The 61,821-nt window shown below is 31.7% G+C and overlaps 1 protein-coding gene across 1 annotated transcript; it reads left to right on the forward strand.

The window, feature by feature from the left end:
* Positions 1-34,993: 34,993 nt before the first annotated feature.
* LOC134715304 (kinase suppressor of Ras 2-like) lies at positions 34,994-52,563 on the forward strand. Its single transcript, XM_063577417.1, has 12 exons — positions 34,994-35,166; positions 38,117-38,195; positions 38,769-38,833; positions 40,620-41,255; positions 42,680-42,731; positions 44,130-44,237; positions 45,712-45,870; positions 46,083-46,304; positions 48,028-48,162; positions 50,160-50,289; positions 50,701-50,781; positions 51,211-52,563. The coding sequence occupies exons 2-12, from the start codon at positions 38,149-38,151 to the stop codon at positions 51,283-51,285; spliced, it is 1,710 nt and encodes a 569-aa protein (XP_063433487.1). The 5' UTR covers positions 34,994-35,166; positions 38,117-38,148; the 3' UTR covers positions 51,286-52,563.
* The last annotated feature ends 9,258 nt before the right edge of the window (positions 52,564-61,821 follow it).

Below are 61,821 nucleotides of genomic sequence, written 5' to 3' on the forward strand. Positions count from 1 at the left end.
TTTGTTGCTAAACTTTTTTGGCTCAGTATATATATAATTTATCTATTTTGGAAAGGTAACACATGGCCTGCGAAAGCTTCTTTTTTATGAAGCCCAGGTGGTTGTGTGGTCTATGATCGATCGTGCGAGGGCTTTATAGCCATTCAATATCATTAAAAAAAGTAATAAAAAACACAGCTTATTTTACAATTTACTTATGTGTGCCTTTACGTATTATTACTGTACGGTATCTAAATAATAAAATTTTTTGTGAAATACACGTTACTTAACCTTAAACAACAAGCAGTCAATCATCGAAACCACAAACTAGACATTAACAAAACTAATTTAAGGATTATGTACCCTTGTGTTGATTCAATGCTTAATATATGGAAAGTTTATAGAAAATCCACAGCCTTTATCCTTGTACACTCATATTTGGCAATTTGGTGACTGATAGATATATGATTATTGCATACAGTGATTGTATTTATTTCCTTACAACAAGTTTATTAATGTAGTTATTGGTTAAAACAAATATAAATATGGACCAATCAAGAACACCTTTTAGGGTGCGCCCAACTTAAGTGAATCAGCACGCTATTTATTTGAATTTACAGGTTTCTTAGAAATTAAAAAAAAAAACCAACCCGGAAGCACATTATTAAAAAAGCAAGTGAGTAATCTATTTTTCAAATTTTATAACAAAAATCTGTGTGTTTAAAGGCTGTGGATTTTCTATAAAAAATTGTTTATTTGGCACAAAGTCCTCTTTTTCTATTAAATGCAATGAAACAATAAATAATAATGCTTTGCATCAAGTTTCCCCTTGGTGTATGTACAAAATAGCTTATTTCTTTTATTACCTATATCTGTAGTTTTGATTCTTTTGAAGTTTGAATAGTTCGTACAAAAGTGGCTACAGAAGGGGCCGTAAACATCAAGTACATCAAATGACCATTTCTACAATAAATTACAAAATATTTGGTTTGCTTGTTATAAAAAAAATGTTAATTTCTTTCATTTATAAGACAAATATCAGCCGTTCAATTCTGTATAAAAAGTAAAAATGTTTGTGAGTAAAGTTTTTAGATTTTCTGCATAAGAATAACAAGACGCAGGATAAAGACTCAACTTTTGCTAGTCCTACAATAGTGTGTATTGAAAAACAAAACACTGTCAAACTAACAGAAATTCTCTTATACTCTCTGTGCCAAAGTTCTATAGATGTCCATCATTTGAAATATCTGATTTGAAATGACAATCATCAATACGAAATTAAATGAAATAAAAAGATGTGAAATTAAAGGAAATAAGTATATAACATAATAAGTATAACGGAGTTAAAAAGGGACCTGTATAGGTGATGGTTTATATACTTTAAAAGTCTGAGGCAAAGACGACATTTTCAAATGTTCATTAAACATGAATACATATTATATCGCAGTTACCAAAGTAGAACATATGTAAAACACATTTGAATAGAAATGAAAATAAAAGTACAGGCCTACTGTTGTTTATCAAACATTAAGATTAAAAGTGATTACAAGATACAGTTGGATCAGTGTAGATTGTAATTGGTTTTTTTTGGGGGTTTTTTTAAATTGTAAAAATAACACATCTCTTGCTTTTCTTTGGTATACATTGCATTAGTAAGGACGACAAAATTAAATTTCGGTCTTTTATTGATCTTTAACATAGCATTTGATTTGGCATTTTAACTGCTGAGGTTCTAGCGTCACTAATGAATCTTAAGGTGAACGAAACGCGTGTCTTGTAAACGAAATTGTAAGCCTGTTATCTGGTCATTGGTTGCAAAAACTTAGTATAGAAACATTATTTTAAAAGGAAATGACATGTCGTGTCTGCTTCAGGTCAGTTTATATTCATATATCTGAAAGGTGTTGTCTTTTTCCCTTTAAGGTCAAACATTTATTGTTTTTGTTTGCACATATCAGTGTTTTTTTAATCGAAAGACATGTAAAAGAAAAAATCGAACTATAATTCTACTTGTTGAGTACATTTTTTTTTATGTTAAAGTCGATTAAATAACATTATATCCTCATACAACTTGCACTGCATCACTTCAGGAAGTCATTTCACAGTATTGTCATATGTATTGATATTATGAATTCTGACATTTGTTATAATCCAAAAGTGTAAACAAAATTTTTTGTGAAAGTTGGAGGTTTTACATGTAGTTTTAAATTATATTATAGTCCATAATGTTGTAAAGGTTAATCAAAATTCAAGCAATACGGAACCCAAATAATCATCCAACAAAATAAAAGTAACAAATAGAAATTTGGTGCGTACCGATTTATGCAATCTTGTGGTGTTAATTTGAAATTATTGTTACTCTCAATTTTAAAAAAGGGAATCCCGGAAGAAGAGAAATACATAAAGTGTTAAAAAAGCAAAAATAGTAAAAGAAACACTTTAACAGAATAAAAGTCTGCCTACTGTATTAGCCCAAGACCACGATCGCACTACGCTCTCCGGGATCTAAAATAAATCCACATCGTGGTGTGTTCGTGGTATGAGCGGCATGAAAATGTAAATTTCCGTTGCTTTCACGATGCTACAACGTCCTCATTACGCTTCTACAACGATTCCACTACAATTATACCTCGTTCTAACCGCGCTTACTCTGCTATCTCTCTACGCTTAGAAAGATCTTTCTATGCTCAGCAAGTCATCACTACGACCATACCACGAGTTATCCGATTGTAACACGATCTTACCACACTTTTCCTGCGATTATAGTACGTTCTTATCACGATTTTACTACGTTCATACCGCGATCTTACCACGTTATCAATAATAACGTCAACGTCGTGTTCAATATGAATACAATTCCATTCCTTCTATTTCTGATTGACACATAGATTTCACGAAAACAATACAGGCATGCCACCAAAATCTTCTAGAACACGTGGGCATGGTGGTAGGGGTTGATGTAGAGGCAGAGGGAGCTCTGATAGTAGCGAATCCTGATACAGCAGAGTTTTGGGACAAACCAATCCAACCTAAATTACATCATTTTGCTGGTCCATAAAGCTCAAATGACGATATTTTAGTGAACGTTAGCAGAGATGACGCAGGTCTGTAAATATATATTGGAAGATGTGGTATGAGTGCCATTGAGAAAACTCTCCATTCAAGTTACAATTTATAAAGTAAACCATTGTAGGCCAATACACAACCTTCTACATTGAGCCCTGGCTCACACCGAATAGCAAGCTATACAGGGCCCCAAAAAGAACTAGTGTTAAATCATTCAAACGAGGAAAAAAATGTCTTATCTTTATAAAAACGATAAGCATGATCGAGTCGTTAGAGAACATGGACAAGAAGTCCTAATTACATACAGACAAACAAAACCTGGAGAGATCAAATATATTTTATGTGAAAATGACAATGAGAATGATGATCGTAGTATGAACGTAATTAGGTCGTAAGAAGAGCGTGATGAGGACGGCAAGGACGTGCTAGAATCGTACTGTGGTCTTGAACAGCGTGCTATAAACGTGGTATAGTCGTAGTGGAAGCGTAGTTGGGTCGCCGCGGTGAGAACGTGATGGTCGTATTGAGGTCTTAATTACGTCGCTGTGAAATCGTAGCGTATGATCTCTGAATAGAATCACGCTTTCGCTACCCTCTCGCTACGATGGTACAGCGACCTTTGCGATCTTACCACGACATAAGTGCGCTCTCACTAAGCCTCTGCTACGACCTGATTTCGATACGACCGCACCACGATTGTTTTGAGCATGTTCAAAGTTGGCCATGCTCATCACGATCTTGAAGACATCATCACGACCGTGATACGACCTTATTGCGATCTACACGATCACACTACGATCATCAAAATTTGCATTTTTTTTTCACAGATCGTACTGCGATCGTTGCCTAGTGGGACTGTCGTATAAAAACGCAGTAAGATTAAAATAAATGTTCAGGCGATATGAGATATGTTGAGAACAGATTACCAAAGGATCCATATCGTTATATTAAATTAATTTGTTTTGCTGTGAAGAAAAATGTGTCATGTAGGGGTATTTAGTACGCATGCACTGCATTATACATGTTATATGTGTCTGGTATAATAATTGGATTGTCATTTCAATGCTTTATATTTCTGTATTTATTAAACAGTTGATGTTTCATGGTGCTTTCAAATCATGATTTAGATACATGCTCATATCGATTGCTTTTTGTTTCCAAATTGAATAAATCCTTGTGACAATTGTTATCTGAATGGCGTCTAGTGGAAATATTTCATGAATATGCATGGCGAGAACAAATAAACAAGTAATCCAAATGACAAGTTCTGCAAAAAATTGTAGACAGAATTGATCAATATCGCTGAAAAAACTGTTCATATTTAATTGTGTGGAAGAACTTTTGCCAACCAACCTCTCAACAAAGTCATTTATACGGTTTTTAAACGTTTATATAGGTATTGATCAACTATTCCTACACTAGTCTTTGAATTTATAGTCCTGTCCTGATTCTAACCGGTCTTGACGGGTATATGGTCATCGGCACAGCAAAACGGACGTCTCACTTAATCCTACAATAGAACCATGCTATGATTTTTTTGGGAATTTAACTGGTAGACAGATAGATGTGTCAAATCAAATTGTGCCATTAGTTTTGGATGACACTTGTAATTATAGGAAAACAAAGGATATGCGGTATCTATCATTGACACAAAATTGTCTATTTATAATTACGGTTGCTGAGCGAAAACATCTTTCAAGAATGAGCAATTAAAGTATGTGTCATTATTAATAAAGACTTGCATTAAATAAAACCGAAGCACATTGAAATACCATTTACGAAAACAAAGATGGTTAACAACGGATTGTAATGCAGTTGGTTACAAACAGTCTTTGTCCGAACTAACTTGGTTGGTTTGTCGTTTCAGATGTCGATATTAAAAGAACCTTCCAATCACGTTTGAACAGTACCATATATAACGTATTGACCATATGAAAGCGCTTTTCTGGATTCACCTTACATCAGGAACGCGCAAAGCCAAATATTTGAAAGCCACAGATTTTCATGAACCATTGAAGATCTAAATGACCAAACATAACATAATGAAAAAGCCAATTATCTAAGGCCAACTTTGCTTGAGAATGTTGAAACCTTGGTTTCTTTATAATTCAAAATTTTTAAAATATTTGATAAATATTGTTATCTATACTTTTAAATTTGGAAGCCAAATATATTTAGCCGGTTTGTAGTAGTAATACTTGGTAACACACTCGTATACTAACAGAAAGTTATTGCATCTTAGTAGTTTGTTATTGTCTCAGATCAAAGGAATTCTGGGAAGAGAACTGATACATTTTATTTTCCTTTTGAGTATTATCAAAACAACTTGTCTTAATAAGTGATATTGACAGAAACAAAGAATGTTGGAAATAATAGTTACTTTTGTGATTATCATGTTGACGATTTGTTAGAAAAGAAACCAAAGATATACTCATACTCATAAGTTGATGGCAACCTAAAAAGCCGTAGCAAAATAAAAAGAAAAAAAAACGACGAAAAAAAACCCCTTAAAAACAACAGTCTACAAAAAAGACAGGATAGCAGTTAGTCTTATTAGCTCTTTCAAAAAACTTCCATTTCAAAGACCGTCACACACCTACATGTTTAACCATGTTCAAAGTTAAACCTCACAATCTCAAAACTTTAACTCAAACTCCCATGATGTAAATTCTGCTTTAATACTTATTACTTGATTAACTTTACCTGACTGGGCGGGGTATAACCGGTTCGTTTAATAAAGACCAGTTTATCTATAGACAGGTGTTTCGGGATAAAATCATCAATGAAGTGTTCAGATATTCACCCCATATCATACACTCAATTCATTAGTATATCAGTTTAATGAGACTGATATGTGGTTAGAAATCAGTTGTTATTATAACGGCTATTCTCCTTATCACACACGTCTTCAAAAAGCGTAAGCTCGCCCGATCAGTTGAATTAACATTGGTAATAGGTGGTAAATGAATTTTGATGTCCTTTTTGGTTCTTCCGACTCTTTTTAATACTCCTAATCCAAAAAAAAGTTTCGTATATGAGATATAACAAACATGAAATACTCCTTGTTTGTTGCATTTCTGTAAATATAAACCATTCAATTTCCCATAGGCACTCCCTTTGGTGTTAAAACTTTGAGTATGCAGTTTCGTGAAAAATTATACCCTAGAATAGAAAGTTGATATGCACTACAATTTTATTCAAAGTTCAAAACATAGGGCTGTGCGGCATTTTTTCAACCATTATATGCCATGAATGTGTCAGAGTTTATAAACTTATACTAAAATTGTGTACTATCCCTAGCTTTACTTTTTGCCTACTTCAGAATAAATTTTGCACCTCAATAGGATGTTTTTATGCAGGTCACAGTCCCACGTTACATGTTTGTCTCTATGAGATTAAAGAGAGCGATCCTATCTGGGAACCAGTATGTCAACAAATCAAATTAATTATGAATAGTATATATTTCTCCAAAAGAGGCGTTGTTTGAGAAACAGCTGTATGTACAAAAAGACGGACGAATCGGAAAGATACCAGATGGACCCTCAAACTCATAGATTGAAAATAAACTGACAACGCCATGATTGTAACCTATAAATTAATGACTGAGGACATACACATATGACAACACATGCTGTTTTGTCTATAATAATAGTAAATTATAGACCGATATGTTTTGGACGGTTTGTCTCCGAGCCGACGATCAACTGTAGTATCACAATATAATAATGGTCGAATTCCGCAATAGCTATTCCGGTTGTTTTTCCGTATACGTTCCCAATATTATTTTTATCATCTACTTCCGGGACGTCTCTCATCATCAACATATCATAGCAACCACAATCAACAAGACGCAATTCACAAAATTAACTTACTATTTACGATCATCGATAATCTATAAAGGTAAACAGTTATGCTTTGGTATAGTACAACATATATAGATATGTTTTAATACAGAATCGAACTTTTTTTCATCTAGAAAGATGGATTCTGACCCAATCTCCTATAGTTTTGTATACTTTTTGCGTTAATCTTGTACGTTAAAACCGTACACGGCAGGACCAGTATATCGCATTTGTGTTTATGTGTACCCTTAGGCTAAAACAGGTTGAGAACAACCTCCTCAATGAGAAATGTCCCTCAAACAAGGGTTTATTTCCATGTTGTGGATAATTAGAAAACCAGAAAAACTTATTTTTGAAACAACATTTATAAAAGTGGGGTCCACTTTCTTTTAATAATAAAGGGGAGATACAAGTGGATATTACAAAATTCTTGGACATGTTTTGACCATATGATATAAGATACTGAAAGATATAAAGTTCTTTAGACAAAGTTTCATTAGATAATATAAATATGTGCCCTTTTGTAACAAGAATTGTTTTTATGAAAAAAAAAAAAATATCACTAGAAATAAAACTTTTCTCTAAGAAATATACATCTATCTTGTATTATATGCCATAATAGGGTTAAACATGTCTAAAAATTTTGTAATATTTACCTGTACCCCTTATAAACATTCTTTGTTTCTGTCAATATCACTTATTAAGACAAGTTGTTTTGATAATACTCAAAAGGAAAATAAAATGTATCAGTTCTCTTCCCAGAATTCCTTTGATCTGAGACAATAACAAACTACTAAGATGCAATAACTTTCTGTTAGTATACGAGTGTGTTACCAAGTATTACTACTACAAACCGGCTAAATATATTTGGTTTCCAAATTTAAAAGTATAGATAACAATATTTATCAAATATTTTAAAAATTTTGAATTATAAAGAAACCAAGGTTTCAACATTCTCAAGCAAAGTTGGCCTTAGATAATTGGCTTTTTCATTATGTTATGTTTGGTCATTTAGCTCTTCAATGGTTCATGAAAATCTGTGGCTTTCAAATATTTGGCTTTGCGCGTTCCTGATGTAAGGTGAATCCAGAAAAGCGCTTTCATATGGTCAATACGTTATATATGGTACTGTTCAAACGTGATTGGAAGGTTCTTTTAATATTGACATCTGAAACGACAAACCAACCAAGTTAGTTCGGACAAAGACTGTTTGTAACCAACTGCATTACAATCCGTTGTTAACCATCTTTGTTTTCGTAAATGGTATTTCAATGTGCTTCGGTTTTATTTAATGCAAGTCTTTATTAATAATGACACATACTTTAATTGCTCATTCTTGAAAGATGTTTTCGCTCAGCAACCGTAATTATAAATAGACAATTTTGTGTCAATGATAGATACCGCATATCCTTTGTTTTTCTATAATTACAAGTGTCATCCAAAACTAATGGCACAATTTCATTTTACACATCTATCTTTCTACCAGTTAAATTCCAAAATAAAATCATAGCATGGTTCTATTGTAGGATTAAGAGAGACGTCCGTTTTGCTGTGCCGATGACCATATACCCGTCAAGACCGGTTAGAATCAGGACAGGACTATAAATTCAAAGACTAGTGTAGGAATAGTTGATCAATACCTATATAAACGTTTACAAAACCGTATAAATAACTTTGTTAAGAGGTTGGTTTGCAAAAGTTCTTCCACAATTAAATATGAACAGATTTTTCAGCGATATCGATCAATTCTGTCTACAACTTTTTGCAGAACTTGTCATTTGGATTACTTGTTTATTTGTTCTCGCCATGCATATTCATGAAATATTTCCACTAGACGCCATTCAGATGACAATTGTCACAAGGATTTATTCAATTTGGAAACAAAAAGCAATCGATATGAGCATTTAAATCATGATTTGAAAGCACCCTGAAACATCAACTGTTTAATAAATACAGAAATATAAAGCATTGAAATAACAATCCAATTATTATACCAGACACATATAACATGTATAATGCAGTGCATGCGTACTAAATACCCCTACATGACACATTTTTCTTCACAGCAAAACAAATTAATTTAATATAACGATATGGATCCTTTGGTAATCTGTTCTCAACATATCTCATATCGCCTGAACATTTATTTTAATCTTATTGCGTTTTTATACGACAGTCCCACTAGGCAACGATCGCAGTACGATCTGTGAAAAAAAAATGCAAATTTTGATGATCGTAGTGTGATCGTGTAGATCGCAATAAGGTCGTATCACGGTCGTGATGAGGTCTTCAAGATCGTGATGAGCATGGCCAACTTTGAACATGCTCAAAACAATCGTGGTGCGGTCGTATCGAAATCAGGTCGTAGCAGAGGCTTAGTGAGAGCGCACTTATGTCGTGGTAAGATCGCAAAGGTCGCTGTACCATCGAAGCGAAAGGGTAGCGAAAGCGTGATTCTATTCAGAGATCATACGCTACGATTTTACAGCGACGTAATTAAGACCTCACTACGACCATCACGTTCTCACCGCGGCGACCCAACTACGCTTCCACTACGACTATACCACGTTTATAGCACGCTGTTCAAGACCACAGTACGATTCTAGCACGTCCTTGCCGTCCTCATCACGCTCTTCTTACGACCTAATTACGTTCATACTACGATCATCATTCTCATTGTCATTTTCACATAAAATATATTTGATCTCTCCAGGTTTTGTTTGTCTGTGTGTAATTAGGACTTCTTGTCCATTTTCTCTAACGGCTCGATCATGCTTATCGTTTTTATAAAGATAAGACAGTTTTTTTCCTCGTTTGAATGATTTAACACTAGTTCTTTTTGGGGCCCTGTATAGCTTGCTATTCGGTGTGAGCCAGGGCTCAATGTAGAAGGTTGTGTATTGGCCTACAATGGTTTACTTTATAAATTGTAACTTGAATGGAGAGTTTTCTCATTGGCACTCATACCACATCTTCCAATATATATTTACAGACCTGCGTCATCTCTGCTAACGTTCACTAAAATATCGTCATTTGAGCTTTATGGACCAGCAAAATGATGTAATTTAGGTTGGATTGGTTGGTCCCAAAACTCTGCTGTATCAGGATTCGCTACTATCAGAGCTCCCTCTGCCTCTACATCAACCCCTACCACCATGCCCACGTGTTCTAGAAGATTTTGGTGGCATGCCTGTATTGTTTCCATGAAATCTATGTATCAATCAGAAATGGAATTGTATTCATATTGAACACGACGTTGACGTTATTATTGATAACGTGGTAAGATCGCAATATGAACGTAGTAAAATCGTGATAAGAACGTACTATAATCGCAGGAAAAGTGTGGTAAGATCGTGTTACAATCGGATAACTCGTGGTATGGTCGTAGTGATAACTTGCTGAGCATAGACAGATCTTTCTAAGCGTAGAGAGATAGCAGAGTAAGCGCGGTTAGAACGAGGTATAATTGTAGTGGAATCGTTGTAGAAGCGTAATGAGGACGTTGTAGCATCGTGAAAGCAACGGAAATTTACATTTTCATGCCGCTCATACCACGAACACACCACGATGTGGATTTATTTTAGATCCCGGAGAGCGTAGTGCGATCGTGGTCTTGGGCTAATACAGTAGGCAGACTTTTATTCTGTTAAAGCGTTTCTTTTACTATTTTTGCTTTTTTAACACTTTATGTATTTCTCTTCTTCCGGGATCCCTTTTTTAAAATTGAGAGTAACAATAATAATATTAATTTCAAATAAACACCACAAGATTGCATAAATCGGTACGCACCAAATTTCTATTTGTTACTTTTATTTTGTTGGATGATTATTTGGGTTCCGTATTGCTTGAATTTTGATTAACCTTTACAACATTATGGACTATAATATAATTTAAAACTACATGTAAAACCTCCAACTTTCACATAAAATTTTGTTTACACTTTTGGATTATAACAAATGTCAGAATTCATAATATCAATACATATGACAATACTGTGAAATGACTTCCTGAAGTGATGCAGTGCAAGTTGTATGAGGATATAATGTTATTTAATCGACTTTAACATAAAAAAAATGTACTCAACAAGTAGAATTATAGTTCGAATTTTTCTTTTACATGTCTTTCGATTAAAAAAACACTGATATGTACAAACAAAAACAATAAATGTTTGACCTTAAAGGGAAAAAGACAACACCTTTCAGATATATGAATATAAACTGACCTGAAGCAGACACGACATGTCATTTCCTTTTAAAATAATGTTTCTATACTAAGTCTTTGCAACCAATGACCAGATAACAGGCTTACAATTTCGTTTACAAATAGTTAAAGTATGTAATGTACTTTAAAACTTCATAATTATTATACTTATTGCGTTATTTAGCGTAGCTTGTAAGTTAATTCAACCCAAATAAAGTTTCATATCTGGTTTCTTATCGTCTACGTTTGACTTTTTGTAAGCAGGCAGAAATGGTTTTGTAGTCTTTTTTTATTTAATGACAACTCGACCTTTGGACAAATCGCCACTTAAACACTTTCAGTAGTCATCACTAACATCATCACTTTATCTCTTTAATGTTGTCTTCATTTATTCTAGGTTATTTCCTCCATTCTAGGAGGCCCCGTGTAATAGCAAGACATAAGCTTCTTATTGTATATTCAATCTCCTACGGAAGAAGAACTGACAAACAAGTATCAACTATCAATACAATAATACAATATGCCTTATTTAAAAACACTCCGTCACATTCACATGTGAAACAAAAGGTGAATAAATACAAAATACAATCACATACACTCATAGAAAGAAATAAAACAACATACTGCATCAGTGCATACAAACAGTTTGATAAACACGTGTATCACCATACACATTTCAAGAAGTCTTCAAGCTGCACTCGCACGGGTTTTTCTAGTCATTATGTATATGAAGGAGTATGACTTAAAATTTAGCAGAAACTGTTTCTTGACGTTTTTGTACTATAAATTAATTAAAGAAAATTATTTTAACCTAAACTAAACAAATAGTCGATTTGTCACGTAACGTTTGAAATACACTAGCACTTGAACATCGAAAAATCACGTATTCATTATGTCATAAATACCATACTCTGAAAATACATCGGAATTACAATAAAATACTATCAATTTCACATCAATGCTATTTACGCAATTGGATAAAAATGTATGTTATAAAGTGATTTGACATTTTGTTTAGATAATGGCAATGTTTGAATGTCTTCAGGCATGCGTTTCATGTTAAATCTATCATGGTCTGGTAATTTCATTATCCTTGCTTAAGTCGACAGTTCAATGTGATGTGTGGTTGAGTGTGTTTTTTCTACTTACTGTTGAAATGTTCAGATATTTATTATTTGTTGAAATAATAAGGATACCATTGAAGCAACTTGAAAATGTACCAAACTATAAGTTAATTAATACTTTTAACTCTAACAACAGACAAAAGACACAAAAAGGTTGATTAAAAATCATACGGCAATACCATGAAAAACATAAACGAAAAAAGATAAAACAGTCCGCGAAACACTTCAGGTTGCATTTCTGTAAATATTGATAATACAATTTCCCATAGGAACTCTTTTTCCGGCTAAAACTGTACCACTTTTACTTTTAAGTACTACTTATCCTAGAATTCATATCCACCATTTTTTTCAAAGGTCAAAATATAGTGCTGTGTGGCATATTTTCAACGTTTATATGCCCTTAACTTTTCAAAGTTTAAACTGACACTAATTTTCTTAACTTCCCCTACCTCGAATGAAAGGTTACCATAAATTTAAATGTTAACAATATGCACATGTATATTTACTAGTAACATTCCCAAGTTATGACTCTGTGAGATGGAACACAGAAAGCATAACTGGGAACCAGTATGTAAACAAAATTTATTTTCTATGAATATTCAAGATCTCCCCAAAAGAGGCGTGTTTTGATAAACAACTGTATTTATTCTGACCAAGTGCAACCTACATAGGTACATATATCAGAAAACTATAGACTGAGCAACATCAAAAACCTGCTTTTTTCAGGGGCTCTGGATATTTATATACTTTTTACGCATTGGTTTGCTGAATGCCTTCCTTTTAAAAAATAAGTGTTTGAAATTTTCGTTATTGTTACTTGATATAAATAGTTTTGTATCGCTGTTAAATCTAACAGTGCCTTGTTTTTATACCAACATAAAGATGGTATTATATTACATCTACTGTAAGTAATGCTATCATGTTAGCCAGCTCCAGATTTTCCTTTGTGTCTATAGAACTGCATGTAGTTGCTGTTCTAGTATGCTTATTAATTATGTTTGATCTTATATACTAGTGAATATAAACAGATATTTTAATTGTCAAATACCGTGAATGTTGTTTTCTCCTTGACATTTATTGTTAAAAATCTCATACTTAAGTTAAAATTATAGTGGACCAGTAAACAATCATTGCTAATTTCTCAAACTATAGTTATTTTGTAAAAGGTATGTGTCGGGCCATAGCTCTACTTTTGCCAATGAAATTTTGTAGCAATGCTTTTTATAAAAGCTGTAAAAAAATAGGAAAAACAACTCAAAAACTATTATCCATTCGTTTGAGCTTTTGGTTTTTGCCGTTTATATGGGACTTTCTGTTTACCTCGGCGATCAGTATTTTCGTGATTTGACTTTTTGCATTCATTGATAACAAATAACGTTATGCTCATAGTTTTTGATTTGATTCCGCTTAATAGATTTATGAAGTGTCACTTCACTTCGCTACTAATACATTCTTGGAATTCAACTTTTTCTATTTCTTTTCTTTCGGACGCATACAATTTATTATGTAGTTAATTTTTGTGTTTGCAAAAGTTAACAGAATACCCTGTATAGATGTGTATTGTACTTTCATTCAGATGGTCAACGCTTCAACTAAAGTAGTGGTAAGATCGAAATCTATAAAGCCATTAACTTTCAGGAATCAGATATTTCGTCAGAAAGTGTATTCTGTTTTTCTCTTATAGGTGATGTGTTTCCTTTGGTTTTGGGTTTGATTAAGTTAAACATCAAATTGAACAGCGATGTACTACTATTGACTTTATTTTTTCCTATACATTATCTTATATTTATTTGTCTTTTATAAAGTATATTGACCTATAGATGTCTTTTGTATTTTTTTGTAAAGTTTTTGTTAACGAAAACCTATTTTTTCTTCATGTTCTATCACCGTAATATCTTTAAAATAAATCTACTTTTTACTCTTAACTGACAAGGAAAAAATATCTTATTTTACAGATGGTTTTTTTCATGCGCGGGAGACGCTTACATTGACGCACCCAGTCACGCTCATTTTGGAGATTATGCAAATCCTTCTGAATATAAACCTTGATTTTTATATTTGAATTAAATTGATTATAACAATAGTAAACTTCTGCTGCCTCTTAAAAACAAATCGTCCTTTATACATTTCAAAATTAAAACCTTTTTGAAATTATAAACGAAAACAAAAACTGTCATTACATGTTCAACTGAAATCATGCAATAATAGCGTAATTTCAATTGCATTATAAAATAAGTTGTGATTGAGGACGTTTCTAGAGGTAAATATCCAAGCTTGAATGTTGTTTCTTTGATTAACGCTGCGTTTCATAGTTAATTAAAAGAAGTAATCGCTAAACTGCAACTACTACTACCCTGTGTCCAATGATTGATCCGATAAAATAACTGATCACGTGCGAACCATTTTAGTCTGTCCTCAATGCACAAAATCATATGATTTTGCAGATTTCTTCTTCACAATTTTCAGATACTCTTTTTTTAGAACTCCTAAATATTAACCCACAATCGTCCCACATTCAGATAGAACAAGATTGGAAGAGTAAATGAATTATTGTTTACTCCTTAATCTCTTATTTAAATAAATATATGCGTGAGTAATATGTTTCGTTGTAGACATTGACTGTCTTAGTATCAGACAGCCGTTGGTAATAATAAACAAAACAATGAAGATGAAATATATGCTGGTTAATATGTCATTTTAGTTTCATAAATTTATACAGTTCCGATGGAAATTGTCTGTAGGGGACAACGTGGTATTCTATGTGACTGTAAGTAGAAGTGTTATTCTCATCGATAGCCATATATAGAAATTTTCAAACAGTTCTTCCATTTGTCATTCGTTATCCTCAGATTTCTTCCACTGTATCACTGAAAGCAGCCATTACTCAGTTTTAGTCATATATGGTATAGAATATAAAAGTGCGTTGTTCATAGCAATTTAAGTTTTGGTTTATTGTACTTCGCTTACAAAAAAAAATAATATATAAATATAAAAATCATGCATATTTAGGATAAAAACAAATTAAGGGTGATTCCAATAAGAAGGTATTGTAATGTGAGATAACGGCAGAAAATGTTATCTGTCTCAGGATAAAAGTATAGGGTATTCGTTAAAGAGAAAAATTACAACATAAAAATCTCCTAAAACATAATTATGTTTGTCGATATCCAGTTTTCACAAAACACTTGTATCGATGTGTACTCTGTTTGTAAGTTTGTTTGAATTACTTATTGTGATTAATTGCATAAAGTAAAACTCCAAAAGACCTAAGACATCTTAATGCCAGCATTCGATATTCGACAATAGGCACATTTCAACTCTTAATCGAATACTTAAGACACTCTCTGAACTGAGACAGTTAAGGCTCTTTCTTGATAATGAAGATTAGCAACTTAGATTTAATGACAAAATCATTAAAAACAAAAGGATATAACAAACGAAAACACTAATGAGGTTTCTAAGTTTGACATCTAAATGACAGGCAAAGCTGCCTTATTGTTTAGTATTGTTTGTGCATATTGATAAATACATGAATGTCTTTGAAATTTTGATCTTTTCATCTATGTTTTCTTTTTAAATCTCTTTTGACTTTTCGTTTTTATTGTACTAACATGCTTACTATTCAGGAGCACATGATATCGCTCCAGTTTTTTTTTAATGAGTTCGTGTAACTAATTCTTTAACTTTTTATGTTGAGATTTGTGTAGTGTTGTTTTAATGTTGTTTTTTTTTCTTTTTTTAGCCATGACGTTGTCAATTTATTCTTGGCTTATGAGTTTGAACTTGGTATCGTTCGACTCTCTTTTTATTATATATAACTTCATGATAGACTGTTTTCATATTACAAACTTTTGACCCCGGATGTTATAATTTATCGACAGGTCACTTGCCATGTTGTATAACATCGTTGTACTCAGCTAAGTCAGAGTAGTCAAAATAAGGAAAATCAATCGGTGTAATTTGGGGGTAAAAGTCGATTGTTTTCCGATGATTTTGTCGTGTAAAGACAGTTAATTAATGTTTTACCACAATTTTAACCAAGTGAAAGTTTGATTTTATTATGTTACGATTCTCTTACTTGACTTTGTACCAAGATGTCCAACCACAGTATAGGTAACCAGTCGAAAAAATATGAACTTCGGAGTTGAAAGTCGATAATACAAAAATAGTTATTATTCGAGTGTTAAACAAATTGGGCTTTGGAAATTATTCTGAATTATCTTATCTTTGATTGATATCTGCTAACAATTAAGGCATTTGAAATCAGGTTTTGAAACAAATATGAATTGAATATGTTATTTAGTAGTCCAAATAAGTTGTGTTTATCCGATACATTTTATTAATTTCATTTCAATGTAGATTATTTTCGCTTGACTTGATTATTTTTTCCTCTATACATTAAATAGTTCACACTTTTCGTATTTGAATGAAACGACTTCCGAAAGCATCACATTCCAAAGCAATTTAGCGGAATACAAATAGAAAGGCCCATATTTGTGTACCAGAATCATTCTTCTTTCCAATAAATAGCAAAAAGATTACATTTTTACAATTTTGTAAAACTGCTATATGTTAGGATCAAAAAGGATTCTTACTAAACCTACTTCTTTGTCGCATTTTTGATAATCCAGAATGACCAATTATATTACTATAATGGGTCAATAAAACATGTCAGGTGGATAAAGTTTATCTATGTTCATGGAATTGTTTCATTTTGACGGTTGCTTTACGAAAGATACTTTTAGATAATACTGGTGTTTATGATTTGGGATTCTTTGCAAAACGATATGCCTTAATGTTGTTTTATTTGTCCTTTTGAGAAGGTAATTGCAATGTGTCGTTAAGATTGTCAATTAATTTAGGAAGGCAGTTTTACATTGACGCTTAAAAAAACCGTGCATTTACATTTATTTTTTTATAAAGAAAGGCATGGGAACAAAACCAATATCCTCCTACATATATTACTTCTCTTCATTTTTAAACCCGAAGTAGCTACCTTAATAAATGACCTTATTAGTGAATCCAAAAAAATATGTTTTCAAATAAGAATTAAATTATATAGAACAATTATTTGATATGAAAATAAGTAGCCTTGCATCAGAAGACGCTGAGTGGTAATCAAGACATCCATTAATTCTCACTGGGTTTAATATTTCGCTGATATTAATAATCTCCATGGTCTTTTATTGAATAGCAGGGTTTTTCAACACATGTTTTAATGGCGTAAAACCCCTTTAACATTTTAATACTTTCGGATCCAGAGTGTCATTAATACCATATTCTGATACCACGGTAGAATTAATACGATCAATTTATTACCTTGACATTTCTGTTGCTGTCTTTGAGAAAACAAGTTAGTTTTAACAATATGGTATTTGTTAAGTTAATGATTAGGCTTATATGCCTTGAGGTTTTAACTTTCGTGGCATATAAAGATTAATCCCGGTCTCGCTACGCCATTGTCCTAGCTAATGAGTATACAACGCAATGTTTATGGCTGCTTCGCTGTTCACGAATATATTGATCATTATTTGATGTTTTTGTCATACTTTGATGACCTGTAGATTGCTTATACTGAATTTTATTTTTGTTATTTAATGTATGTTTTATAAGCCAATTGATCATTATTGTAAATAGGTGGTTGATTTCGTTATTAATAAATGTTTTCGATCGGTAATTTCAGTCTTATATATAAAACTAATAATCCATGTATATATATCTATCTTACTTTTTATAGATTTATGGGGATATGATTAGTTAAAGGACTACACGTGGTGACTATATATATTTGGTATAGGGTGTCCTCATAAAAACATTGTTAGTTAACATATAGGGTCACAACCCTATGGGCTAAGTAAGGATTTACTTCCCTTTCAATAAATCTGAAATGTGATAACAGACGACGATACTGAGAATGAACGATAGAAATACATTCATAAAACAAATTTAAAGCTAATACGTTGCTATTAAATAATATAGTCCTATGTAGCTCCACATTTGTCACATTCTTAACTGCATGTAACATTGTGGTTTCGTTGAAACGAGCCTTTATAATAGAGTTAAGGGGGTTACAGCATATCGGGTCAAATCGAAAATATCAGCAAAAAAGCGGTTGGCTAATCAAATGTGTCTAGATGTTAGAATGACATTTCAACCTACATACTTTTTATTGTGATCAAGCTAATAAGCTAGCTAATTGCCCCTTCTTTTGTACAAGTCGACCCACTTTTCAGACCCTTTATATCTAATATATTATTTACTTTAATAAGACTAATGAAGTTACTGCCACTGGAGATTGAGCCAAAGCAAATCATTAAATAAATAAATTTGCCTGTTAATCCACAATTTACCTTTAAAATTAGTCGCTGGACATTTTACACTTAAACTTATACAAATTCTAAAGAAAGTTTTTCGTTTTTTATTAAGTCTTACACGTAAAAAAAAAAAGAATTGTTATGATTTTTATTATATATTAATATTCTTGCAATAGTTATAAAATACATCAAATAACATAATTACAAACCTAATCTCGAATTATATCAAATCTTTACAAACTACCTGTGACATAATTTTTTTGTGTAGTTCATACATTCTTTTGACACAGAGTTGGTTATTCTATTATGCTGTTTTAATGTACTGTTCTAAAGATTATTTTAGAATTTCGTTGTTATTCTGTTGTTGTTTATATTTTGAAATGTACTATTATATTATTAATTTATGTATTTCTTTGTCCTGTCGATTTATGTGTACAATATTCCTATCATGAAGCGCAAGGTTTGGCTAGCCACAAAAAATGTTCAATCCACCATTTTTCACTAAAATGTCCTGTACCAATTAAGGAATATGGCAGTTTTGATTTATAGTTCGTTTATATTTACATTTGTTTTTTGTTGCACTTTCATGTTTCTGTTGTTTTGTTGTTTTCCTCTTATAGTTGTTTTTCCCTCAGTTTTAGTTTGTGTCCCGGATTTTTTTCTCTCAATCGATTTGTGACTTTTGAACAGTGGTATACTACTGTTGCCTTTCCTCGTGTGAAAATTGTATAATATTCATCATTTACTAACCAGTTTCAAATAAACAGATAAACAAATGTATGAGCTTGAATATAAAACCTTTTCTGTCAGTTTATTCTCAAATCTACCAATTCAAGATGTACAAATGTGTTTCAACCAATCAAAACACACTCTCGGTCACACAATCAAATGTCAAAATGGAATATGTTGTGTCAAGTTTGACTTCGACTGTCGATCATGCGTCTGAATAATAACAATAACGTATGATATGATTGCAAGTTAGACAACTCTCCACCAGAGATTCCATAACGTAGACTAGTTATCAAAGGTTCCAGGGTTATAATTTAGTACGCTAGACTCGCGTTTCATCTACATAAGATGACAGTGATGTTCATATCAAAATATTTATAAAGCCAAACAAGTACAAAGTTGAAGAGCATTGAGGATCCAAAATTCCAAAAAGTTGTGCTAAATACGGCTAAGGTTATCTATGCCTGGGATAAGAAAATCCTTAGTTTTCGAAAAAATCTAAATTTGTAAACAGTAAAATTATAAAAATGACCACATTATTGATATTCATGTCAACATCTAATTGATGACTACTGGGCTGGTGATAACCTCGAGGACGAAACTTTTATGTATTTCTGGGAATCAAAGCTAGACCATAAGGTCATAAGGTAATAGATACCCAATTGTTCTGTTTATTTATATTGAATTCAAAATTTAAAAATGTAAAAAAAAAAATTGTTGAACATTAGAAAAACAAACACAATTTCTGTTTGGCATTTGTACACACATTTACATTTAATGACACGTTGTATGACATGCCATTAGAATTATGCAACTGCAATCAAGTGAAATTTTCCACACCTAAAGCTAGAAAGTATATCATTATTTATTGCTATCGTCATTGAGCTAATATAGCGCATATAGAACTAATTTGTTTTCCTCTAAAGACAGCGATAAAAAAATACAGAAAAAAATAAAACTATTATATGGTCTTCTGCGTACACAAGACAGTTGGTGCAAATCAATGTTATTAACGACTTGATATGATAGTTATTATTAAATGCAATGTAACTTATTGGAAACCAACGGTTTCGAGAGCAGTACAAATACATTATTTAATATTATACGATGTTTTTTAAACTATAACTGCCAATTCAAAGTTGTTTTTCATTTTCAAGCATCATCCTCGTCAATGAGCTAATGCGTAGAAAGATATTGATAGTAGGAATGTCCTTCTGGTGTAGGACGAAAAGCTAAATGTGGGCTTAAAGGGTCTTATTCAGTTATGGAGTAGGATTATTCTTCCGATGGGGACGCTTGACAATATTGTATCTTGTATAGACAAATGTTTTTAGATAATGAGTAAATGATAGAACCACTTATGGTGTTGAATTAAGGAAAAAGATACATCCAACACGTATTTATATCAATAAGGGTCATGCTGGCAAGTTATTTGTTGCAGATATAACTTGTTCGAAAATAGTATCACCACTGTATTCAATTTTATAATGCTTTGCGACGCGATAGCAGAGACTGAAAACGGATATTTGCGTTCATCAAATAAAAAACAAATGCAAATTTTCGATCTTAACAGTTATATGATACTGCAGGTGCAGGAAAACACCGAACAATCGTTTATTTTTAAAATTATCGTGGAATTGATTCCCTGAAAAACATAGCATGAATATGCATTTTACAAATAAAATTGAAATACCGGTAAAATTTGTCATATTTTTAATGAATAAGCTATCTCTTATTTAGTTGTCCGACCATAAGCTGATAAGGCGCTTGTTACACATTTGTTCTGTTTCTAGAGTGATTACAAATAAAATAAATATCATTCATGTTTAGATTTGTCTTCTTTCGAACTCACACCAGTATTGACAGGCTTGTGAATAAACAACTTAAACCACTCGGCCGCCAATCCCCTAAAGATATCATATTGGCATCGATAGTCATGTATCTAAAAACAGACAACACGATGGCAAAATGATAAACTACCAACAGACATACGACAAAAACATAACAAAGAAAACATAAGATAAGCAACACGAACAATCTAATAAAATGATGTTTAAAATAACGACATATACTGATAATTGACCTAAATATCTACATCAATCTTATTGAACATCTCCATGAAATAAAATTATTTTCCCCACAACATATGTTAAAGCATACACAATGGCGCCTTAAACTACAATTTAATAGTCATATACCCTACTCGCTTGTGTGCAATCAAAGTTGTAGACGTGATAGTGTATACTGAAATAAATTGTGATGAAACTTAATGTTTATATAGCATCATATAATTTTCTTTGGCATGGTTGTTAACATTTTTTTTTAAATTGATTGTTACTGACTTTACACCATTCAAATGGTCCGGAAACACTATAATCGACCTACGATTTTCTTTGTCCACGAATACAGTCCATAGTGTGGAAATGTGTTACCTGCCATTTTTTAATACCCTTCCAAATTTATGTTTCCATGTTCTATGCCTCAAATAGCAAGAAGGGGGGATGAAATTACACTGCCGAAAAAATTGGGTTATGTATTTTAAAGTAAAGTAGTGATTTGGTCTAGCTGCAAAAAGGTTAACCATTAGCACTTCAGAAGCTGTCAAAAGATTTCAAGATCCCTTCAACAAAAAATTGCATATTTTGAGTCAGAGCCGATGACTTTTTCTAAAATGTTGATATAATTTGTCAAATAAGTAGTATAATACACCGTAAAAAAAAAGTGGTGAGAGAGCGCAGGTGGGTTTGTTTTAATTTTCATTTATTTTCTTAAAGAAATGCACTACGAAATAATTCTGTTCTGGGACCAAAAAACAATGAACAAACATTTCAACCAGGAACACACCTGCTTACCCATATATGTTTTCACATCATTTATACATGCGATCTACTTTTATCTATATGGAATATTTCGAACCAAATGTTACATGTGTATGTCGTTGTCAGTTTGACGTCACAGCTGGCATGTGTAGTATGTGACGTAAAATGTTGTCTTAACCATGAAGCGTGTGATCTATCTTCGCCAATCAATCGCGAATAATGCAAAGACCAAAATGTGACGTGGGAAACACCATAACACACAATTGATCACCGTAATCTTAATGTATAATCAATAGATTATAGTGATAAAATAAACAGGAAAACAAACCAGTTGAAAGATTAGAAAAACAAAAACAAATTAAAACCTTTAATTCCAATTGCGATAAAAAAAAAATTAATCTAGTATAGGTATTTAGAATCGTTGGCTGGCTGAATAATTAATAACAATTCCTCCCACTAAGGACCAACTGTGTCACTCTTGACTAGATATGTAGACAACAATTGCAGGAGAAAATAGTGTGTTTGATATGATAACTTAAATTTACGTTATCACGGTTCAATATGATAGCTTTTACCATGATTTATCAAGTATTTATCCCAAACGTATATGACCTAAACCAAATGGGGAAAAAACAACCATATATGTTGTGTTTTAAATACAAAAGTATTGGTAAGAGTCGCCCTTAGAAGCAAACAATAATTTGAAAAAAAACGTGTAAAATGAACAGTTTTTCTTACTAAATGCCCTTACACTAATATTTTTAATTTCAAACAGACACTAAACTTTTTAATATCAAACAGTTTGCATCTTATATTTAATTATTTTCCATAAAAGATTTGACATAATCCTGAAACAATCAAACATTCAACTAAATCTATATCAACCAATTTAAAAAAAAAATGGGAATGCAGTTGTAAAAACTTTTGACTTGAAACAGATATTGTCCGGATAACATAACATTAGTTTTATTCGCTTTCATTTTCTTTGGCATGGTTGTTCAAAACAACATTTCATATTGATTATTAATATCTTTACACGGTTCCAATAACAATAAACACACATTACAACAATGAACACACATGATTTCACATATATGATCAATTCTTTTCTATTCGAAGTATTCCGATTCAAATGTCACATGCTTACGTCGTTGTGAGTTTGATGTCATAGCTGTCAAGTGCAACATGTCGATTTCAATGTTGTCTTTATCATGAAGCGTGTGATCTATCTTCAAATAATGCAAAGAAGCAAAATGTGGCATTGAAAACCAAGAAAAGATACAAATATTCACCGATATTTTAATGTATAATCACTAGACTATATCAGTTAAAAGACTTTCGAAAAAACTCCAACTTAGATGTATTTGGTCAAATTGCGATAAAAATCAAGTAGAAATTTACATAAAACGGTTGACAGGCTGAACATTTAATAACAACTTCACCCTCTGGAGACCAACTGAGTCACATTCGTATTTTAGCGAAGGAAACATCATAGATATCCCTTGTTTTACCATTGTGTCAATTTTGACAATATGACAAACAAAAATCAACAGATTTCTTCATATAACCTTTACACCAATATACCTGCGCATTTAGTCATATAAAATTAAAAGAATGCATGTTAATTGAGGTAGAGGAAGGGCAAAATTCTCAAGCATTTATTTCTATCAGGGTCATTTTCAAAAAGTCGTTCAATTTAAATTGAATTCACGGTATCATATGTAGTTCAATGTTTAAATATAAGTGTACAGCAACAGACATGATAGTTTGAATTTCCCTCTGGTATATATCGCCCTTCTTTTATCATATATTAAGTATTCATCCTCATCATGTATGACTAAAAGCAAACGGAAAAGAAAATTTATATTGTGTTTTAAAAATGAAACATATTGATTTTTGGTTAGTGACGTCCAAAGATGCAATCAGAAACATGTAAAATGTGCAAATTTTCTTAACAAATGCATGTACACTAAAGTTTAAACAAATATCAAAGAATCTGCACCATATCTTAAAAACTTTTTTCTTGGGAAAATTGACAACTTTTAGATTTTTACCTAGTAAGCATAATATTCAGGAAAAAAATTGTCCTTCTTCGTTCTAATTTTAAGGGCAATTAGACGAAATGCGTACTAACATCCTGGTATGCTTTTCAGTAACACATATACGGTAGTGTGTGATGGGATCCGTCGGTTTATTTAAAAAGATAATTCGGGTCAAATGTGAATTTATGAAATATAACATTAACCTGTTTACTTTAAAATACGATGTATGATTAAATGAGAATATAAATTTGAACACGATTCCATGGGTAAATTAAAAAGAAAAGACTTTTATAAAACCTGACAAAGTCAAACGTTTATTTAAGTCTACATCAATAGTTATTAAAGATACCAGGATTATAATTTAGTACGCAAAACGCGCGTTTCGTCTATATAAGACTCATCATTGACGTTCAAATCAAAATATGCAAAAGGCCAAACAAGTACAAAGTTGAAGAGCATTGAGGATCCAAAATTCAAAAAAGTTGTGCCAAATACGGCTAAGGTAATCAATGCCTGGAATAAGAAAATCCTTAGTTTTTCAACAAATGCAAAGTTTTGTAAACAGGAAATTTATAAAAATGACCACATTATTGATATTCATGTCATCACCATAGTGTTGACTACTGTACTGGTGATATCCTTGGGGACGAAACGTCCACCTGCATTGGCATCGACCCAGTGGTGTAAATAGTTATCAAAGATACCAGGATTATAATTTAGTACGTCAAACGCGTGTTGTCTGCATAAGACTCATCAATGATGCTCATATCAAAATATGTATAAAGCCAAACAAGTACAAAGTTGAAAAGCATTGAGCTTTCCAAAATCCAAAAAAGTTGTGCCAAATACGGCTAAAGTAATCTATATCTGGGATAAGAAAATCCTAAATTTCAAACTAACAGAATAAAAGGGGAAAATGTAATACCATAGACATTATATACATTTTTTACGAACAACAAAATACATGTTTTGTTCACTGTTGTTGGTCGTATGGTAACCTTTATATGTTGGCATGAGTATAACATTAGCCCACATACCACTTATCATTGATTATAGAAAGTATAAACATAGAAGATTTTGAATGTTGATTTACACACTGCAACTACATGTAGCATGTCCAATGGGGAAACTAAATACGTATCCCTTGTTAGAATTATGCCATGTTTCAGCAAGTCAAACTCTTCTAACAGCTCTTCAATGGAGTACATTGGTGAAGTGTGATAAGGCAATACGTTTCGTTGTTATCATTGTTTTTTGTGTATATAAGTGTCTTTGACATAAAGAAAATAACAATATAACCTATGCACCCACTGATTTTTGTCCATTCTCTGACTTAGTCGCAAATGTGAGACATAGCTATCTTAGATTCTATTGTCTTTCACAAATATGCACTCTTTTGTTAAAGTTTTTGAAATTTTTATAAGTTTCTTAAACCAACCAGGATTGTACTAAATTAGACAGAAGATTATTTATGATCAAAGATAGTATCCAGAAGGAAATGTTGTTTTTCTTTCTTTTTTTTTTTTTTACAAAAGTCCTGTTTATCAGTATTTAAACGTTTTACAAATATTTATTAGATTCATAAACCATTATGAATTTTAACCCAACTTAAACATATCTTTTTACAATCAAAAGATACTATTTATAGGAAACCTTTTAATAATTGTTTCCCCATTTTGGTAAAATAAATCTATTATGTTATTCCGCTATCACACTGAACACATAGACAATAGCAAATGTTGGCGAGACACTGGATTCCGCAAACACGTACGGTTTTTTCTATAAACGTGGACATTAGTGTTTAAACCTTTTGTTTGTAAATGACATTGTGATTTGACATATCTAATATTACTATATGATACATTGAACGATACCCCAAAACACATAGCTTCAATTGTTTCAGAGTCATAAAAATAAGAAGATGTGGTGCATTGTATGAAGGTCAATAAGGGACCTCTGCATCATAGCCTAAAATGACGTAATTTTTTGTATGAATATAAAATAATGATATATAATGTGCTGCTTTTATTAGATGACCTTTAAAATTTGTATTTTAAAATAAAATTCTAGCGCTATTCATATCGTCTAAAATGTATTCGTAACTCATCTAATGCGTTTCAAACTACCTACACGGAAATAAAATATAAATATATTTTTTATAATGCATACGTATAGACAAACGATCAAATAATCGAAATTGTTTTCAATTTACAAAAGTGCATATTTTTCAATGACGCTGTCAACTGCAATCTTATACTTTATATGTCCAGGAGAAATCTCCATTTAATATTTATAGTTTAACAATTGTTATGAATGACAATCGCTAGCATTTAAAATCGTCAATTGCAGTTACATGCGACAACACCGTTGATAGGAATGGTTCAATTGATTTCCATTGTATTCTAATGTGAATTAAGAATCAATTCACTGTCTCGTATTACCTTTTGTTATACTGTTTACAAGTTATGTTTATATTGATAGGTTCTAAATGATAAACATTTAACTGTTATACAATAAAATAATGAATACATTTCTATACAACTATATAGCACGATGCAAATGTGATTTACATTAAATTTTCACGTTGTCGTCCGATTTATTTTGTTTAGGGAAAATGAAAATGCGTGGTAATATAGAAATCATTCATTTTAAAATCACTAACTGTCTCTTCGTTATTTGCATCAACATTGTTGTTATGTAGTCATCTATACAAGTTGATAAGTGGACCAATTTTTCAAAAATGCCAAAATAAGGCTTGTTCGCTAGAAGTTTTTATAACTGCTCATAAACCATAGGTTCGGGATAGATTTTAATTATTTACTGACCAAACGTAACTTAGGCGACCATCATACAAGGAAGAAATTAGGCTAGCTATAAATCCAGGTTTAATCCTCCATCTTCTACAAGAGTCTGTACCAAGTCAGGAATATGACAGTTGTTATCTATTCGCTTGATGTGTTTGAGCTTTTGATTTTGCTATTTGATTAGGGACTTTCCGCTTAAAGTTTGTCGGATTTCATTTTTTTGGTAATATTACTTTTTGTTTTACAATTTTTTAGTTCTGTATGTTTCCTCATCCTTGAAGTAGATGAAAACTCTTGCCTGACCTTTAGAGACTTATTGTAAAAATGGAAGGATGATGCACATTTTAGGATTAATTGCAAGGATGGGAGTAATATCTGTCTTCTAAAGACTAATACATCAACATGAGATGAACATTTATCGATAATTTATTAGCATTAATATGGTCAACGTTAAAGAAGTATGGAGTAGATGGTAGATTTGGATGATATTTTGCCAATGATTTGATCTATATCGAGCTACTACAAAAATTATAACAAACTTGTATGTGCAATTGAATACGGTAACAAGCTACAGGTTGAAAAAAACGACTCATTTTGTAAGATTTATACATGGGAAGGGAATGATAGGGTAAATATAAATGAAACCAAATGAGTGGATTTTGAAATAAAAGATACAAAAATTAGATCTTACAAAAGATGTAAGAAAATTAAAAGAAAAGAAGAATTTGGGCATCTTTCACTACGTATGGACAATAACAAAAATATATTTAAAAACTACTGTTCATTCCTTTATGCCCGCGTCACACTGTCCCGATTTTTATTTACGATGGACACCCGAAAGCGAAAATTGTAAGTTCGTACGAAGTTGGTCCCGATCTCGTTAAAATACCAAAATGTGACCAAAGCAAGTACGATGAATAATGGAGTATATACGATGGTGCCTAAATTATATACGATATAAAAATATGGGCATACGAAGATTAACCGAAGACGGGTATTTAAGCTTCATATCTCAGCTGAAGCCTACACGATGGATCACGAAGGCTACACGATGGATTACGATGATTGCACGATGGCCATCCGATGTCTAAAAGACGTCGTGTACAGCTTACGATGCATTTAAATTATATGCGTTCACAAAATGGTTATGGAGTAAACTTCATGTGACAACAACTCAAACGATACATAACATTTTTTGCCATCGGCGTAAAAATCGGGACAGTGTGACGCGGGCATTATGCCCGCGTCACACTGTCCCGATTTTTACGCCGATGGAAACACGATTATGGAATTTTTTTAAATCGGGACTGATCGTATCCAAATCTGGCTATTTGTAGTACCATCGTTACCATCGTATAACCATCGGCCACTTTTTCTAGCCCTCGGGGACAACTTCGGGAAGGGTTCAAATTTGTTTAACATGTTGAAAAATTCCCGAAGGTGCGTCCGATGTTGAGGGTTCGTATTAAGTTCGTATCACCATCCTCACCATTGTAATGTCACCGGGAATGCATTTTTGAACATCGTATTGCATTCGTGTTTCCATCGTTTCCATCGGGCAGTTCTGACATTACGATGTTTAATCGAATGAATCACGAAGTTACCGAAAGGTCTTACGATGAAGACCTCGTAATCCCGTCGTGTTGCCATCGAGTAAAAGTACGAAGGCGACAAGATGGAACTACGACGGAAATAAATCCAGTTAATTTTCGCGCTAAAATACATGTAAAGTGTCATGCGCGATATGCACTGGTCAGTCTAATACGACAGTTCAGAAAGACGTTCACAAAACATGAACCTCATATCCTATGATTCTACGAGAACAAGAAAGGCGACAACGTTTTTCTATTAATTCAAATGGAACAAGAAGAGCAGCTAGTACAGGCTCAGGATTTACTTTTACAAGTAAAATATCATTTTTTGTCAATTTTTCATATCAAGTAACATAATTAAAATCATAAACGCGCCTCGTACACCAACACTGAAGAAACACGTATATAGGGAAACCAACTTTTTCATCAATATTCTGATTTTTTATGTATCGTCTGAGCTGTTGTCACACACATGTTTACTCAATAACCATTTTGTTTTCTATATGTCATATTTTGCCGCATTTTTTGCTTTCCCCACATCCTTTCTTTTGTCTATATTATTATGATATTTTTCTGGAAAGAGCTACTTTTGAATAAAAGGGATCAACGAATCCATATCCTTACCTTTAAGATAGATCAGTAAATATTGGCATAATTATGGGTGAATATTCATACTAGTGGACACATTTTACAGTTCAAACAAGGCAATGCCGAGCGTGGCATCCCCTCGTATGTAACATATTGGGGACACATATGGACACTATATTTGTATATGACAGATGCAGAAAATGGTAAATTGAATATACAAATTTGATACATAAACTATTTTTAGAGAAATAAACCAAAACATTCAGTAACTTAATATTGTCTTTACAACCAGCAGGTAAAAAAATGAGCAACCAATTTCCTGTGTGTTATGCTATTTCAAGGAGAAAAAAGAAATCCATATGCCTGACCTTGATCTTTGGCCTTGAACGTAAAAAATGTCAGATTATTACAAGGAGGAACAATATACCAAATGTGGTTAAAACCTTTTGGAGCATAATGGTTTTAGAGTGTCCACAAGGGTGATATTTCCTTGTATTAAAACTGCAACTGTGACCTTGACTTTGAACTTTAAAGTCAAAAGCGCTTAAGATATTCTCAACGAGTAACAACATACCAAGTTTTGAGCATTTTGGTTCTAGAGTGTCCGTACAAGTAGTTTTTGTCTATTTGTTGGTGGAATTATATGCAGAGACTCAGAGTAAAGTTTTACCCTTCAAGCCCATGGTCTGCCGTCTTATGATTAAACTAGAAATGAAATGTACAATATAATATATATTCAATATTGATCAAACAATTCGGCATATAATTTGAAGGCATCGTAAGCTGTACACGACGTCTTTAAGACATCGGATGGCCATCGTGCCATCATCGTAATCCATCGTGTAGCCTTCGTAATCCATCGTGCAGCCTTCGTGATCCTTCGTGTAGGCTTTGGCTGAGATGTGAAGCTTACATACCCGTCTTCGGTTAACCTTCGTATGTCCACCTTTTGCTATCGTATATAATTTCGGCACCATCGTATAGACTTCGTTATTCATCGTTCTTGCTTCGGTCACTTTTTGGTATTTTAACGAGATCGGGACCAACTTCGTACGAACTTACATTTTTCGTTTTCGGGTGTCCATCGTATTTAAAAATCGACACAGTGTGAAGCTGGCATTAATATTACAAAATTAAATTTAACTGTGAAATCAGTTGCAACAATATAATACAATCTTATGAATTTCTTCATTAAATGAAAGTCAAATAAGGAAATTGTATTGCTTTCATTTCAATAGAAATAATAACAACTAAATTTGCAGACATACACGTATCTGATTCCTTATTATAAAAAGAAGCAATTTCCGTCATCTGAACTGCAATTTTGTAACAAATCGCGTTTTTGCTTATGATAACATTTGTGGTTTTTAATTAGATCCTGTTTCGTCATGAATGTTCGTAACATTCGATATAACCGTATTATGCCATATGATAACGACATATTATGATTGAAATTGACGTAAGAGCATTTCTCTCTTTGATGTTTCAGACGCTTATGATAAGTACATAATAACAGACGTTTGAAGGTTACCATTTTAGGTAATCGGAGATTTATCCTGACAGCAATACAGTGTAAGATGACGTTGTGTAGCTGCACTATTTACGTCTTCAAATTGATAATATAGTGAAGATAAGGTTGCAAAATTGTGTTGTTTCAAATGCAATGTATTTATCCAAATTATTTGTTTTTAACCCAATTTGATGTAAATCAAAATAAGAAATAGCAGTAATGGTATCATTTTGATCTGCACCAGATGCTTGTATTGATCATGCATGTCTCTTAAAAAATGCTCGCAGCGAAAAATGTTTGAAATTCCAAAGCTTATTAAAAAACGGAAGAGGAATAAAACAAAAAAGACAAAAATGTATAACCAAAGCCGCGCAATCAGAGCTTTGTATGACGAAGTCACATCTAACATGTCTAAACTAACAAAGGAAAATTGTGAAAATATTGATAAATAGATGAACTCTATTTAGAGCTGAGCATGATCAGTCATGTCAGTATATCGACAGGACAAGCAATTTCTATTTTTTCTGTACAACCAGGCCATTTCAATTGCAGTAAATGTAATCAGTATCAAGAATTTGTAGAAAACAGAATAATGATGAATTAATTCAGAGTAACATGTTGAAAATATATGAAAGTCGGTACCTCTGCTGATGGACCGTTAGTTCAAATGATATCATCGGCACACGCCATTACGGATATTATATTATTAAAAACTCTGTTTCAAAATTTTTAAAATCATTATAAATTGAGGAATAAAATTCCCTAATCCAAGGCTTTTATTGCTTTGTACGTTTTGACTACACTTTTTAATCATTTTGGTTTATCAGCCTTTCGTATTTTTAAAAATTTTTGAATTTATCAACATATAAGCCTCCAGCCTAACGCAAAAAAAACATGTATTTTTGAAATACTCGTCTTATGAAGTTCAATGTGTACCGATACTGCTGTCAATAGACCTATAGGATATTAAAAAACTTATTTGATCACAAAGATGTATGGTTAATATGTTTCAAATTGTCAATAAAAATTTCTATCACCTTTCTATTCACATTGTCTTGATATTTTTTTTCATTAGAATAAAGTAAAGCATTTGCAAACTTGATTTTCAACCATTCGGTTTGTCAATTGATAACTGCAATCAAAGTGGACACCTTTTCATTAGGTTCGTATGGCTTATTGTGTTTTAAAATTTGTTTATTTATTTATTCATTTTTGTAATTATTTTGTTGTTTGCTTTTTGATTTGTTTGGTGTTGTTTTGGGGTGGGTTGGAATGCGGTGTCGTAGGTTCAGATTCTAACTGGCTAAAACTGAAGTATTTCAAATTTGTATTCGGTTGCTTATGCTCTAAACACGCTGAATTAAAAACTATGAACAAAGACTCTTCGGCTGGGTTTTGAAATAATGTGTTCGCGCAGAATGTTATGTTGTCATGCGGACTATAACATAGTGAACAAGCAGGTAAAAATTCGACTCGGTGTACCGGTGTAGTACAAAGAAAGCTTAATGTTCATGTTACATTAACATGTTATCGTTCTGAAAATGCATTTTTTCGTTGGACGTTTAACAGCCATACAATATCATCGTTATTATAATTAAAACGTCTGTTTAAATCATATTGACGCACTGATTGACATGAAATTGGTTTAAATTCAATTTCTAATTTGTCGATTCAGTTTCTCATATGTTTCTTGTCGTCTAAATATAGAACTGATAAAAGGAAGCAATAATAGCTAATAACACTTTATGTTGCTAAACTAATTTTCCAATCTATTTTCATACTGATTGTATCACCAGATTTCCAATGAGGATATTCGAGATTTTCCTTATTTGGAGAGGAAATTGTTGAATTATCATTTTGTCAATGGAGATTCGACACTGATATTAAACTTCTTCCACGGATAACGTCAAGTTGCCGTCCTGAATGACATGACCAGATGGATCTTCTATGAATGATGCAATTGTTTATAAACTATATCAATTAGAGTTGCATTCATATGTGTAAATGATAACCTGTTGCTCTCCAGAGTAAATGAACAAATGAGATTTAACTACGAAACGTAGTTTTAGTTGATGGTTGGCTTTCCATATAACGATAAGGAGGGTTAACTTGAATTTGTTACATTACATTAAAACACATTTAGTAAGTTGGCTAATATTAATTCATTTTTTCATTTATTATAATTTGTGGTTACATTAACATGTTTTTTTGTCATTAGCAATGCATTTTATAGTTTTTAAGATGCGCATTTCGAAAGTTTGAGTTATCTTAAAAACAACAACTTCAAAATTAAACCAGGTTTAAACCAGGTTTAATCCACCATTTTCTACATTTAAAAATGTCTGTACCAAGTCAGGAATATGACTGTTGTTGTCCATTCGTATTTGATGTGTTTTGTCATTTGAATTTTGCCATGATTAGAGACTTTCTGATTTGATTTTCCTCTGAGTTCAGTATTTTTGTGATTATTTTTTTTTTAAAGAAACGTTGAAATGCAATTTTACTTCTAAAGTTTATACAGTTTTTTCTTTTGTGTGTAATCTTTAAGATTTTGAATTTTTATCGTATACTTATTTACCATAATTGTACTTTCTTGAAGATTGTTAACGCATGCACAAGAATGATGTGTTACAGGAAATTTAGTTTTCAAATTCACTTCGGAGTCTACTGTATTACTTTGAAACGACATTCGGCACCCTTAGATAAATGACTGTTCCTCCAGTTGTTCAGAGAATAATATCTGAAAATTTTGTGACGCCACCAACATAATTTCATATCCCCGTAAAGTCGTAAAATGTATTAAATCATGTCTACTCGTGTGTGCACAATGAACAGTGAGGTAGATATTGCGTGTTTGTTAGTAGAACCATGAAATCTATATTATAGAAAAGTAACAATAAGGATTAGAATCAAACCATGGAACAGATAAAAAAAAAGGATGATGGTAAACCTGCACGACCAGTTTGATTTAATGTTTACGACATCTGATAACGAAGCTGACAAATAAGAAAACATCAATTGTCGCTAGGAACACACTGTTATAGTGTTAACTGGTTTGTGAGTCGGGCAGAACTCTTCAATAAAGTATTTAAACTAGTATGCGTAATTAAATTGTAAATAAAAAATGAATGACATATGGACCCTGTACAGTGTTATCAAAGGTATCAGGCTTATATTTTGATGCGCCAGTCAATTAAGACTCTTCAGTGACGCTCAGTCAAAGCATTTCGGACATGAAAAACTCCAAAAACCAATTAAGAGTTATTATAAAAAAAGGTTTGAAAAATATAGATGCAGTGCAACATTATATTTTTTTCAACTATATACTTCGGACGTATTATTAAATTTTTATAACGTTGTTGAAAGAGTTGTCAACAATTCCCTGTGAATCATAGAAATAGTTTTCTTTAATGATTTAAGTCCTCTAAAGTTAATGATATGAATAATAAATATTAAATAGTGCAATACTATCCCTCTTGTTCAGTATAATATCAGATCAGTGTTTGTTGTTTTAGAATTAAAGTATACGATATGCATATTGCCCTTATCAATCACTCGAAAACTCCAGACTTATAAGGCTATGAGAGACTCCTGATATCATGATTAAAATCAATAATGCGATACATAACATCCTTTGAAGGATATGGTACCAGTTTGATTGCTTTCCTGGGAGCAGTTTGAGGAATAATTAAAGAAAGAAGAAGTGTGATGCCAGCCACGACAAAAAACGTTAGACTGTTAATGTGGACGCTTTTGAACAAGATGATTATAAAGAGTACTTTCGATTCTGAAACGACTACTCAAGGTGTCTCATTAAAAAACAATTTTAATAAAACAATTACTATTGGTTACCAGTCCCTAGTCAATTACGATTTTTTTTTGTCATTTATCAATTAAATATTTGTGACAGATTTTCTACTTTAAATTAAAAAACATCAGAAATTTATAAAATTCTGGTTTGACATTACAGATCTTAAATTAATTTCATAAAACAAATATCAATGCCGCTGACAGAGTTATTCGTTATTAAAGTTGAGTTCCCATTACATGTAATTACTTTATAGTGTCGTAAAAGATTCCCCAAACTATATCATTGGTGTGATGATAAATTTATTTTATCTCAATGTTATGAAAGTTAATAATCAGAAAGGTGTTAATATAAAAAGACTTTCACATTTCCATGGTTACAACTCATACGTAAACTAAGACAGCAGAATTTTTCAAAATATCTATCCGTCTTACAGATGCATCAATGACATTTGTCAAATTTGCTTCTTTAGAATTTTCTGTAATAACGACACTAAGTTATCTGAGCGACAGCTTTACGTCTATTGATTTTCTAATGCTAAATAATTAAGTTTGAATTCAACTCGTATGTTGGTGTATTGGGATTTGATGTCGCAAAACAAAAGTCATTTGTAATACCTTTACTGACGAAAGAGCGGTATTGGTTTTATATATACGTTGCATTTATTACACAATCAAAACGCGATCTGTTAGATAGAAGTTGTTAAGTGAAATACTTATTGGGAATTTTAATTTCTGTTAGATAAGAAGGTAAAGTATTCCTGTTTATTATACAATTTTTATGTTAACCCAAGAACGTTTGATTAAAAATTATTCTTGACGAATTTGTAAATCTATTAAAATAGTTTAATAGAGATTTAGAGATTACTGTTTAATTGCTTTTTAATGACTGGGATACGTTGTTGTTGAATTTCATAGATTTTGTGCGTATGAAATAGACCAAACTTTTTGAAACAAAATTTAGTAATATTTGATATTAGTCGTTATATAATATATAAAACTTAATTTTCCTTCAATTTTTCGGAGAGCATGACTTGACTGATCTGGGTTGAGGGGGTGGGGGGGGGGGTATGTTTAATAACAGTTCATTTAAGCATCGTGCTATTTATTCTTTTCTTAAGTCAAATAAATACTTATAAGAGACATAACTAAAACAAGTTAAAAACACTAAGATCAAAAATAAATAATGATAATCGATGTATTACATAGCCCTGTAGGTCTTAACATATATATAGTTATATTTTTATATTTGTGATAAAAATTCTTGAGCTAAAGATGAATAATTGTCTGGCGCTCAAAATATGAAGACTTTCTCTGTTGATAGAATTCAATCACTTAGTTATCAAATTAAGCTGAAGATGTTATTCCATCCGTGGAATTATTAGGTCCGACGCTGAAGATGACTGTGAACACCAGCGCTGACGATGAAAAAGATTTTTTTTTAATTAATTATCCCAGGCGCTGAAGACTCAAACGCCATCACTTTATATGCGGGAAAGGTATTAAAATATGCTGAATATGGTGCAGTAGGGGATATATGTAGAACATGTAGGGCTGATCACATATTAATAGGTAATTGTGTATAATGATACCCTGTAATCCTTTATCCATCTCACAAAAGAAACGTTATAGGTTGATAAAACCTGAATAATTATGTATTGTTGAAACATAGGAATTGCTTAGGAGTCGTCGTTACATTTTCATAGCTCGACTGAAAAATCAGAACTCAGGTACGATATCATAATAACCACTCATCTCGAGCTCTATATCACTGAAAAAGGGCATGATATGTATTTTAGCTAGCATGTTTAGTGTTTTATAGCTAATTCATCCCATAATCAAACTTCTGTCAGACGCGCGGTAACACATCTATTATTTTTATGTTTTGTGTCAGCGAATTAGAGAAGTACTAGATCCAAACAATGACAACTGCTAGATTAGAAATGAACTATAAGAAAACCTGAATCACATTTTTTAACGAATTATAAAAATTGAAAATTTAATCACTCATTGATCATATTTTCTTCGGAATAATTAGAAATCTGTAGATTGTTTTATCTTTTCTTTTTTCTAAATGATCGAAAGTGTCTCACCTCTTTTTCCTCATTTTTAATTCGTGATATCACAAATTGTTGAAAACATTTCGAAATTGTATCCCAGATTTATAGAATTTTTATGGAGTACGTATGTTTGATGACACAGCTGAAATCTGAAATAATTTATATTACTGTAAATTCAGAAATTATTGCGTGCATTTATTATTGCGATTTTGTCATTTTAGACTTCAATGCGATTTTAATTTTTACGATTTAGAGACAAATCCTGTTCAATTCATATAAAATATTTCAAAATGCGAGTTTAAATTATTGCATTTACAACTCAGTCACATTTTTCGCAATAATAAAAACCTCGCATTAATTTCTGAACTTACAGTGTTTCACACCAATCAATGTGATAGTAGAATTAATGAAAAATCACACGATTATGAGTCATCCTTCAAATTGTTTTTGTTTTTGTTTTAGGGACAGCTAACTTGTTTTCTAGTAGTTGTATTTAGTTTCTGTGAATTACTATATTTGTTTTAGGGACAGGTAACTTGTTATCTAGTAGTTGTATTAAGTTTCTGTGAAGAACTATATTTGTTTTAGGGACAGGTAACTTGTTATCTAGCAGTTGTATTAAGTTTCTGTGAAGAACTATATTTGTTTTAGGGACAGGTAAATTGTTATCTAGTAGTTGTATTTAGTTTCTGTGAAGAACTATATTTGTTTTAGGGACAGGTAAATTGTTATCTAGTAGTTGTATTTAGTTTCTGTGAAGAACTATATTTGTTTTCGGTAATCGTTAGTAGTATTTATTGGACAGTTGCCCTTTATGCTTTTAATCATTTCACATTTGGTCGTACTGGGGCCTTTTATGGCTTACTGTTTAATATATTTTGATTAGGGGGTTGCTCATTGTTGAAAGCACATGATGATTAAAATATGTTTTTATCTTAGTTCCTTTATCTTTATAGAAAATTGTGTCAATACAATGTATCAATCATGCCCACTTCTTTATTTTCAAATCACAGATAAGTTGGAGAACAATTCAGATTTATATATTTTTTTTAATTCTAATAAACATAATGTTACAGACATATTAGTGAATAATCATAATAATACTTTTCCTACTAGGATGTGATAAAAACGGCAAACGCGATAGAGGAACAAGTTAAAGTGCAATAATGTCAAAGGACGGAAGACAAGAAACAACATGTTCATATTTTAATCTATTTTCATCTATTTTATTCTTTGTATTTTTTTTTAATCATTCTGCTATTTAATTAATGTTCTGACTGAATTCGATAAACGTATCATCGTTTTTACCCAAAAATAATTAACCTCCCGCGGATCATTGTGTTGATGGAATGAATATTTAACAGCATGTATGGTGAATATTCGATCAAAGAGTAAAACTAGACGGCACTATAATGTCAATGTAAATTTTATAACGTTTCTTTTGTTTCTTAACATTCAATTTGTACTCGATATTAAACATAAATAAAAAGTAATAGAACTGTGTAACTGATAGATAGTTAAAGTATCATATACAATTGATTTTTCGTTTGTATGAGGTCGATATATGTTTACCTATCTATACTGTATCATTTACGTTACAACTAATTGAATAAAGAAAAGTCATGTTTGTATTTGTATAGAGCTGTCCTGATGGTATTATAAAGACTTAAGGATGGCATCCTCTATAACAAGTTTGGTACATCCAAGCTGCACTCAGAGGTAGGATAATTTTATACGTATTTACATAAAATGGTTAGCACACTCTTAAATTCCAGCGAATTCCACGAATGTTTTTATTTTAAACTAAGTCTGCTTTTAGAAAAAGTACATCATTTCATTTGCAGGAATTTAATGGTATAAAAGTTAATTCTTTCAATCGTATCCAATTTTAATTCATTTAACTATCACTTGTCAAATATTAGAAACAGATTGTAAACTTAATCTATCTCAATCTTATTCAATTGAATAGACTCTTGCAAGATCAGTTGATTATTAAATTAATTTAATAAAGCATTTTAATTTTAATTTGAAATTAATAAGACAGTAGTTGCAAGTACAAAAACAAGATATAATTTAGAAAACTGCTGAGCCGAAGAAATTCAAAGAATTAAAACGGTCAACAAAAAATAGAATCTTGTTCGATGTTTTTAAAAAAAATCTCTGAAATCAAATTGCATCTAAAATCTAGAATAAAGTCTATTTCATAAAGTACAAATGCACACAGTTTAATTGACACATTCTTAACAGTTATTGGTAGTAGATTCAGGAATATACAGGGGTGATTTGTTTTAGGTGTTCCCTGAAAAGGAGAAGATCGCATCGATCATCAAAGTACACAAGTAATGAAGCAATGAAAGGTGAGATATGAATTATAATTGTTTATTCTTTAGTTTTCTATGTTGTGTCATGTGTACTATTGTTTTTCTGTTTGTCTTTTTTATTTTTGACCATGGCGTTGTCAGTTGGATTTAGATTTATGAGTTTGACTGTCCCTTTGGTATCTTTCGTCCCTCTCTTATAAACCCTAAATACCATCTAAATTAGGTTATTTCAGATAGATTTCTTTTGGTGTTTTTGACTAGAACCTGTTTATGCACATCTCGATAACACAACATGTACATTTCTGAGTTATAAAATTAGGTTCTCTTAATTTCTCACTTATGTTTTTTTGGCATTGAAACATATAAAGGTTGAATGCGTGGTTTCTGTGTCCACAAGTTTTGCGTATACACCCGTACATGTAGTCAATCGGTTATCAGATAATTATACAATCATATTAAATCAATCTAAAAGAGTATTTTTTATAGCAGTTACCACTTCCAGGCAATTCAATTACATCTGTTTGTACTTTACAACGCCACTTATAATAGTGCTCTAGATGGGGATCTTCATTTTTTTGTTCTTTCATTGTCAGACTATTTTTCAATGATCTTTACATTTCAACACTCATTTATTATACATTCTTTATTTTTGTGGCCTATTTTTCTCTTTTCCCTATTCTTTATTCATTTATCTGCACTTTTAGCCCATTGATTTGATTTTTTCATCAAATGTATAGACGAAGAGTGATAATGGAGCACCTTATTATTTATTAGTGTGTGAATAATAACATATTGCCATGATGTCTTTCGCAATGAGCAAGAACATATCATCAAAGACCTCGGTACATGTTTACTAATGTGAAACAATTCAAATAAGAAAACAACAACAACATTATATTTGTATTTAAACAATGACAGAAAACCAAATATAACACACACCAACATATGTCACCCAATGGATTACCGGTTATATGCTTTTTACAGACAGTGGCTGTTAGGAACACAACACATATCGCTGGGTTTGACATGCATTTTGAGCTTTCAAGCCCCCTCAACTTTGACAGTAGTGATATCACAACAAAAGCACAAACTGTTAGTTTCAGTTTTCAAGGCCATGACGCATGAGATTTATACTAAGCACAAACACAATTAACAAAAAATAAACACCAAAAAATTACATTCACAGACACTGACGACTAATAAATAAAATCTTGTTTCTCAAAGTAGAATGTCAATCAGTACACCTCCAACTGATTGAGTGTAAAAAATAAAAAAAATTGACCTTATGCAATAACACAATATATAAAAGTAAAAATACGCGATGAAGAGTCATAACTAGTGTTAATACATGGATAGCAATATAATGTTGTTTGAAATATGTGTTACACTGACAAAATAAAATCAATGGTAGTACCGACAAAGACAACATTCAAAGAGTTCACTGCAGTGCATAATTGATACACTAAATATTGAGTGTATTTTGAAGAATAAATACGTTTACACAGATCGCTTCATAAGTTTTGACCTGTACAAATGTAACAACCATTAACGTTAATCTATTTGTTGTAAGATTTTACAGCTAAACTACCTAACCAAATCAACGAAATTAGTTCGTCTCTTTTTGTTTACTAGTATTATTTTTATTCCTTATTTCAGTTAGTGCTCGTCTTTGTCGACAACGTAACGAACATGCATCTTGGTATACAAATTGCCTTTGTAATCATGCAATTTTTAAAGCTTTGTACAAGGCAGTTCTATTTGTTTAAGTTATTGCGGTAAAAACCGTTTAATCATGTTTATAAGATTAGTTTTATTTCTACAGGTGAAGAACATTGGACTAAAGTTCTCCAGACAAAAGAACAAACTGCATTTTATAAAAACAGATGTGCTTGTAAAAAATCGCCAAATTTAAATAGTTTAGTCCGTCATCGGTCAGAAGGAGCGGAAAATATATTTCCTTCAGTTTTTCGACGATTCTATGTATGGATAAATTCTAGAGTAAAATCACATAATACACATGATCATGACAAAGTTTTCATACCGGAAATTCAGACACGATCAGGATCTGACTCCGGATGCGAAACAGATATAATATCAAATACACATCCGGTCTTGATACGAACTCAAAAACTACAACTTGACCTAATTAGCATAAACGATGCAGATGACCCAAACTATGTATATATTAGAAACAATAAATCAGCTGACGCCTCACCATCGCTTCATCCATTTTCATCTATTCATAACTCATTTTCGAATATTAATGAAGTACTTACTGATGACAACAAAAAGAATTTTTTAACACTCAGCGTGGGAGAATCTGGAAGCCGACAAAATTTAACAGTTACAAGAAGTGCACCTTCACAAAGCCAGCGAACATCACGTGTGGCTGAACCAGTCTGTAAAATCAAACCATATCACACGTGGCCTCTTTCGAGAAAAGTTCTAGAACAGAAAGGTACGTTTATTAATAACTGATGTATGATCATTATTGCATAAAATTGAGAAAGGAAATGGTGAATATGTCAAAGCGACAACCACCCGACCATAGAGCAAACAACAGCCGAAGGCAACCAATGGGTCTTCAATGTAGCGAGATTTCCCGCACCCGTAGGTGTCCTTCAGCTGGCCCCTAAAATATGCATAATGGTACAGTGATAATGGACGTCATACTAAACTCCGAATTATACACAAGAAACTAAAATTTAAAATCATACAAGACTAACAAAGGCCAGAGGCTCCTGACTTGGGACAGGCGCAAAATTGCGGCGGGGTTAAACATGTTTATGAGATCTCAACCCTTCCCCCTATACCTCTAGCCAATGTAGAAAAGTAAAATAATAACAATACGCACATTAAAATTCAGTTCAAGAGAAGTCCGAGTCCGATGTCAAAAGATGTAACAAAAGAAAATAAATAAAATGACAATAATACATAAATAACAACAGACTACTAGCAGTTAACTGACATGCCAGCTCCAGACCTCAATTAAACTGATTGAAAGATTATGTCTTCATCATATGAATATCAGGTACAATCCCTCCCGTTAGGGGTTTAGTTAGGGGTTTATGCAAGTTATATTATTATTTCATTTTTTCATTATAATGCGAAGAATAGGGAGTGATAGATACATTATGGAATATATTACCTAAGACAGTTGAACAGTAGGGACTAACGGGTTCGAACGAAATTGCAGCATGTTATCTTATTTTTTCCTCAAGAAAGTGGTCTTACAGAATAATGTATTGCAGCAAAAAACCTTAACTTTAACACTCATCTCGAATATGCCTGAAATGTTTGACTGCGAATGTCGAATATAGAACAGGAACAAACTAATATCTATCTACCATAAGTTTATAGACAACATACATTTAACAGTTCTGTCTATTATGTAAAGTAATATCGGGCTCTAATTTTCAGATATTTGACTCAGAAACTTATTAAGAAATTTTCAGAAATGTGTCGTGTACATGGAGGTAGGATTCATACGTTCGTTTTTTTTGAAGAGGTTGGCCAAGAGATAGCATGCTAAAAAAACGTTAACAAAAATCAATGTTCATCATTTCAGTTATGTTTGGTTTTTCTTAATAAAGCCTAACATCAAATAAGAAAAACAACGATAATTCCTATGTTAGATTTGAGATTTTCAAATATTTTGGCCTGCAGCAACATAGAGGAGACATCAAAGGATGCAATGTGCATCTGGTGGAGTAACATTAAAACCATCAGTATTATCAATTAGTTTAATAGTACGTATATATTCAAAATAATACTTGTAACATCCTTAATCTTCGTTATCATAAGTGTAAGCGTACAGGTTTCTAAGTATTCTTGTAAACATGTAGGTTTTAATTATGATTTAGAATATTTTTTTTCTTTTAGAAGAAGAAAAGAGTACAGTGTTTGACAATTTAGAAAACCGTTCTATGTACCGGTAAGCATACCATAGTCCAAGTTATGAATTATAATCCGATGTATTAAAATCTCGAAAAAAACATTCTATATCAGTTCAATCTGGTGCATTAATGCTATGCTCAGTTTCTTACACATACACAGGTTCTCTGAGTTATGTTACATTTCTACATGATCTCATTGTTTTCATTGGCAATACTTGAAGTAGATGATGATAAATACACGAAAATGCGTCTCATACCAAACACTTGGGATCTTTCTTGACCACTACTCTATTTTTTTTAATAGAGAGGTTAATGATCATTGCAACAGCAACCAATAAATACTCTAAACGGGGTTTACTTTTTAGAATACAAAAAATTGTCATAAGTTTAGTATATAGTCCTCGAGGGGTTCACCGCCCTAGTAGCCAGTACTTCGGTACTGGCATGAAAATACGGATTGTTTTGTGATATTAAAATTTGCTGTTACAAAATGATAGAAATTATAATAAAATAAGGAATGTATCTCCTTCATGCAAAGCTCTGATTCCCTTCACGGATTTCGCTATACTTTTTGGACTTTTTGGATTATAGCTCTTCATCTTTTATATAAGCTTTGGATTTCAAATATTTTGGTCACGAGCATCACTGACATGTATTGTCGAAATGCGCTTCTGGTCCAAGAAAATTGGTACCGTTAATTTTATTATGTTAACCGCAAGACATTTAGTTGATGAAATGACAAAAAAAACCTACTGAAAAATTAGTCCAACAGATCCGCGAAAAACGCTTTACAGATTATAGATACTACATGATGATTTAATAACACATCATGCTTCTACATGTATATACAATTTATCTTACCTCCTTTAGATTTATGGGGATTATGATTGGTTAACGGACTGCACGTTGTGACTATATATATTTGGTATAGGGTGCCCTATAAAATACATTGTTAGTTACAATATAGTGTTAGCAACCATATGGGGTTAGAAAGGAGTTACTTCCCGTTCAAAACAAAAAGGAAATTTGAAAGGTTTAAACAGACGAAGAAACTGATGATGAACCATTGAAATACATTAATAGAACAAATTTAAAGCTAACTCGTCGTTATTTTTGACGATTGTTTTTTGCATAGACAAATCGAAGTAGGTTCTTTAACTTAAAGTATTGAAGACTTGATCACTTTGATAGGTCGATAGTCTAAATACCACATGGGAAGACAGTCGGTTAGACAAATTCACTACACGGTGTGCTAGTGATCTAATACGATATTTATAGGGTCATTAAATGCCATATGGGGATATCGAATCTACTGACCTCATATATATCGTATTAGGTCACTAACACACCGTTGTAACTAATAATATATGTGCGCTGTAAAACATATCTTGTACATTTCAACATCGTATCTCCATAAATATAGTCATTACTTTTAGAAATCCGTCAGCTGAAGATCTCACAAACCTGAAGGAATTTTCCATTCCATACGAAGACCTTGAATTTACCACGTGTTTTCGGACTGGCAGAGATCGGGTCATTTACCGGTAAGATAAAGTATTTCTGTTGTACAAAATACTACTTATTCCGCTTAAATTATGTTTAAAAGCATTCGTTCAAATTAAAATGCGTAAAAATGACAACGGAAAATTAAGTAGAAAGGTAATGTTTCTTATCCGTGTGAAATGTTGACAGTTACAAATAAAAATAACGTTGATTATAAAAAGGTTATTGTTTCTTATTGCGCTAATTTTAAATTGAGTATAGAAACGGGGAATGTCTAACAGAGAAAACAATCTGACCAAAGAGCAAAAAATAGCACAAGGCCATCAGTTGGTCTTCAACAGAAGGAAAACACCCCGCACCCATAAACGGGTTTCAGCTGTCTTATTAACAAAACATTGTTTTTGTTTAACGAAAATGAACGTCACCCTTTTATCCGAGACATATAAATGAACCAACATTTAAACAATAAATACGGTCAATGTCAATTTGCATACACACAAAAACACACAGCCTAGCATATCCGATTAACACATACCATTGATACTTTAGATCAAAACTGTGTGGGCAAATCTAAAAAAAATGCTCTTATAGTACCAAACAAAAATATTTCAAACTAGTTAACTTAAGATTGTTGACCACTTGTATATGATGTGAAATAAGTCTTTTATAACATATTGAAATTGTTGTATAAAGTAAATATCTCCAAGTTGATATCAAAATAAGATGTGGTATGATTGTCAATAAGAAAACTATCACCCTGAAAACATAACGGAGTAAATGTTACCGTCTTTGGTTACATTAGTCGAGTTTCCTAAGAGTAAAAATGTGTAGCTGTGAACAAGGAAGCTATGCATTTTTTCGAAATTTTAAATTCAAATTCATATAAATACAAAAGCGTTATATTCGTCATCGTTCTATCTGTGTAATAAATTGTTAGTGTCGTAGATGACCAGATATGTGGAAATGTTCAATTTGTTGAATAAACTCACTCATAAAATTGGGAATGGAAATGGTGACTGTGTCATAGAGACAAAAACATTATTTTCTCGTTAATCGTTATTCATGATCGGTGGTGACATATCAATATGTTTGAACCATACAACAAGACTAAAAAAGACCTGCTTATATCTTTCCATGGTATCTGAAGAATGCCGCGATAATCATGTGTTTTGTGATGCTTAATAATTAATTTTCAGTGTACATAATAGTCTTTGGTCTATTATATGTATTTTCTTCATTTGTTTTGCCATTTCAATTATGTTTTCTGTTGTTCTTTCAATCTGGAGCTGAATTGACCGCTCTATGCATACAGCTACTTTTCATATTGTTCACGATTATACATGTAAGACGCTTTCAAAAAAGTGTTTTAGTTATTATCGAAGTATTATTGCCCAAATTAAATTTGCGCTCTGTAATAACTTTTTTCTAGAGCATTGCACAAACATTTACAAAAACAGTTACTTCCCGATTATATTTCAATTTCAAGAATATATATATGACCATTTGCAATTATAGAGGGAAATGGCATGGTGATGTCAACATACATTATTATGGCAGTTACACAGCTTTAGATTTCTGGCATTTGGTTACAAAGATGCAGCGAGTTCGTCACGAAAATGTTGCTTTATTTATGGGATCGTGTACAGATTTCAACAAATATTCCATTATTGAAAGGTATATTAACACATTATAGAATATATCATCAATGAAATTAATTCATGCTGTAATCAAGATTAATTGAAAATATAAATAAAGGTGAACAAAAAATGACGAGAGAGTATGTGATACATATTTGAACTTAATCTAATTGATCGAAAACAAAATATGTAATTAACTACATTTAAATGTTGAGCCTACACTCATGTTTTCTGTTTCTTTTTTTTTAGCATACAAGATGGCGTATCGTTATACGAACATATACATATCCAGAAAGAAGTCTCAAGTATGCAGTCCAAAATACAGCTTCTACGGCAGATCTCTCATGGAATGGGATATCTTCATGCAAAAGGAATAGTGGTGAAAAATCTTAATACAAGAAATATATTTTTGTGTCCAAAAGCACGCGTCAGTGTTATGGATTATGGAATTGTGGAACCACAACATGATAGGTAATTAGTATATGAGGAAAGACGGATAAAAATAAGCGCATGACCTGAAACCATGATTTTAAGAAGGAAAACAAATCATCATTTTATCTACCTGAATAAAATGTTCTTTAATCTTAATCATTACCGATCTATGATGAGTTTTGACGACTTGAAGTTAATTGGTAATTGTATTGAAAGCAATCCTTAACAATCAGAATGAAATAATCTTTAAGAACAATACTACATGAAGTATGAAAACAGTTTTTTCGAATGTAAGAATTTTCTTGTTCAATTATGCGTGTTACTTTGTAGATATGATAAAGATCTATTTAGTGTGTTGCTTACCCTTTCGATGTCACTTTTCGCTCAGTTTGAGAATATATCTCCCAATTGATACGATATTCCCGTGCTTGCATTTTCTATCATGATTTTCTTGATAGAGGGTTGCTGCTCACAAAGAAGCTATCAAACCAAGAGGTTCAAATGGGGCAGTTGAAATCATCCCTTCGTAAATTTTATGGACGCCATCACGAGTTGGTTTGAATAACCGTTTCACAAATGATATCGGATCTGTTCCTTATAGTCGTTACTACAATCCCCTTCCCTTTCATGAATGTGACCTACCGATTAGCTAGCACTCCAAAGTTAGATGTGTAGTTTTGCATTTTGGACCCTGTGAATTTTTCAAATGTGAGAGCTAGTGTGCAATAAAATTCATTTTTGGATAGCTGTGTATTTAAAGAGCTTTTGTAATGGGTTTATATGAACATCAAGGTTATGTTATATATGTAATATAGGCTGTTTTCTGTATGACAGTCCGTATTTGCATGTCCCTACCATACATTGGTCCGGCAATTATTGTAATGATGTTTTCCAACTTTTTATCGCACGAACTTTGTAATTGGATTTTACGAAAAAATGAGGCGAAAGACCCCATTTTTTATTGGACCATTAGGAAGATTAAGGAAAACAGTTTCTAAAAAGGTATCACTCAAAGGCATTGAAATTCTAGTTTGATCCAAATTTTGGGGGAAATGTGACATGTTCACCCCCCTTTTTGCAATATTTTTTGGGAAATAAATGCAGAATGTTGCCATGGATACACATAAAAGGAATTAATTTTCACCCTTTTAACCTTTGAAAATCAAATCTATGGAAGATACTGATAACATACATATTCACATGTACAACACCAACAGTTAGGTTAATGTATTAGGAATCCAGGAATAGGAGATGATAAAACATTTTGTGGCTCATTTTTTATTTTATTTTCTAACTGTGGAGTGCTACCTTAGCCTATTTACCGGATTTGTTATCACATAAGCAACACGGCGGGTGCCACATGTGGAGCAGGATCTGCTTACCCTTCCGTAGCACCTGAGATCACCACTATTTTTTGGTGTAATTCGTGTTGTTTATTCTTTAGTTTTCTATGTTGTGTCATGTGTGATGTTGCATGTTTGTCTTTTTCACTTTTAGCCATGGCGTTGTCAGTTTGTTTTAGATTTATGAGTTTGACTGTCCCTTTGGTATCTTTCGTCCCTCTTTTTTTTAATATCAATTGAACATAAGAGTGTTTTGTTTCATGAATAAGTTTTTTCATTATGGTTTGAATATTCAAAATAGCTTTACGAATGTAGAATCTTGAATTTCCATCAACTGTTGCTGTTCTTATTAATCAAACAAAAGAATACAATTGTGTTCATGTCGTTATGTTATCCTTGTTTTCCTTATATTCTTACAGAGAGGGATTAGCTTGTGTACCAAGAGGATATCTTACATACATGGCCCCTGAAATTCTACGTACATTGATGGTTGATCCACCAATCATTTACATGAAGGCAGAATGCACAAAAGAATCAGACGTTTTTGCTTTCGGGTAAGTATTATAATCAGACTTTCAGGTGAGTCTATCAGACTATCATATCAAATTTCACGTGATATTTTGTATCATTGTTTGTAAAATTTTGACTGAATAGACTGAAAGCAAGAAAACATTTAAACATGGATATGTTTTATATATAAAAACTTTAGTTCTCTTTTCGTATATATCAAACTAAATAAACATATACTTTCCAATGATACAACTCTCCACAAGAACCAAAGTGCCACAGAAATTTGCAATTATAGGTCCCCGTACGATTTTCAAAGTCAAATCGCATAGTCAGTTATAAAAAAAAACTATAAACGGCCTAAAGTATGTACTATAAATAGAAATGTTACACAGTTCACGAATTTGGTTATACTTTTTGGACCTTTTGGATTATAGCTCTTCATCTTTTATTTATGCTTTGGATTTCAAATATTTTGGCCACGAGCATCACTGAAGAGACATGTATTGTCGAAATGCGCATCTGGTGCAACAAAATTGGTACCGTTGATTTTATTACTACCACTGGGTCGATGCCTCTGCTGGTGGACTATTAGTCCCCGAGGGTATCACCAGCCCAGTAGCCAGTACTTCGGTACTGGCATGAAAATACGGATTTTTTGTGTTCTTAAATTTTGCTGTTACGGAGTGTTGGAAATTATTATAAATTAAGGAATGTATCTCCCTTATGCAAAGCTCTGATTCCTTTCACGAATTTGGTTATACTTTTTGGACCTTTTGGATTATAGCTCTTCATCTTTTATATATGCTTTGGATTTCAAATATTTTGGCCACGAGCATCACTGAAGAGACATGTATTGTCGAAATGCGCATCTGGTGCAACAAAATTGGTACCGTTGATTTTATTATTTATAACCAACGACACCAACTGAATTACAGGCTCGTGTGAAATATAATACCTGCATGTGATGCAAAAAGAAAACACACAGTTTTGGAAATGTTTTTATCCGAACAATTTTTCTGGTTTTCAAAAATACAAGGTGCTATGTGGTAACAATTTCGTTTCAAATATAGCTTCAAAATTATATGTGGAAAATGTATTGGATTCAAATCAGCATAAAGAAAATAAAAGTCTATTGAGCCAATACCTACCTTTTTCATAATTTGTCTGTTTCATAAAGTTTGCGTTACAAGTATGATTATTGAACTTCTAATTTGATTTGTAAAGTGGACAATTTCCAGATGTGTTCTTTTCAGCGTAAACCAGACGGACCTTTAGGGAAAAGAAATGACAAATGTTTATTTCACTTTCTTAAGGGGAATATTTTTAGTCTGGATAACATCAATCCGTGTAGAAAAATATTCCTGAAAGAATATCAATTGTTTCATATTTTAAATGTCAATTTTTCGAGGCAATAAATGGTGTTTCAAATGAACTAAAAACTCGTACAAATTACTAAGCTAATGATAAAACACGTCAGAGTCGTCTCACCTACATATGACTTATCAGTGGTGTTCAAGTCAATAGAGCTGGAAGCCAAAATAGCGTTTTTAAAAACTAGCATATTTCAATAATATACAACTAAATATGCTGACTTACATTATAAAGAATAATTATTGGCTTGTACGGTTACTATAACCAGATCCAATGTGCAGTCTTTCAAATTGTGTTATGAACCTTTGTGTGTTTAGAATTTGCACATGCAAGATTCGAAAGGTTGAACAGTGGATCTGATTAAATTGTCATATCAAATCATAATGAGTAGGTTTACCTATATAGAATATGGTTGCTTGCCAATTATACCAAATATTACAACCCAAGGTCCAAATGACGTGAATGAAAGCAACTATAAGTTACCGTATTGCCTTGAAAATGACCAAAACGTATACAATAAAGTCAGATATAAGAGGTCCGATATGACAACATATATAACACTTTAAATGAATACACCATAATATGAAAATGGTGTGCACAAAACTTGTATGTTGTTGTTCTGCTTATATTTATTTTATTTTTTCCTCTTATATTGATAAATATATTACAGGACTATAGTTTATGAATTGGTCACGTGGAGGTATCCCTTTTTTGGACAGTTACCTGAATCTATTATATGGAGAATATGTACCAATCAATACGAAGAGATAGATAAAATAAAAAGTGCAAAAGCAATGAAGGTATTTTTTTAAATCTTAAAGAAGATGCCCTAATTTTAATTAAAATTAATAGTATATGGCAGTGTTATACAAAATAGTGTTGGTTATGTAAGTTTTGTTGCTCTTGTAATTACTTTTGTATCTTATGCGACTGTGGGTTTGTCCACAGCTAAAAAAATACTTTGTCATTTTTTCTGAATGTATATTTCTACCAAAAAATGATAAATAATTTTTTTACTAGACCAAATAAAGGCAACAGTAGTATACCGCTGTTCAAAACTCGTAAATCCATGAACAACAAACAAAATTGGGGTAACAAACTAAAACCGAGGGAAACGCATTAAATAAAAAAAAAAACTTTATGGTAATGCATAATATATCATATCTGACCGTTTAAAATATTGAACTTTAAAGTTTTATTTACATTGACAGCGTATAATGGAATTGTGCTGGTCGTTTGATCCTGGAGACAGACCAAGTTTTGCTAACATCAGTAAAGACTTGAACAGAACGGTTAGTATATTCTATTTCTGTATAACTTATAATGTCATTGTTTTCAAATAAATATATGTACGAACGTTTTAACGAAATATTTTTTCTCTTCTGAATAATGCAATTTATTTGTTTTGATTTTCCCCTTGGTATATTTTATTTTTTACACAAATGTTATATACGCCAGAGCGCGTTTCGTCAACAAAAGATTCCTCAGTGACGCTCGAATCCAAAAAAGTTAAAAAGGCCATGATATACTTTCTAAATGCTCATGCCGTCCGCTTAAGCCTATGGCATGTTGTTAAAATCAAAATAAAGTTTTCCCTTCTGAATAATGCTAACAGTCAATTTTCAAATATGTTCCATTTTTATTTCCTATGATAGTTTTATCTTTAATTTTTGTAATGATGATATTTCATTTTATTTCCAATGTTATATTGATATTTGCAGATATCATTACACAAAAGACATAGTATTTCGGAGCCAGACATTTTAAGTAGATTCGGCTCAATCAGTTGTTGCTAAAGAGACGATTTTTGTATTGACATCTATTACCGCTAACTGTTGTTTTTCCCTTTTTGTTTATGCATTATCATGAGAAATTTAAAACATAGGTGACAGTTTGAAATGTGATATAACATATTGATTTGATTCACAGTTATGCAAACTTGTTAATTTCTTGTATTGATCAGCGGTAGTTTGGGAATTTAAGTATTAATATTTTATTAGGAAAATAATTAAAATTAAAATAACCAAATCACAAAAAAATAATATGTAGACAATGTTTCATGGGTTTTTTGTTAATGTTCCATGTACTATTAACTGACGGCAGTTAAAGATGAACACACATCAAGATATTGTAACGACATTCAATCTTAATGGCATAGAAAAACAAAGACCATTTGAAAATCTAAAAGATCAAAATTAAGGTCAAAGTACTTTTGACTTAACATTCTGGTTTTATTATCTAGGGTGGTAGTACAATCAATATTTTTTTATTTACTAATTGATCTCTTACGGTTTGAAATTATAAATGCTAACATGATCTGATATCGTATTTTTAAAAGGTCTGAGAGACATAAATATCACTAATGACAGAGATATATAAACATTAGATTGGAAATTGAAATTGTTTTACTGCATTTATAAAATATCAAATGTCCTTGTTATTCCCAAGTGATTCGTGCAATCATGATAATTATTATTAAAAACATATCGTCAAAATCATCTTAAAGATAAAAGTATTGTTAAATTCATTTTGACTGCTAACCATTTTATCCTAAACCAGGGAACATAAGACATGTATTCAGCCTTAAGAATCGGATAATCATCAACATTGCCAAAGTTAGATGAGTAGCATTACGTGAAATTAGTAATATGTACATAAAATATTTTTCGGTCATCATAATATTTAATCGTCACAGCTTTCAGTTGAATTTTGGATAAGGTCGAGCTATATATGATTACTTTATATTTTTTGTGTTCTAAATTGCCGTATATTTAAACGTTTAAAAATTAAAATTAGAGCAGTCAAAAGTGAAAAAACAACAATACCTAACTCCACGAGTCTTAGGATACTTTTAAGATGAATTTGACGAATGTTTTAGAATATTTTTATACTACAGCATTTTCTGTTCATTTCCCTTGATATGTGAAGTAACTAATGTTGTAGAGGCTGGTTTACAAATGTAAATTTTATGCAAGTTGAGCATATAGAATGAAAATCATGAGTTTTTATTGAGGCCATATTTCTTTTGCTTTTATTTCAACAACATATTATGAATATGCATATTTTACGTGTGAGTATTGTAATCTAAAGATCTCATTTTAAACGTTTCTATATGATGTTTCAAAACATTATTGTTTGTTATTGTTTTCTTAAATAAATTTTATCAAATAAATATCATTGAATATTATGCGTCTTATTGTTGTTTCAAAAAAGAAAAAGGAATGCGTTTACTTGTGCCATTGTTAACGACCAACAGCGGTGACGGTCTACAATATAAGCGGCATATAGAGAGGGGACATAACTAACTCATTAGCATAGAGAAAAACTTTCCATGTGTTTCAGATTGATTTAGAAGGTTCTGCTTCAAATGGTACAACTGCTGTGTTGCGAAAGTGGAATTACAAATTGAATTATTCACATTTGTCAATGACACAGCAAATTTTAAACAAGGATACAGTGCAGAAAACAAAAAACGACGACCAGCTACGGTCGTAAGATACAACATCATCAACACATGATTTTTTCAAGATATTCATAGTATTTACATATCTACCAAAGGTTATAATAATTCTTTTAAGTACAAAACCACTTAAACAAAATGGAGGCAAACATCAACCTAACTGTAAAGGGTAGGTTTGGGCTACATTTAAACGTACAAGGCACTGTTTGATATGATGTGATAATAAGTATTGATTTAATTCACATTGCTATATGCAGTAAATTTGAAAGGTCATCAAACATAATCAAATTTAATAGCCATCTATCTAATGAATTGATATAGCTATTAACCTATATAATCATAAACCTAACCGCGCAACAAGGACCCATAACGCAAACCAGGAAAAATAGAACAGTTTAAACTTTAATGGCAGAGTCACCTTTAGGATATAATCTCTAAAAATAAAATGAAACATAAATTGAATTTCAAAATCAACTTTTATTCTCCTTTATATCACATTTTACACACACTTTGACAAGTAATGTCTTTCAAAATATATTTATCTCTATTCAAATAAATTTAAAAAATAAAGTGTTAATTCCTTTTTGAAAGTACAATGCGCTGTTTTTGTCTAAAGTCCTGAATAAAACCTAATGAATAATAATTGTATGTTTTTTCTATCTTTCATTGAATTGAAGTCACTGAATGCACAGTGTTATTTTTGGGAGCCTGTCATATTAAGTCAAGATGTCTTATATGAAACATATCTTTCTAGTTTTAAAATCAGATGATGCAAACTTTGATCGCTGATATGTTTAAAGATTCGAATATTTCATTGATATTGTGATTGAAATGCAGTATACAATGTAGAAGGTTTATGAGGTTTAATATTATACAAATGAGGATACAAACTTAAAAACAAGTTCTATTCATGTGGCGCAAAAAGGAGTTCATTAAAGTCGTTTAAAAGTACACATTATGCATCCAGAACACTTCCTAGTGCTACGATTGATCATTTAAAGAGCGACATAATAATTATACTTAACAAGAAATGTCTTTAAAAAAATATAAGTCTTTATTTGAAATAAACTAAAAAAAAAGGAATAATTTTAAATATTTTTTTTTGATATATACTATATCCATTGCATTTCAGACACTGAATACACAGTTTCCTGGAGCCTGTCATATTAGGTTTTGTTGTTTCATACGGAAATAAATTTTATCAATATCTGTTGTTTTTGCTCATGAAACTTTTATGTTGCATTCACTCTCTTTGAAAAAGATTACATTCGATGATATATATTGGCGAAAAATCAGGTGATACAAACTTATATCGGTCGAGGGTATTTAGAAAAAATGAAAGTAAGTAATATATTGGTTTTTGTAATTGAAAAGCAATTAAAATTACAGTTTATGACATTTTATACTATGAAAATGAGACGTGACATTTTAAAACGGTTGCTATACGTGTGGCGAAATAAAGTTGATAAGAGTCGTTTAAAAGTACACAGAATGCATTCCGGAAACGTTTTTATTCCTCAAATACTCAAATACAATTATATGATTATTTTTACATTTCAAACACTTTTACACGAATTGTTCGATTTATTGAGACAAACAAGTAATTATATTGAGAAATGATTTACGAGAGTAGGTGAGAGAGACTTCAACTAGATTACAGTGAGTTGCACCTAATGTAATGAAACAGCTTATATATATATGAAGAACTTCTTCTTTTTTATATTTATTACTTCATATGAGGATTCACGCTTGAAACGAAGGATGTTTCACATTGATAGCGAAGTGCATTTAATCATTTTAATGCACCCACCGAACACACAGTTGAATTATATATCATAATAAAGTTTATCATCTTTACTCTATGTTTTGTCCAGTCGAGAAAAAAAAAGAACGGTCAAATGTCAAGGACGGACAAGTTCATATTTTCCAAGATTTCAGAATTCTTGCATATTCTGTTTACCCTAATAAGTTAGGAGAAAGATTAAAAAAGAGGTTAAAATAGTTATAATATGATATAATATCAACAATGATATGCATCCTGTGGTGTCCCTCTGTTTGATTATCAGGTTCAGAACTATAAACTTTCGATAATTGAATTTTATATTTATATAAAAAATTACATATTATCCATCTTGAGACGATTTTTTTTATGTTCACACATTCGCGGCAGAAACATAGACGGTACAATTTTATTTACACCAGTTGCATATTTCACCAAATGTCATTTTACTATATTTTCATGTTTATCGAAATAAATTTAAAAGACAAGTGTTTTTTTCCTTTTAGAAAATACTACTGCGCTGTTGTTGTCTACTTCCTTGAGTAAAATTTGATTAATTTGTATATGGTATTAACTATCTTTCAATGAACACAGACATTGATAGAACAATTTCTCAGAGCTTGCCATGTTAAGTAAAGCTGTCTTAAATGGAAAATATCTTTCTAATGAAATATTTTACCAGCAGCGGTTGTTTTAGCTCTATGTTAATATTTTATGTTTCAGTACTCTATTAGAATGAAATTGCATTAAATAATATATAGGCTTTAAAGGAGACGACGCAAACATATCGATTTGGGTTGTATGTTTAAAAATTTGAAAATTAATTTTTCATGGTGATATAATGCAAAAGCAGTATAACATACGGTTTATGAGATTTTATGATATAAGAATGAGAATTAAAATGTTACAGCGATTTATATATGCACATGGGGTTAACGAGTGCTTAAAAGTCGTTTAAAATTCGTTCACAATCGGGACATTTTAAAAAAAAAAAAAATTTTAAATTTTTCTAATTATTATACTTCGACTCACTTTCACGATTATTTCAACATTTACAAAAACTTGAACATGAAACATTCAATTGTAAAGACAAACACGTCATTAAATTGATGAAGAAATGAAATAAGTAAAGAGAGAAACATGTAAGGCTTATTGTATCAGAAGAGGAATCGTGCTTGAAACGAGTTATATCTCACATTGATAGCGAGTGACTTCACCCATAGAATATTATTGATGCATCCACCCAACATATATAATGAATTATATTTCATTTTAAAGATCATCATATGTTCGTCATACTGCACGGTCGTAAATAACTGTATTGTCAAGTTTCCGTCGAATCAAATAACATGATTAGAGAAGAAAAAAACAGTACACCAAAAAAATCATTGAAATGCAAAAACCAAAGACCCAACATAAACGTCTGATGATCGGGAGTCAATGACCATGCATTCGAATATGAAATGTGTGTGTTGTGAATTAGTTATAGTTACTTTATACTCTTTTATTTGTTTAACGTTTTACCGCCATTTACGTAACAATAGGCCCGCAACGTCGTCACTTGCCGACGTCTCTCTTGTATATCATAGACTAGTAAAGCTTACGAACATTGAAGACGCTTTTGTGTTTACTATTATCGATACGTCCAAAACATTGGTGCCGTGACAAAAACAGAAGGGGGGGGAGGGGCTTGCCATATTAAGTCAAGCTGTCTCATATGAAACATATCTTTCTATAAAAATATCTTATCTGTAACTGTTGTTTTTGATCAGAGGAATTGAACTGCTATGTCCAGTGTACTCTATTAAAGTTACAATAGATAGTATGTAAATTTAAATCAGATGATGCAAAATGTGATCGACGATGTGTTTAAAAATTTTAAAATTAATATTTTATTGATATTGAAATTGAAAGACAATATAAATACGATTTATGAGGTTTAATATAATACAAATGAGGATAAAAATATGAAATCATTTTCAAAATGCTAATATACACTTATCTATTCCCGATAATAAAATTTTTGATTTTAACATTCTCAATTTATTTAATTTCTTGAGTAAAACAATAGTCACATAACTCATTCACACCATAATCATGTATAATACCAATTATATCACATTTGACTACACTTCAACAAGAAAAGAGGGACGAAAGATACCAAAGGGACAGTCAAACTCATAAATCTAAAACAAACTGACAACGCCATGGCTAAAAATGAAATAAAACCCCAGAAAAACAATAGTACACATGACACAACATAGAAAACTAAAGAATAAACAACACGAACCCCACCAAAAGCTAGGGGTGATCTCAGGCGCTCCGAAAGGGTAAGCAGATCCTGCTCCACATGTGGCACCCGTCGTGGTGCTTATGTGATTACAAATCCGGTATATAGTCTAATTCGGTAGGTCACATTCATGAAAGGGAAGGGGATAGTAGTTACGACGTAAGGAACATATCCGATATCATTTGTGAAACGGTTATTCCATAACGGTCAACCAACTCGAAATGTCTTTCAAAAAATAGAAGTCTTAATTGAAATAGATTTTAAAAAAAAGTGTTTTTCCTGAGTTAATCTGAAATATTATCCATCTTGAGACGAATTTTATGTTCACACATTCGCGATGAATACTTAGACGGTACAATTTTATTTACACCAGTTGCACATTTCACCAAATGTCATTTTACTATATTTTCATGTTTATTGAAATAATTTTAAAATACAAAGTGTACTTTCCTTTTAGAAAATACTAATGCGCTGTTATTGTTTACTTCCTTGATTAAATTTGTGATATAATTGAAAAGCAGTATAACATACGGTTTATGAGATTTTATGATATAAGAATTAGAATTAAAATGTTACAGCGATTTATATATGCACATGGCGTTAACGAGTGCTTTAAAGTCGTTTAAAAGTCGTTTAAAAGTCGTTCACATGAAGCAATCGGGACATTTTTTTAAACTTTTTTATTTAACTTTTTCTAATTATTATACTTAGTTAGACTCACTTTCACGATTATTTTAACATTTACAACAACTTGAACATGAAACATTCAATTGTACAGACAAACACGTCATTAAATTCATAAAAGAAATGAAGTAAGTGGAGAGAGAGATATGTAAGGCTTATTGTATTAGAAGAGGAATCGTGCTTGAAACGAGGTATGTTTCACATTGATACACATTGATAGCGAGTGACTTTAGCCATAAACTATTATTGAATGCATCCACCAAACAAATATAATAAATTATATTTCATTCCAAAGTTCATCATATGTTCGTCATACTGCACGGTCGTAAATAACTGTGTTGTGAAATTTCCGTCGAATAAAATAACCTGACTAGAGAAGAAAAAACATTACATTAAAAAATTATAAAAATTTAAAAACCAAAGACCCAACATAAACGTCTGTTGATAGAGAGTTAATTAACATGCATTTGAATATTAAATGTGTGTTTTAATATCAGCACATTTGTTCTCAAATTAAATAAAAGTGATTAAACTGAACACACTTAGTAATAATTGTTTGTGATTCTACTTTGTTTCATTTTAAACTAAATATTACCTTCAATTAGTGCGATAGAGGTCGTTTAACATTGTCAACTTATTCATACCAAATCAAAACAACTGATTCCAAATTCCAAACTGAATGACAAATTGAAAGAGTTGGTATTGCCTTATTTCATAAAGAGAATGGCCAACGAAGAAAGGGATAAATCCTTCTTTGTAAAGGATCACTCTGATTAAAACAAAAACTTCTCTGAAACTGACAATAGTAAGATACTCGATTCCTTGATTGACGACATATTTGTTACATTGGGCGGATGTGTTTTTCAACATATTGTCGGCATTCCAACGGGAACTAGTTGTGTCCCTCATCTTGCCGACTTGTTTCTTTATCATTATTAGGCTTACTTCATACAGGAACCTCTTAGGAAGAAAGATAGGAAGTAACAAATGTAGCAACGTTCCTTAACTCTACTTTCTGCTATATAGATGATGCTCTCTCTCGAAATAATTCAAATTTGGTAATTGTGTTAAACGCATCTATCCCATCGAATTAGAGATAAAAGATGCAATAGAAGTTAAGTCGGCCTCATATCCTGACATACATGAGACAATATCTGAAAAAGTCTACTTTCCATGTCCCCCACTTCACCAGCTATTATTTTTTTATTCAACCGTCTTTTTTGAAAATTTTAAGTTTCAGTATAAACTAAATTATATAATGCACCAACCCCTGCCAATTAAACACTCATTCTTGTATTTCTTCCAACAAAATATTGTAATTTAAATGTTCAACCCCCCTAATATCATGTTGTCCCCTGTGTTTTTTTGAAAACTAAATCATTCAAATAATATCCAAATTAAATCAGCAGGCGTCCGATTCTCACATATATGATATATCATATAATAAACTTGCCCCTAATTTGTCTTTTTATATTATAACTAGAGCATGTAATAAAATTTTGCAAATTTTAAGAGAAAAAAAAATTGTCCCCAGGGGTGATTTCCCTCCTGTTACCACTTGTTTTTTTTACCTGTGGAAACGTTTACAAGAAAAAGAGTTATTTTCCCATTATGTATTTTGAAGAGCATCATTTCCTGAATGCATTAGTACAAAGCAATAGATAGAAAGGCGGCCAGGTTTGAAAATTCAAGCCCATCCAAGGTACGAATTTATAGAAAAATACTTTATGGTGTTCTATCCTGTTATAGCCTTTTCTTACACTTTCTGAGAATAATTTTGAGTGTGCACCACAACATTAAGTGTGTTTTTATATCATCCTTTTAAATGTTATATGTCACAGGAAATACACTTACATTTAATGTGATAAAAAGGACAAAAACTATCGCGTAATTCCTTTCTGTTACGTTCTGTCATGTTACCTGATAAAAAGTAACAGCATAACCATCATCAGTAACAGGGAGGATGCTAAAGACAATTTCACTAAAGAATCGAAAAGTTTATCTACTATATGCCAACCATTTCATTTAATTTAAGTTATCACCACCTTATCAAATAAATTTCAAAATAATATACAGTATATTGAATAAAAAATAGGGTTTTCCACTTTGATAACAGCAGAGAACATTGTGCAATTCAAGTATAGTAGATAGTAACAGCAAGGAATTCATTTTATAATTTTTCATTACCTAGGGAGATTTTTCATCTTGCAAATACAGTTTCAAAGGATAAATGACATTGTTTGCTGTTATCTTCCAATTGTGACCAATCTAAAATGATGTATTTTTCTTAAACTTAGTAGTAAAAATAAAGTAGAAAAATCCTTTCTGTTACCAACTCTGTCCTGTTACCGTTGTCCTGTTACTCAAGATTCTTTCATGTTACCGAAATATTTGACTATATTTAAGTATATTTCTAAACCTTTTGTATTGCAAATGCTAAAATCAATAATTGGCAATTGATAAACTATTGCAGGATATACTAGTAAACCACAAATAGTGTCTTAAACTTATTTCTTATTCCCATTAGAAACTTTTTAAAATTGGTTCACTTTGGTAACAGGAAAGATCTGGATTTTTTTGGTACCATTTTTAAAATAGCCATTGCTTCCTTATTAAAAAATTGTTTGAATTACAGAAAACAGTTCCTAGATCCACTATATGTGTTCTTCGATTTGTGCTATTTAAATACCGGGTCTAAAGATTTATTTTTTTTTCTTATTGCAAAAAAATCGACTTTTTCATATATTGTCTCACATATAGAAATTGACAATGAGGGTCGGTTAAAACAAAACTTTACGTCATTAGAGAAGATTTCAGCTCTCCTATTGTAAACTTTCCATTTTTAAGTAGCAACATTCCAGCAGCACCTGCATACGAGTTATATATCTAACAATTGATACGATACTCCCGTGCTTGTATGTCCTATCATGATTTTCTTGATAGAGGGTTGTTGCCCACAAAGAAGCTATTAAATCAAGAGTTCCCAAAAGTGAAGTTGAAATAATTTTACGGACGCCATCACCAATTGGTTGATCATTATGGGACAACCGTTACACAAATGGTATCGGATATGTTCCTTACGTCGGAATTACAGGCCCCTTCCCTTTCATAAATGTGACCTACCGAATTAGACTAGTTACCGGATAAGTTATAACATGAGCAACACGACTGGTGCCATATGTGGAACAGAATCTACATACCATTCCGGAGCACCTGAGATCACCCTTGTTTTGGTAGGGTTATTGTTGCTTATTCTGTAGTTTTATATATTCTGCCATGTGTACTATTGTTTGTCTGTTTGTCTGTTTTCATTTTTAGCCGTGGCGTTGTCAGTTTATTTTCGATTTATGAGTTTGACTCCCTCTGGTATCTTTCGTCTCTCTTTCATTCAGTTGCCGAAAATATTGCATCTGCGAAAACAAAGCGTTTTAGCATTTCTTTCGTTTAAACAGTGTATGTAGTCAATAAAAGGTTGTAGAACCATGAATTTAAGGAATTATACTTTTAGGAAGCTCGTTTCCCAGTTTCAAAGTACTGTACTTTTTAAATCACTAGTTTATATAGATAGGGAATGTAGAAAGGAATCTAAAGAGCAAAAAAAATAAATAGGTCACCAAGCTTGTTTTCAAGATATTAGCCATTGAAAATTTGGCGGAAAAATATTCTCTCTTGACTTTTCATAGCTTTATCATTGACAAGTTGAAGTTCTCAAAAACTGTTAAAAAGTAATTAAAATTTAATAAGACTTATACCGATGACTTATCATTATACATGTTAAAGATTTTCAAAAAGAAAAATGGGGGTCACTAGGGAAATGTGTTCAAGACATTCAAATGGATAAAACCATAGGATTCCGAAAATCTGACAAAAAATATAAAACATGACAAGCCAGCTTCCTTAACGTAAAAATTGCATGGGAAAATGCTTTTGGAGGTAATTCCGTGGACAAAACGCAGATATTTCAATATGCTTGTTACTACTAGACAAGAATATAAATACTTTTGAATGTTCTTAAATGATTGATAATTTCTAAATAAACATGGGTACAATTAAAATACTTTTTATTCATAAAAAATTATACACAAAAAGATTAGAAATCAATCAAACAAGTTCAGTTT

This window comes from Mytilus trossulus, chromosome 4 (genome assembly GCF_036588685.1).
Source record: "Mytilus trossulus isolate FHL-02 chromosome 4, PNRI_Mtr1.1.1.hap1, whole genome shotgun sequence".
Taxonomy (NCBI): domain Eukaryota; kingdom Metazoa; phylum Mollusca; class Bivalvia; order Mytilida; family Mytilidae; genus Mytilus; species Mytilus trossulus.

What these genes read in the sequence shown, in the direction of transcription:
- LOC134715304 (XM_063577417.1), top strand. Translation starts at nt 38,149, where the DNA reads ATGGCATCCTCTATAACAAGTTTGGTACATCCAAGCTGCACTCAGAG. An exon ending in AAGTAATGAAGCAATGAAAG is followed by an intron (nt 38,834 to 40,619) that starts GTGAGATATGAA and finishes TTATTTCTACAG; the next exon opens with GTGAAGAACATTGGACTAAA. An exon ending in GAAAACCGTTCTATGTACCG is followed by an intron (nt 42,732 to 44,129) that starts GTAAGCATACCA and finishes CATTACTTTTAG; the next exon opens with AAATCCGTCAGCTGAAGATC.